We start from the raw sequence: 72,089 nt of genomic DNA, 5'->3' as shown, positions 1-72,089 counted from the left end.
AGTTAACTTTTAACTTTAACTAGTTATTTTTAAAATACATAAACTTAAACTTATTAACTTTCCCCCCAAATTTATTTGATGATTCATACTATTATTACTTAGAGTAATTTATTTAGAGTAATCTATTTTAAAATTACAATCTAATTTAATATAAAGTGAAATAATGCTTTTCAAAATTTTATCTTAACTAACGTTAATTTAATCTTAACGTAACTTTTATTGAGTTAATTTTTTATTTGTATAACTTTTAACATAACTATGGTAAATTAATTTTTTAACCTATTAACTTTAACTTAATTTAGTTTAAAAAAATATAAACTTATCCAACCCTGATAATATATAATGTGCACAATTTCTGATTTTGTTCCGTGCTATGTGTACGAAATGCCGGTAGCACCAATGGTATAACAAGATACTTATGTATGTAAATTGATAATAAATAAATTATTCAATCGCGAAAGATACTATAATATTCAAAGATGAAATAAATATTTTTCTATATTCATTGTCATATTTATATCTTTTTATTTACAAAAAACAAAATGCTTGCTGTGGGATTAAAATATTTTTAACCGTACTTCTATAAATCTTCTTAATTAGTAAACTCATTTTTGATATTTATCAATCATTTTTTTAATTATTGATTCTTTTGAAGTTTTTATAATTAAGACTCGAAACATATAGAAAAATATAGATGTTGCAAAATATTTTGTCTCTTCCTTTATATAAAATATAAAGAATTCATATGTTCCATTTTAATATAATTAACATTATTTTTATATATTTTTATTATAATTCTCATACTAACATAATATTTTTATGCTTAATATAATATTTTTATGTTAAATATATATTACAAAATATATGACAAAATATAATACAAAATATATAATATTAATATAAAATATAATTCGAAATTTAATACAAAATAATTTATTACATGGAATAATTTATTACATGAAAATGTCCAAAATATATGTATAATATAAAATTTACTAAAAATTTTTACATAGTCCATACGAAACTGATCAGCGAACATTAATTACGCGACATTTATTATTAATAATAGATATGCAATAATAGAATTTAATAAGTTTTATATAACGTAAATAATCATGATCAAAAGAGTCATTAATAAAATTATTGATTGTTTTTTCGATTATAAAAGAAAGTATTTGCATTACTGACGCATTTTATATAGATTATCAAAGGAAATATTTGAAATGAAAAGATAGAATAAACTTCAAAATCAACAATTAAATTACTAAATAAATCGCGATTTAAAATTCGCAAGAAAACGCGACGAATAAATAAATCGACAATAATCGGAATATTCGATTGCGAGATACGTATAATTTTTATAATATGATAATCGAAATCATCAATAGACAGGCGTGCGATATAATTATAATCACATAAATAATGACAGACGAAGATATTTTGGCTAACATTTGTGATCCATATTGTTTATGAACATAAAATTTATTGTCTGATTTATTTGCGATTAATGCGCGATTTTATATGAATTTCACGATTGAGAAAAACATCCTATTTCGCGCATGATTAGCTGAATAAGATGAAATGAGCTCTATAAGCTTCAAAATATAATTAAAAATCGCGTTGTGGCCATGTTTAATAGAAAATAACGGAACGAATGATTTTCAAAGTCCCTCTAATAATCGATGTAATTGTAGAATTTAATAAGATTTAAATAATATAAAGAATCACATTTAAAACAATCCTTAATAAAGTTATCGATCGTCTTTTAAATTATAGAAGAAAATATTTGCGCTACTAGCATTTTGCACGAACTATTAAAAACAATATTCAAAGACGGAAACAAAGTTTCAATATATAAGTCAACGACTAAATTATAAGATAAATCGCGATTTAAAATTCCCGAGAAAACGCGATGAATAAATAAATCCATAATATTCAGAATATCCGATTGTGATAATAGATAATGTAATAATAGATATTTTATAATATAATAATCGAAGCGCCTCAATAAACATTATATTCGCGCGCGATATAATTATCACATAAATGTGAAGATATTTTGACAGACAATTTTATGACGATAATATTTACGAATACAGTACTCACTATCCGAGTCAATTGCGAATCTTTATAAGATAAATCGCGACTCGAATTCACGAGAAAACGCGACGAATAAATAAGTCAATAATATGCGGAATATTTGATCGCGATACGTATAATTTTTATAATATAATAATCGAAGCTCTCAATAGACACGTGCGTGATATAATTATTATCACGTAAATATAGAAAATCGAAAATATTTCGACAAACATTTGAGGTTTGTGAATATGCAATTCACCGACCAATTTTACTTGCAAATTTTTATAAAATAAATCGCGATTTAAAATTCGCGATAAAACGCGATGTATAAATAAATCGATATAATATATACATATAATCAATATAATATATATAATCGATATAATCGATATAATATTCAAAATATTCAATTGCAGATATGTGAATGACATACCGGTAATCTGATGAAAAGAGGAGCGATCTTAAAAATGGAGAACGATCAATATCTTGTTTCTACAAATTTCCCAAGATCAATCTGCGACGAAAAGTTAAGTGATCCATTGAACCTCGGGAATTTCACTATAGGAGAGAACGAATCCTGGATCTTCCGGACTATTCCCAATAGCAATGATTTTAGTATTAAATCAAAGACAATTCCTCGTCATTATTTTCAATTCACGAAATTGATATTGATACACGTTAAGAAACATGTTCTTCCATTACTAAGAAATATATTTTTTTATTGAAAATTAAATGAATATAACGATCTTTTTATAAAAATGTGATTACGAACGATTATATTTATAAATAATAAAATACATGCATTATTGGAGTTTTAAATGTGCGAACACAATAATTTGGGGTACCGTTCGCGCGCGCGAGACAAATCGAACCCGATATCAGCAAGATTTAAAAAATTTCAAGTCGAATAGGGTGCAAAATAAAATAAACGAAATAATTTTAAATATATAATTAATTCTAGATTAATTCTCTAGATTCTTATTCTTATAAAGTTTAAACTGATAATTTTTTTCTTTTAATCAATAAAAATCTTATTGATATACAGGTACTCATTCGATTTGTCTCAAAATTTTCAAGTATTCGCACATTTTATGTAACATTCATGTATAATTTCGCGTATATATAACATATAACATTAATAAAAATTATAAAAATATTTTGGATACGTGAATTTGTGCATGTATTTTATTATACATATGTATAAAATGGTATATATCTAAAAACTAATATTTCAAAATGGCGATGGATGTCCAGTATCTGAAAATAGTTTCTTAAAAGAAACTAAAAATTAATGTTAATATTCCCAGTATCTAGAAATAATTTTTCAAAAGAGGGACAAATTATATTAATTAAAAATATATTCGTTCGTAATCATTTTTATCAAAAAATGAATACAAATTAATCACAATATGAAATTATTTGAAAAATAAAAATTTATACACAACGCTATATCCATATTTAATCTACTATTAAATCTTTTTGGCATCAGACAATAATAATACCAATCCTAATAATGACAGAACATTTTTAGCGAGAAGAAAAGAATGCATTTTCTCTCACATCTAAATATATATTATTTAAATTAATTCGACTTTAAAAAAGTGATGGCGTTCGTCATTGAATGACTACCGAAATCATTGCTGTCGGAAATTGTCAGGAAAACCTGGGATTAGTTCCAATCTTACAATAAAAATTCCCAATTTTCAACGGGGCACCGAACTAGACGTTGAATGGATCTCACAAGAACCGATGAGAAATAATTCTCCATGATAAAAATCGTTTCGACTCCTCAGCGGTACGAGCCACGCAACTTTCATTAACGTTTATTTAACGGAAGGAACAATGATAATTCTTTTATTAAAATGACAATCTCGTCTAAGAACGCGAGAAGAACATGGGAAAAACACGGTGATTTCGCAACCATAATTTATTAATTTATTTATGAATATTTTCCGATACGAAATTGGTAAATATAAATATAACTGAAAAAAACGAATTATTAAATTCATAATAATTAACTCGCGATTCTATAATATCGAAGGTGATCATTAAATTTTTTGAAGCTAATGTTTAATCGTTGACTAATCATATCAAATCTTCACACTTTTATCCGATATTTTTTTATGTTTAATTAGTAATATTGACGAATATTATCTGATGAGAGGGACAGCGATAAAATTCTTTTATTAAAACGATAATTTTGTATAAAAACGCAAAAAAAAAAACACGAAAAGAACGTGAAAAGAACGCGGAAAGAACACGGTATTTTCGCAATCATAATTTAATAATTTATTTTAAGAATTTCAGTTCCGCGAGATATGGAATATAAATAAATAAAGCTAACGAAAAGCATATCATTAAATTTATAATAATTGACTCGCGATTCTGTAACGAAGGCGTCCGTCAAATTTATAATGCTTATATTTAATCATTAATTTAGCATCGAATATTTACATTTTATATAAAAATTTTCCGAATTTATTAATGACTCTTTGACATGAAAATACAAACAGTTACTCTTTTATGAATATTCCAAAAACATATACTTCAGAAACAAATACTTTAATTTAATTAATATTATGTTAATTACTTTAATTACTATTATGTTAATTACTATTATGTAATCATTATACGTATACTTTCGATAATTTTTCGTGTAATTTAATAAAAATTTACAATCGTAAATACAATTTCATATAATATAATTATAGTTATAATTGTATTGTATTTTACAATTATAATATCAATATTAAATTATAAATAAAATACAATTATAACTATTTATAATTTACAATTTACAAATTTATGATGCTATCAATATCAAATAATAATATTCGATTTATTGAAATATTTAATTACATATCGATATAATAATTTGATATTGATAGCATTGATTAACATTTGGATTTAATATTATATTTTGATTTAATATACATATATTTTTAAGTTTTAAAATAAAATATAACATGTTAAGATTTCTTAAACGTTAATAATTATGCAATTCCTTAATATTTCTGAAGATAATTTTGATGATTTAAATTTCACTTTTAAAACATTTTTATTTCTAAAACATGTTATATTTATTTTTATAACGTTTTTAAAAATAAATTCAACTTAATAAAAATAATTTTAATTTACCCTTAGGATTATTGGAATATTAAAAGAAAGAATGAATCTTATTTAATAGCCCTAACAACCCTATTATTAAAGGATTCTAATAATTTTAATAGCTCTAACAATCCTACAATTACAGAATTCTAATGATCTTAAGAACCCTAACAACCCTAATATTAATGGAAGAATTCTAATGGTTTTTCTTAATAATCTTAACAACCCTACTTCCTGATTAACGAAAATTATTCGAGATTTGAGGAACCTATCTCTAATCATCACCTCACCTAATCATCTATATCTATATATTTTAGTCACATGCCGCGTGCCCTAACCACGTAGTCTAACCGTACTCTTCAGGCTAGTTAAATTTACCTTTCGTAGATCCTGGCCACTTTCTTTTTCGATCTCTAATCAGATCGAAGAAGGAGGTAATTACTCCTTCTTTTGCCGGATAATTACCGACAATAAAGCGTAAAATATTTACGCTTATTTAGTAACGATCGTTCGATTTCATGATCGTTCGTTAAATATTGACTATAACTTTATTTTAACTAAAATAAAGCCGAATTACTACAAATTTTTATAAATTATATTTTATAATAAAATATAAAATTAATGTGTGTATTTATCATATTACAAATTATTTAATTAATTAATCATTTGGCTTTATATTAAGTTAAAGTAAAGTTTAAAACCAATATCTACAAACAAATTCTACGATGGATGAGCTATGAGCAATTAGAAAATAAGTGCGTATTATAAGAATAAATTAGTATAAAAAATTGATAAAATTGATAATTGTTAATGGGTGTCTTTTATTTAATAAATTACACAATCTTTACAAAAAAATCTTTTCTTGATCTCTTCTATTTTTAATTAATATTTCAATATATTTTCGCAATAGATGTAAAGCATAAGTTCGAAAGAACTTATTAACATTATTTAATTTAATTTATTAAATTTAATTACTTAATTTAATATATTTAATTTAATCCATCCTAGCTCATCCATTTTAAGGCAACGGATTTATCTACAATCTACAATCTACATCTATATCTACATCTGCAATCTCTTTGAATCCGTCACCTTAAAGTTGAATAAAAGTTTTTTTCACTCACCAGCATTGATGCGCAACAGCGGAGTTGTTATTGAAGCTAGCTGTCTGTAACATACAAATATAAAATTCATTTATAATAATGCTAACAAAATGCAATTAATATTTAAAAAAATGTCTATCGCGCGGAATTTTATATCCGATGTGTAAAATAATAAGCAGATAAACACGTATGGAAAAATTTTATAAATTTTTGAAACTGTTTTTTAAATAGAAAATTTTATATGACTTTTATAAAAATCTTTCCCTTTAATTTATTTAAATAATAAGATCGAATTATTGTTCGTTTATAACAAGTTAACGATTTATAACAATTAATATATAAATAATAGATATTCACCATCAGGTTGTTCCGCCGATGTAAGATGCCTCTCCCAGGCCTCCTCCTCCTCTCATGTTGTTGGCGCGCGACTACTTTTATCGACACTCCCGCACTCGCGAGCGATATTTTTATATCGCTATTTTCCTTATTTTACGCGCGATACTGAACGGCACTCCCGCACTATTTCGATGCGATTAAAAATTTTATATTTTATCGCGCGATGTATATACTTAATATGTATATACCTTTAACGGCACTCCCTAATATGTATATACCTAACGCGACGCGTTGACGAAGCGCTTGCCGTCCGCGGCACGTTGACGGCACCGACGACGCAAAAGGATACTTAGCTTCCCATTCAGGTACCTTAAGATTTATCATAAATTGGAAAATTTAAGATAAACCTCAAGGCACCGTCCAGGTACTAAGCCCTCCCACCGCGACAAGGTGTACCCCATGGGAGGGTTATATTATATTATATATAATTTTATATATAATATAATATATAATTAATTTTGTAATATACTATATAAATTTTATAATTCATAAAAATATTAATTACTTACATCATATCTTATTGATCCATCCATTTCCAAGACTTTCATTCTTTCTTTTGTTTCACTTTTTCCTCAGCACTCCATTCCTCATTGCACTCATTTGAATACCTCGTTGCACTAACACTCATTCATGAAAAGTTTCTCGTTGCACTTGCAATTGTGTTTAGAGAAAGAATTTGATAATATATGGAACGTCTCACATCACTATCACTGCTCGAAGGCCACTGAGCGAATGATCGTAAGTCAGAAACATTACTGCGATACTGTTTACATTGCCAAGGTTGACTATGTAGAGAGAGAATTTTATAATATATGAAACGTCACTACTTTATTGTTCAAAGTTACTGTGCGAATGATCGTAAGTCATAAACATTATCGCAATACTGTTTATATCGTCAAGGCCGACTTATATTATGTTACTGTTATAATTCGTCGTTGAAATATTCTATGATTGCCGATTAAGAAAATTTAAAGCATTGGTCGAAATTTATTTAATTCTAAAAAGTATCGTTAGAGAAATTATTATAATAAGCATCAATAATCGAAAGATCATAATAAAATTAATTTCTTTATCCCCTTTTATGTTCCCCTTTTCAATTTTTATTCGCAGTAATTAATGATTGCGATTCGATAAAGATTTATCGTTGCGATACATTTTGATGACGTTTACCATAAGGTAATTTATTTTTAATTATTAGTAATTATATCAAATTATGTTTTGATACTAATCGTAATTGTGTTTAGAAAAAAAGTTCGACAATATGCGAAGCGTTTCGCACCACTACTTTATCACTCGAGTGTCACCATGCGAATGATAATAAAAAGCCATAATATTAACGTATTAACAATAGTGCGCTATTGTTTATATTGTTTATATTGCCAAAGTCGAACACCGTATTATCGATGATTCGTTTCCGAAATATTTTAGATACTGTAACATATACTGTTATACAAAATATATGAAAATATTAAATTGTAGAAGTTTTTCAATTTAGATTAATTAAACGATTATTTATTAAACAATTTATTAACATACAAATCATTTCCCATCGTTACTTTACTGCTCGAATGTCACCGAAAAAATGATAGAAAACCGTAACGTACAAATAACACGCTATTATTTACGTCATCAAAGTCGAATATAATGTTATTGATAATTCGTTGTCGAAATATTTTATATACTATAAAACAATTTATTGATTAAAATTAATTATTTATTAAACAATTTATCACGGAGCCTTTCGTTATATGCTAATTATTTGAATCTATAATTCGATTGTTTTACTTCGTGTTCTCCCACAATCCAAATTATATTTACATTGTCAAGTAGAACGATAAGATAACGCGGATGGAATATATTTGTGACTCTAAATATTAAAATAATAATTATTGTCTGTAAAAAGTGCAACGATCGAAGCGATTATTTAATATTTTGAATTCCTATAATTTAATCGATTCTCGATTAAATTGTATATTGTTTAATTAACAAGGATTGAGAAAATTTAAAGCATTGTTCGAAATATATTTAATTTTAATAATATTGTTAAAGAAATATTATATAATTAACAGCAATGATCGAAAGATCATTACATAATTAATTTTTTTATCCCCTGTTACCTTCCGTTTCAATTTTTAATCGCGGTAATGAAGCATTACGATTCGATAAAGATTTATGGTTGCGATACAGTTTCATATTGTTAATTAATTTTTAATTAATTAATTTTTATTAATATTTAAAGCAATTTATGTTTCGATACTAATTGTAATCGTGTTTAGTAAAATAATTAGCATATACGAAGCGTTTCTCACTACTTTATTACTCGAGAGTCACCGTGCGAATGATGACAAAGTAATAACACATCGCTACTGTTTATATCTTACATTGCCAAAATCGAACACCGTGTTATCGATAATTCGTTGTTGAAATATTTTATATATTATAAAATGTACACTAACAGAATATTAAATTAATGAAGTATTTTAATTAATTGATTAAAATTGATTATTTATTAAACAATTTATCACTGAGTCTTTCTTAAAATTGATTATTTATTTAACAATTTATCACTGAGTCTTTCGTTATGCTAATTATTTGCATCTATAATTCAATTGTTTTACTTCGTGTTCAACTCTGTATACATATCTTATAGTACGTAAAATATTTAAATGAATTTATGAATTTTTTCAATAACATATAGATAGTGATACGAATAAAATTACTATATGTTTTATACGAATAAAATTACTTCTTTATTAACACATATAATCAAATATATTTCGTGATAAAATATAATTTATTATTTTAGATTCGTTGAAACCGTTCGAAACGTAACGATATATCCATTAGGTAATCATAATTTTACTAATTTTACGCTAGTAATTTTTCAAATTAAAAAATAATATGAAAATGATAATATGAATAAAAAAATTTATAAATCACCGAGCAATTTCATTGCTCCTTATACATTGCTTATTCTATATGCTTTTCCCAATCTCCTTTTCCTCCCTTGTTTGTTCTTTATTTTCTCGTAGCACTCACTCTCGAAAATATCAATTATAATTATGGAACTAATTATAATTATTACGGAACGATTGCGAGATACCTTGCACGGCACGGCACGGCACGGCACGCCTCATCGCGGAATAATTGTACAAGAAATGCACTTTATTATATTATAAGAGATAGAGAACACACGAGGGACGTATGATTCGTTCGACATTTATATCGAGCCACATTCAGTACTAATTGAAATCCTCATTAAATGCTATTTTCATGGTTGATATATGTATAACATATGCATACAACACGAATTAAAGATCGAAAGATTAATATAATTGAAGTCGTGATTTGTAATAATCGTTTAATTATTAATTCGATAATATACAAAGTATTTCGTATTACTATCTTTGCTCAAATGTCACTGTGCGAATAATACCAAAGTCATGTCACGTAAACGCGTTAACGTGCTGTTGTTTACGTCATCAAAATATTATTGTCACTTGTCATCGAAATATTTTACGTATTTTTACAAATATATGCGCGGAATATTAAACTATAGAAATATTTTAGATTATATAGATTAATAACATAATTATTTTTATTAAAAGATTAATGTATCTTATATGGATCTTTTTGTTATAGTATATGTTAATTATTTTGACGATTCTACCGTTCGATATTTTAAAGTGCGCGTTTTTAATCCGAATTATATTTAAATAATTCATTTTATTCAAAAATATAATATAATATAATAATATAATAAATATTATTATATAATAATTAATATGTATTAATTAATATATTAATATAATAAACAATTAATATGAATAAATAATATAATAATTTTGGTGTCTCTCTTAGTCTGACTCTTCCCCTTCGATCTGTCCGGCATGGCTGACCCTACCGATTAAATATAAAAGTGAATAATGAACTTTTATATTTAAGATCATCTTAAGTAAGTTGGAAAATGTTATATAACTATTTATATAACTATTTATTATATAACTTATTTTACTAACTAAACGGAATCTTAAGAAACAATCTAAGATCATACTTAAGATTATCACAAATATAAGAATAGTCTATATGAATATCGGCGTATGTTACCGCCGGCATAGCTCTTAGGTTCATTAGAGTACTCAAACCTCCTCACCCGGCAAATGCCTTTGTTAAGGTAGAGATACATCGAGGAGGAAAAATTTGTTTTTATTTTATTTTTATTTTCTTTCAATACAGGATTTGGTAGTTACAAAAGTTAATATAAAATATAATTTGAAATTTAATACAAAATAATTTATTACATGGAATAATTTGTTACACGAAAATGTTCAAAATATACGTATAATATAAAATTTACTAAAAATGTTTACATAGTCTAAACGTGACTCATTAGCGATGATTAATTACGCGACTTTTATTAATAATAGATATGCAATAATAGAATTTAATAAGTTTTATGTAACGTTAATAATCGTAATCAAAAGAGTCATTAATAAAATTATTAATCATTTCTATCGATTGTAAAAGAAAGTATTTGTAAAAGAAAGTATATTACTGGTGCATTTTGTGTAGATTACCAAAGGAAATGTTCATAATGCGAAAAGATACAATAAGCTTCGAAATCAGCAATTAAATTACTAAATAAATCGCGATTTAAAATTTGCAAGAAAACGCGACGAATAAATAAATCGACAATAATCGGTATATTCGATTGCAAGATACGTATAATTTTTATAATATGATAATCGAAACCATCAATAAACACGCGCGCGAACATAATTATTATCACAAAAATGCAAAGATATTTCGACAGACATTTAAGGTTTATAATATTTACGAATATAAAATTCACTATTCTATTTATTTGCGATTAATACGCGATTAAATGTCGTGAGTGAGAAAATACATATTGAAAATATATATTGCATCTCGTGCATGATTAGTTAAATGAAATAAAATGAATCGTAGATTTTACAATTTTAAATATAATTAATATATAATTAAAAAATCGCATTATCCCCACGTTTAATAGAGAATAACGGAACAAATGATTTTATCAAGGTCCCTCTAATAATCTAACTATATCTCTAACTATCGATATACATAATGGTAGAGTTTAATAAGATTTAATGTAAACAATCGCGATTAAAACAATCAATAAAACAGATAATAAATTTATCTATTATCTTTTAAATATACAAACATATTTACACTACTAGCGCATTTTGCGTGGATTATTAAAGACAATATTCAAAGACATGGAAAGATAGACAAAGCTTCGATGTATAAGTCAACGACTAAATTATAAGATAAATCGCGATTTAAAATTCGCGATAAAACGCGACGAATAAATAAATTGATAATATTTAAAATATTTAATTGCAAATACGCGAGTGACATACCGGTAATATCCGATAAAAAGAAGAGCGATCTTAAAAATGGAGAACGATTAACATCTCGTTTCTACATCAGATTTCGCAAGATCAATCTGCGAAGAAAAGTTAAGTGATCCATTTAACGTCGGGAATTTCACTGTAGGAGGGAACGAATCCTGGATCTTCCGGACTATTCCCGATAGCAATTATTTCAGTATTAAATCAAAGATACAATTATCCCTCGTCATTATTTTCAATTCACGAAATTGATATTCACGTCAGAAAACATGTTTTACCATTACTAAGAAATATATTATTAAGAAATATATTTCTTCATTGAAAATTAAATGGATATAACCTTTGTTATTAAAATGTGATTACACGAACGATTATATTTATAAATAATAAAATACATGCACATTATTTGAGTTTGTGTTAAATGTGCGAACACATAATTTAGACAGGGGTACCGTTTGCGCGCGCGAGACGAATCGAACCCGATATCAGCAAGATTTAAAAAATTTCAATTCGAAAGTCTTCAAAATAAAATAAATGAAATAATTTTAAATATATAAATAATTCTAGATTAATTATCTAGATTCTTATTTTTGTAACGTTTAAATTAATAATTTTTTTTTTCTTTTAATATCTTAATATCTCTTCAATATCTTACTGATATAGGGGTACCCATTCGATTCGTCTCTGAATTTTTAAGTATTCGTACATTTTATGTAACATTCATATATAATTTCACGTATATATAATATATCATATTAACAACAATTATAAAAATATTTTGGATACGTTAATTTGTGCATGTATTAATCTACTATTAAATTTTTCTGACATTATATATATAGACAATAATAATACCGATCCTAATAATGATAGAACATTTTTAATGAAGAAAAAAAAGAACACATTTCTCCCATTTAAATATATATTATTTAAATTAATTCGACGTTAAAGAAGTGTATTGTCGTTGAATTACTATCGAAATCATTGCTTTTGGAAACGTCAGGAAAACCTGGGAATTAATTCCAATCTTACAATAAAAATTCCCAATTTTCAATAGGAACACCGAACTAGACGTCGCGAATGGATTTCACAAGAACCGGTGAGAAATAATTCTCCATGATGAAAATCATTTCGACTCCTCGGCGGTACGAGCCACGCAACTTTAACGGAATTTATTTAACGGAAGGAACAACGATAACTCTTTTATTAAAACGACAATCTCTAAGAACGCGAACGACAAGAACGCGGGAAGAACACGGTGATTTCGCAATTTATTGATTTCGTAATTTGTTAATTTATTTATGAATATTTTCCGATACGAAATTCGTAAGTATAATTATAATTGAAAAAACAAATTATTAAATTCATAATAATTAACTTGCGATTCCCCAATATCGAAGGTGATCGTTAAATTTTGCGAAGCTAATATTTAATCGTTGACTTATCACATTGAATCTTCACACTCTTATTTGATAATTCTGTATATTTAATTAGCAATATTTAGGAATATTATCTGACGAGAGGGACAGCGATAAAATTCTTTTGTTAAAACGATAATCTTTTATAAGGACGCGGAAAAAAACACGATATTTTCGCAATCGTAATTTAATAATGTATTTTAAGAATGTGCAGCTCCGCGCGATATGGAATTCATAAATAGATAAATCTAACGGAAAGCATATCATTAAATTTATAATAATTGACTCGCGATTCTATAACAAAGGCGTTTGTCAAATTTTATAACGCTTATATTTAATCATTAATTTAGCATCGAATTTTTACATTTTATATAAAAATTTTCCGAATTTATTAATGATATGAAAATATAAATGGGTACTCTTTTATAAATATTTCAAAAATATATACTATAGAATTAAATGTGTTAATTTAATGGATTACTATTATGTAATCATTATACGTATACTTTGGATAATATTTCTTAAACACTAATTATTATATACAATCTTCTTAATATTCCTGAAAAAAAATAATTTTAATAATTTAGACTTTATTTTTAAAGCATTTTTAAAAATAAATTCTATTTCATTTTTTAAACTGAAATAAAACCAAATTACAAATTTCTATATATTGTATTAGAGTGCTAACACGGCCATATTTCAAATGATAAAATACAAAACAAGAGCAATCGTTTATAATTTAATTTATAGGCAGAATTTATGTCGGGTATCATAGATTTAACATAATTTAACATAACACTGTCACTCTCAAAAGATGCAATTGTAATTTATATAATTATTGCTTGCATATTTATTTTATACTTATTTAATACTATATTTTAATATTTTATAACGACATATATTTATTTTTATCTCGTTGCAGTTTATATTTTGTAGTTTATTTTAATAAATGCCGGCAGAAATTGAAGTATGACACAATATATATACATTAATCTAATCTATATATGTATTCTGCCCAATTGTAAATGTTTATCCTGACTTTAGTTGTTAGCAGCCTAGTATAATATATAAAATTTTTATAATATAAAAATTTTCTGTGCAGATTATCAATAAATAATAAATTTTTATAGTAATGCATTATTTATAATAAAATATAAAATTAATATGTGTATAACACATGTGTATAACACTTATCATATTACAAATTATTTCATTAATTAATCATTTGGCTTTACATTAAGTTTAAACACAATATCGACAACAAATTTTATAATGGATGAGCTATAAGAAATTAGAATAAGATAAGTGAATAAGATAAATACGCGTTATAAGAATAAATTAGCATCAGATGTAATTAATAAAATTTTTAATGTTCCTTTCAATAAATTAGATAAAATTTATATAAAAATGGTCTTTTCTCGATCTTCTTTCTTTATAATTAAAATACTGCAATATTTTCGCGACGGATGCAATACATTTCAAACGAATTTATTAAAAGTTATTTAATCTATCCTAGCTCATCCATTTTTTAAGGCAACGAATTTATCTACAATCTCTACCGTTACCTTAAAATTAAATAAAAGTTTTTGTCACTCACCGTAGCATTAATCTGCAGCAGCGAAGTTGTCGTTATCCGTTACTGTTGTCGTTAAAACTACGTCTGAAACATACAAATATAAAATTCATTTATAACAAGGCTGCGGAATTTCATATCCGGTGTGTAAAATAATAAGCAGATATAAACACTGTAGGGACAATCGTCTCCTATTCCGCTTGTGTTACACATCTCCACACATGTTAAATACAACTTTCTAATCCCTGCATGCATGCATACGACATCCACTTTCTCCTCCGTTGAAATTTACAACCCTTGCATGTTATGCGGCCATCCATCGATCCCTTACATCGCCAATTAACACATGGCAAACACACGGCCTTTTCCTACGCAGCGGTCACTCATCCCTCCGAGATCTTTCCGATCATAAAAACTTTCTCCCAGGACCATGTACGCTGAATTCGGATTTTTCATGAGGCATTCAGTATCCCGAACTGGTAGAGAAAACCTCGAATCTGGGGAATCTATTCCGCGCCTAAGAACACACGCTTCGGTCTCCACACCAAACATACACGGGTTCACTCGTTATCGAACGCTATAATTGTTGTTTAAATAAATCTGAGTTAGTAAGAAGCGTCGGCTATTTTAATCGCCAGATTACAACACGTATGGGAAAATTTTATAAATTTTAAAATTATTTTTTAAATAGAAATTTTCATATTTATAAAAATCTTTCTCTAATTTTCTCTTTAATTCCTTTAAATTATAAGAACGAATTATTACGATTTATAACAATTGATATACAAATAATAAATATTCACCATCAGGTTGCTTCGCCAATGCAAGATGCCTCTTCCAGGTATCCTTCTCCTCTCATGTTGTTGGCGCGCGATACTTTGACGACACTCCCGCACTCGCGAGCGATATTTTCACATCGCTATTTTCGTTATTTTACGCGCGATACTGAACGGCACTCCCGCACTATTTCGATGCGATTAAAAATTTTATATTTAATCGCGCGATGTATATACTTAATATGTATATACCTTTAACGGCACTCCCTAATATGTATATACCTAACGCGACGCGTTGACGAAGCGCTTGCCGTCCGCGGCACGTTGACGGCACCGACGACGCGAAAGGATACTTAGCTTCCCATTCAGGCACCTTAAGATTTATCATAAATTGGAAAATTTAAGATAATCCTCAAGACACCGTTCAAGTACTAAGCCCTCCCACCACGACAAGGTGTACCCCATGGGAGGGTTATATTATATTATATATAATTTTATATATAATATAATATATAATTAATTTTGTAATACTATATAAATTTTAATTCGCAAATATAAACGATAATTAAAAATATAAAAGATAAGAGAAAATCTATTATATAAAGCAATGTTCAAAATAATTGTTAAAGAAAGAATTTGATAATATATGGAACGTCTCACATCCATCATCACTACCACTGCTCGAAGGCCACTGAGGGAATGATCGTAAATCAGAAACATTACTGCGGTACTGTTTACATTGCCAAGGTTGACTATGTAGAGAGAGAATTTGATAATATATGAAACGTCACTACTTTATTGTTCAAAGTTACTGTGCGAATGATCGTAAGTCATAAACATTACCGCGATACTGTTTATATCATCAAGGCCGACTTATACTATGTTATTGTTATAATTCGTCGTTGAAATATTCTATGATTGCCGATTAAGAAAATTTAAAACATTGGTCGAAATTTATTTAATTCTAAAAAGTATCGTTAGAGAAATTATTATAATAAGCATCAATAATCGAAAGATCATAATAAAATTAATTTCTTTATCCCCTTTTATATTCCCTTTTTCAATTTTTATTCGCAGTAATTAATGATTGCGATTCGATAAAGATTTATCGTTGCGATACATTTTCATGACGTTTACCATAAGTTAATTTATTTTTAATTATTAGTAATTATATCAAATTATGTTTTGATACTAATCGTAATTGTGTTTAGAAAAAAAATTCGACAATATGCGAAGCATTTCGCACCATTACTTTATCGCTCGAGTATCACCATGCGAATGATAATAAAGCCGTAACATATTAACAATAGTGCGCTATTGTTTATATTGCCAAAATCGAACACCGTATTATCGATAATTCGTTGCCGAAATATTTTACATACTATAACATATACTGTTATACAAAATATATGAAAATATTAAATTGTAGAAATTTTTTAATTTATAGATTAATTAAACGATTATTTATTGAACAATTAATTAACATACAAAGCATGTTACCCATCGTTACTTTACTGCTCGAATGTCACCGAAAAAATGAAGCAAAACCGTAACGTACTAACACGCTATTGTTACGTCATCAAAGTCGAACATAATGTTATTGATAATTCGTTGTCGAAATATTTTATATACTATAAAACAATTTATTGATTAAAATTAATTATTTATTAATCAATTTATCATGGAATCTTTCGTTATGCTAATTATTTGCATCTATAATTCGATTGTTTTACTTCGTGTTCTCTCATAATCCAAATTATATTCATATGTCAAATAGAACGATAAAGTAACACGGATGAAATATATTTGTGACTCTAAGCATTAAAATAATAATTATTGTCCGTAAAAATGGCAACGAAATGATTATTTACTATCTTACAATTAAGATTTGTATCACTTTGATTTTTGATTAAATTGTACAATCGCTAAGTATGCATTTCGAGATATATCGTCGCGAAGTAATTTTACGTATTATTTAATATATATAAAATTATGGATTAATATCAAATTATTTCTCAATATACTTATCAAATCATTCGCGTTTAGAAAAGGAAGTTGACGGATCTTCTCGCGTTATTTTTCTGCTCAAGTATCATTGTGCGAATAATAAGAACCATAACACTTTTAAATATCAATGCGTTATATGTTGCAAAGATCGGACGCGGTATTATTATTAATTTGTTGCAAAAATATTTTATATATAGCATACATATACGCGCGAAACATTAAATTAATTTAGAGAAGTATTTTAAATTATTGATTAATTTACTATACGATTGATGTATCACGAATCTCTATATTAATCTCAACTTTGCGATTTGATTGTCAGACTGAAAACAATAAGCATATTTAGTCAAATTAATATTTTTTTTATATAATATCTACATTTATGTTATGATTATTATATGAATAAGACATCTAAATAATTTTCTTTTTTTAAGAAAGAGAAAGAGAGAAAGAAGAAAATGACTCGCAGTAATATTAATTTCGAACATTTACATAACAATTTCGAAAACTTCCTCTGATTATTTGTTATAAATGTAAACGCTAAACACAAATTAAGTACGCAAACAAACAGTATTTTTACAGATCCCTTTATAAAGCAAAGTGTCCAAAATAAATGATTTTGAGAAACTAATTATTACGCCCTATTTATATTTTTTTTTGTCCGTTGAACAGATATTTAATCATCAAGTGCACAATTATCGAAAAAATTGTTCTTAAGTATAACTTTTAAAAAATCTAATGAATAAAAATCTAATTCTTTTATATAAAATATGTAAATAAATATATTATAAAAAATATTTTATAATGTATCTATTAAATGTTAATTTATCCATAGTTAATATTATAATAATTAAATGTTAATATATTACAATGTATCTATTAAATGTTAATATATCCATAGTTTTCATGTATAAAAATATTTTATTTTATAATTTTAAATATTTGAAATTAAAATGTGGAATGTATGTTATATATATAATATATGTGTCATATATTACATGTACGTTGTATTGCATGATAATTTAGAATAAATATCACTATCCAGACAATGAAAAAAGAACAAACAATGTTTATTATGTATGAAAATAATATATAAATAATAAAATTACTTATCGCGCGCGCGTGTGTGTGTGTGTGTGTGTGTGTGTGTGTTCCGTTGTCCAATGCTTTTCCAGATTTTTTTTTCTCCCTTGTATATCTTCACTGTTTCCTGGTGACACTCATCCGGGTAAATATAATTAATTACAATTAGTAGAATACGATTAATTTCCAAAGTCTAATGCATGCGACATTTTGCATGCTATTCTCGATCGCGGAATAATCATATGAAATTCACACTTTATTATATCATAAGAGCAACATTTATACGAAATTAATAATATAACAATAATAAGCAGAGCGAATAGTACTAGTACTATTGATGTATGTATATATAGTATATATGCATAAAATACAAATCTCGTAAAATCAAAAATTAAAGTAATGAAAAATCGTGATATAACTATTGTTTAATTAATAATTAATTTATACTTGCTTTTTAGAAAAATTTAATCAAAAGATACTTGTTAATTATAATAATTCTAACGAATTATGTTGCAATATTAGTCACGATCGGGTTGGAAAAAGAATTTGATATACGAAGCATTTCGCACTACTTTATTATTCGAATGTTACCGTACGAATGATGACAAAGCCGTGACATGTATAGCTCGCTTGCTATATACGTCATCAAGGTTAAACATGATATTGATAATTCTCTGCCGAAATATTTTACGTACTACATATACACGTGTAATTTTAAATTATAAAAGTATATTTTATTTTAAATTAATTAATTATAAACGATTGATGTATCACGGAACCTTTTATGCTAATGATTTGAATTTATTCGATTGTTTTATCGCGCTTCTTCGAGTCAAATTTTATAATATTTAGTTTTGCATTTTAAAACACTGACTTAGAGCGAATTAAATAAATAAATAAATAAATAAATAAATGATGTCGAGAAAAAGAAAAAGAAGACACATAAATAAATAAATATATAATATAAGTATATAATATAAATATATAATATAAATAAGCGTGAAAAGAGAAAACATACTAATATATTTATATAATAAATTATTATTAATTAAATTATTTATATTTTTATTTATATTATTTATATTATCAAAGGGACATATGTTATCCTCTGAGAACATTCGTGGCATTGATTTGTTGTAGTTCATGTCCACGTTTTTGATGTCCACAGAGGGAGCATCGCTTCCAGGGATCATCTGAAAGCCGGCCATGACATCTCTCAGTCTTCTCTCTGTTTGACATTTCTGCGCAATTGGGCGATCAGCTGATTACTTTCTTATCGAGTGATGGACTTTTGTCATGCTGCGAATAACGTGATTTTTAGCGTTAATATAATGGCTTTGATTATAAAGTTGAGATTGATAAATTGATATATAAGTCACATCCGATTGATATTAAGAGCTCGAATTGAGTATTTGAGGAGAGGTAAAGAAGTTAAAATTGCGGAAACATGCCTCAGGGAAGACGGAAAACTCCATTCAGCGGCAAAGCCAAGAAGCTGCAAATGCAGGTTAAAAAACAACGTCAACGAATTTCGTTTGGTATATATGTTAATATCTTTATTAAAGATTTTAGTGACATTTGGAAAGTTTAGAATAAGAAATCCCGATTTCTAACGATTTTATTGTTTTTAAAATGTTATCTATATAAAATGTTATACAAATATTTTGATATATTTTTTTACCTCTCTTTTTTCGTGTCATAAATCTATTATTTTTTTATCTTTCTTTTTATATATCAAATATAATGTAAACATAGATTTACATCAATTTATAATTTTTATAAATTTAAAGATAACAGAATTTTTGCTTGTGCTTTTGAAATTAAAATCTAGACTTATATTATTAATTTTTAAAGATACAGGTCATATTGATCCCATAGATATTTTATTTAATTATAGTGATAGATAGCAATTTATGATTATAAAATATTATTATAAAATATATAAAATAACAATATATATTTATGTTTATATATTTGCCACAAATCAAGATGACGATGAAGATGAATGCTCTAGCAATGCGAGCAATACAGAGTATGGGAGACAAGTACAAAAAATAAATAAGCAACCCAGGGATAATAAATCTTCAGGGAATAGATATACACTACAATTTTTTCAAGAGACTAACGAGGAATTGCGAAAACGCAAAGAACAAGCCTTAAAAAGTATTGAGTCTGTGAGCCTCAAGGATCAAGAAATTTCCGACAATTATTTTCCACCTGGGATTGACATGCCAAAGCGGCCTCCGTGGGATTTTAATATGACGAAAGAGCAATTAAATATAAGAGAACAGAGATATTTCACAGTATGCAATTGCAAATCTGTGTTAAACAAAATTATATTTTATGTTGAATTTACTTTTAGCTAACAATACAATTCTTTGTATTTAGGAATACTTAAAGAACATGGAAGAATTAGGTACCTTGAGTTATTTTGAGTTGAATTTAGAAACCTGGCGACAATTATGGAGAGTCTTAGAGATGTCAGATATTCTGTTGATCATTGTTGATATTCGATATCCTGTTTTGATGTTTCCTCCATATTTGTACCATTATGTGACTAACAAGTTGCAAAAAGATATGATTATGGTGTTAAACAAAGTTGATCTAGCGCCTCCAGCCTTGGTAGTGGCTTGGAGGGAATATTTTCGCAGTCAATATCCAAAATTACACATTTTAATGTTTACTTCATATCCTACTTATAATCTTCGTGGTAATACGAATAACGAGGAGGGTATACAGAAAAGACGTCGTAGGGGAAAATTACGAATGGCCGCAGAAGGAGCGCAAAAGTTGTTGGAGGCTTGTAAAGACATTGTCAAGGACAAAGTTGACCTGAGTTCCTGGTACGAAAAGATTCAAGAGGAGATGCATTTAGAATATGATCTAGATGATATAGACCATAAAGATAATATAACAATAGAAAAAGAGGACACTACTTATTTCGAACACGAAAAATATAAAAATGGAATTCTGACCATTGGATGCATTGGAACGCCAAACGTTGGAAAGTCGTCTTTAATGAATGCACTGATGGGTATGCAAAACTTTTCAATCTATAATCAATTTCTTAGAAATATTTATATTCTATATTAAATATGAATGATTTGATTCTCTAAATTAGGAAAATAAAATCGTATTGAGATTCATAACAAAAGATTTCAGTGTCAAAAAATCTTATTATTTCTCTCTGCTTGTTTTGCAGGCAAAAAAGTTGTAAGCGTGTCTCGCACACCTGGCCACACCAAACACTTTCAAACTATTTATCTAACAAAGACTGTGTGCTTGTGCGATTGCCCTGGTTTAGTTTTTCCTTCAACTGTACCAAAACAGTTGCAGATATTGATGGGTTCGTTTCCGATCGCCCAAGTCAGAGAACCATATACGACTGTAAAGTTTTTAGCTGAAAGGATGGATTTACCAAAATTGTTGAGGATTCCTCATCCAGAAAATGATGATACGTGGTCCGCTATGGACATTTGCGATGGTTGGGCAATTAAAAGGGATTTTAGGACAGCTCGAGCGGCTAGATTGGATACATATAGAGCGGCGAATTCGCTACTACGCATGGCTTTAGAAGGAAAAATTTGCTTGTACATATATCCACCAAATTGGACCGTTGATAAAAGTATTATTCTTCTTTTATTCTTTTTTATTGATTAAAATATTTTCTTTGTAAAAATTTATTCGATAAAATATATTATTGAAAATACTTTAATAATTTAAAAATTATAAAAGATATTTTTGAGAAATTGTTCAAATTAAAGACAAATAATTTTTTTATGCATTTTTTTTTTTTTTTCAGAAAAATGGGAAAGTCATTCAGATGTTGAAATAGTAAGATGGATTCAAGCTAGAAATCGAGGAGATGAGCTCGGTACACCAACTGAATACGTATCTTCTGAAGACGAAGAAATCTATAACGAAAAGCAAGAACAAAAATTTCGAGATACAACGAATAATGATTCAACGGAATCGTCGAGCGAGGAAAACGATATGCCGCTTGTAGCTAATAAATTTTCAGCATTGTCTACTGAACAATAAAATGATTTATTATTTTACGTCTTTCAGATTTTTTATTTTTATCTTTTTTTATACACATAGATTTCTTCTTTAATGTACAATGAGCAATTTGCTGATGATAGTGAAGAATAGTCGACTGAACTGTGTTTTCGCCCGCGAAACACAATCATCACTATGACAGAACACTACGAGTAAAAATAGATCATTTTATACAAGCCACTACTCTATTACATTTTTCTTGTTTTCAAGGTAGTTTCACTGTGCGCATGAGTTATTTACAATGTAATTCTAGTTTGCAACTATTCTGGTGTTACTTTGGTCCACTATGAACTGATAATCGAGTAAAGATTTTTTTTTACTATAATAAGCTACATCATTGCACAACTTGTACAGAGACGAAGTTATTTTATACATCATTAAAATTATCTAGAACGATACATTTTTATGTAAATAATTTCCACTATTCTAAAATAATTACAATATGAAATAAATGTAAGAATGATAAATGATTTCTATAATTTTCTAAAAAATATTTTGTTCACTTTGATATTTTATACAAAGCGGATATTTCTCAATTGAGATTTTTATAATATTTGCTCAGATAAACATCCTGTATTCATTAATTTTACTGAGATCCATTTATAGAGTTTAATATCCATTTATCTAATCGCTATAAAATAATTTTCACAAGTCAACGTCAAAGAAGAATTGAAGAAATTAATTCGAACATATTAATTTACGTTGATTTTGTGGAACGTAATAATATAGTAATACGAGTATATATATTTTCAAGTCAAAAATTGTTCTCTATCAATTGTACATTGCGATGAATAGCATTTAAGCTCCTAAAATCTTTTTTACGGAGTAACCTGGTATTGCGTAAAAGAATAACAGCATAAGTATAATCAAACCGATCGCGACTATAGCCTTCAAGATAGCCCATTTGTAATTGTGCCAAACTATGTATTTGATGGACTTTAGCGGATTGAGAAACCACATAAAGGACGCGTCTGGTCGACTGCAAAAAATATGAAAAATAAAAGCAGATTAAATATAAATATAAAGAGACAGAAGAATTATTATTCATATATATTATATTATTATACTTTGGTTTTTCCAGCGGATCCGGCTCGTTTCTACCAAAACCAGCAGGATTTTTCTCGGCCTCTTCTTTCGTGAGCAAATGTATCTCAGCTTCCACCTTGCCCTGTACAAAGTATAATGATATACACTTACAAATTTATTTTTCATATTATCAACTTACTGTCAGTTCCATATCCTCGTTTTCTTTCTTCACATAAAATGGCCACCAGCCTTTTATACGTTTCTGCTTAAAGATATTGACTGTCGGCACAGAACCGTCTGTTTTCAACATGCTCAACGAGCAAAGTTTACTATTCTTTGCTCCTCGAGGAAACCGATTGAGATCGAGAGTTATAGCACCTAGAAAATCGTCGGCAGAAAAATGATCTGCATCCCAGACCTGCAAAAAGCGTCGTTATTATACAGCGTGTGTCAAAAGTTCCGGGACGGCTGGATAATTTGAAAAATACGCATCACAGAGGAAAATGACAAAAGTTGTAGGATTTTTCCCGGGCAATCCGACGGTGACCTTAGATTTGACCTTGGATAGTCATTTGAAGGTCACATAAAGATTACCTTCAATTTCTTAAATGGAACCCCCTATTTTTCATTGCATATTCTTGTAGCTTATCTCGAGAGCTTTCCAAAACACTATAATTAAGTACCTTTTTATTAAGTACTTTTTGAGTTATAAGGCTTGAAATAATTTCTTAATTTTACATAAACCATAAAATATCTAGTAAACCATTCATTTTTCGATTATCTTACCTTCATACTTTTATGTACAAAATAATGAGAGGAATCAATTGGTGTAAAGAAAACACATAGTTGTTTCTAAGAAAAAATATGTAATTTGCAATTAACAATTCCATATTTTTTCTTAAAAACAACTGTATGTTTTCTTTACACCAATTGATTCCTCTCATTATTTTGTACATAAAAGTATAGAAGGTATATAGGTATATAGGTATATATAGAAGGTAAGATAATCGAAAAATGAATGGTTTACTAGATATTTTATGGTTTATGTAAAATTAAGAAATTATTTCAAGCCTTATAACTCAAAAAGTACTTAATAAAAAGGTACTTAATTATAGTGTTTTGGAAAGCTCTCGAGGTAAGCTACAAGAATATGCAATGAAAAATAGGGGGTTCCATTTAAGAAATTGAAGGTAATCTTTATGTGACCTTCAAATGACTATGCAAGGTCAAATCTAAGGTCACCGTCCGATTGCCCGGGAAAAATCCTACAACTTTTGTCTAGGTCATTTTCCTCTGTGATGCGTATTTTTCAAATTATCCAGCCGTCCCGGAACTTTTGACACACGCTGTATATCGGAATGAAATTGCGAAAGTAATGATTGCACAGAAAAAAGGACATTCTTGTTTCGAAAATATATTTAGTTTTAACATGGAAATCTTGAAATGAGATTATATTCCGTTAATTAAAGAAAAATATAATTGCTTGAATAATTGATTACTTGAATGAAGCCATTTTATATAGTTCAATCAAGAAAAATATATTCTTACGATTTAAGATTTAATTTTCTCGAATGGAAAAGAAACAATGTTAGATAGAAAATAACATTTTTAAATCAAAGATTATAATTTTCTTAAAGTAGAATTAAATAATTATATATTCTTGAGGTGAGAATTACAAAATTAAAATAAGACTGTAATATTGTTGAAATTTAAAATTATTAAATTCTTCTAAGAAGGTTATAAATTGTTGCGTATGTACGAAACAATGTTGGATGGAAAATAACATTTTTAAATCAAAGATTATAATTTTCTTAAAGTAGAATTAAATAATTATATATTCTTGAGGTGAGAATTACAAAATTAAAATAAGACTATAATATTGTTGAAATTTAAAATTATTAAATTCTTCTAAGAAGATTATAAATTGTTGCGTATATATGAAACAATGAACACGTTAATTTAAGTATATAAGTTTTGATTTGACACTTATTTTTTTTCTGTGTGTGCACGTTTGGAATTACCTGCAATTCTAGACGTGCTGGTATCTTGCACTCAGTTTCGTCCCAACTAAACAGGCTTTCTTTACGATTAATAACAATCTTTTCTTCCGCTACTAAATAATCAAATGGAAATATGAAACGCCAGTTGAAGTTTCCTTCGCCGGTCAATGATCGATAATGAATGTCAGTGGATTGACAATCTTCCGGTCCTTTAAGCCATCTATTCGAAAGCAATGAATATGTAAAATAACTTTCTCTCTCTTTGTTTACGTATATAATTAATATATAATTATTAAATAAATATGTGATTATTTCAGGAGTAAAAGAAATTTACCCTTTTACATAAATATCGCTCATCTTCTCGCCAGTAAAGAAGGCGTCATCTTCTAGGACGACATCATCTGTATTCCATATTATAATTCTCAATTCATAACTCTTAGGCTTTCTAGGTGAAATATCGAGAGATGGTCCAGGTGAAGGCATGTCCATTGGAAACATGTCCACCCACATTTCCAATTTTCCCTGCTCAATTCCAGGTTTTTCTGGATTATAGAGCGGTCGGGTTTCCACGTGTTCAGGTATCAGAGCGCAACCTATTCGAGGAAAGCTGCTCCATTGATGGAGAACTGCTAAGGCAAGATGTTCTTCCATTCCTGGAAAAATAATTAAAAAATACTTCATATTAAAAAATACTTCATATAGCATAATCGAAACTGCACATGTAAAAGCTTCTTTAATTTCAGTTCATTAATCATATAATATTAATCATATAACATAATAATAATATAATAACAAGTAAATACGTATAGAATAATAAATAAAAATTATAATCATAGAAATATATATTAATTTAGAATTGAATCTAGAATTTTTTTTATAAAATCTTTCAAATACCTTTCGTATGCACGTAATATTCCATTTCCTCGTTCGAGAGAGAAAATGTTTTTCTCCCGATTGTAACACGTCCGTGAGAATATACTGGTCCATCGATTTTACCATCTTTACATAATTTAGAAAGTATCTGAGTCGGCTTCATCGCATCTCTCCATTTATTATATCCAGTCCTAAAGCAAAAATAACATATAATCAATTTCGTACATCAGATCTTATTTCTTAAATTTAATTTTCTTATCTTAATATATGTTGACGTAAACATATAATCTATAAAGTGTTAAATTTTAAATAATATATGCAAATGTAACGCGAACGTAAAAGAGGACGATGAATTAGATTAAAAGAAATTGCGATAAAAATAATTTTTAGTTCAGAGAAGCTCATTAAAAGTAAATCACAGTATTTTGTTCTTTGTGGATTTGCTAATTTTAAATAAATGATTGTTGATGAGATAAAAAAAAGGTCGCTCCGTTGCTAGATGCTAGATTACCAAATTGCGTGACACGATTTGTTTCACTATTAAGGTCTGAAATTTATTTGCCATATACGTGATATAATCGCTACCCATTAGACTTACTCGTCATATTTCTTCGTGAGTCCGCACGTAGCGCGATGTCTGCTATAGAAACGATTTTCTAGATCAATCTTGGTCTCTCCGATCATATCATCTGTTCCAACCAGGTCCCAATCTAGAACTTGCACAGTGAGCAGAGAGTCTTGTGGAAACGTAGCCTCGATCTCAAAGCACCTTAAAAAATGCGAATTCGCAATTAAATTAAAAATGAACATAAATAACTTTAATTTGTTCTTTGAGATGAAAAAATATGGAACGCAATATCAAGTGTAAAACGTTAAGAATGTTTTGTACCTATTTTCAAAATATTGAGAATTTAATGAATTAATTGTACAGAATGTTTTTACATACGAGTTTAGAATCTTCAGTACAATTTTTAAATCGATTCACTAAAGCGTTCACAAGTTATAAGGATTTTAATTTGCACCGAATTAACATGTGTTCTTATGGGAAACGTATAACCACGTCGATTCAAATGACAAAAACACATGGAAATAATATTCAGAATTTGTTTAAAATTTGCAAAAGTTTAGATACAGAGGAAATATTTGGTCAAATAATATCATACAAATACTAACTGATTAAGAAGATATTAAATATAATTCAATGAAGTTAACCATGTATTCGTAACAAGGCGAAATTCTCTGCCAAAGTTAATCATTTTGATTAACAAAATTCGAAATATTTCATTAAAAACGCAATAAATATTAAAAAATACATCTCTGCACTGTACCTAAGATCAAATTGTAATATTCCACGCAATTTCTCATACTCAAAACACACCAAAAGTGGATATATTCAATATTGATTTTCAGCTACTTTTTGCTGGAATTGTACATACAAAACATTCTTAAAACGAAATGCAAATTATTAATGATTAAATGTAATTGAATCTTGTAATACATTTTTTCTTTCAAATCGCTCTACTTTAAATAAAAATACTTATATGTTATGAAAAACAATAATAAATAATAAAAGATTGTAAAAAATAATAAAAGAATATAATAAATAATTTTTATAAGCTTGTTAGATACGACATGAATATTTTATCTTTTATTTCCTCAAAGATGAATAAAATTATTTTAAGGATGTTTTGTATCTATTTTCAAAATATTGAAAATTTAATGAAAATTGTACAGAATGTCCTTACATATGTTTAGAATCTTCAGTACAATTTTTAAATCGATTCACTAAAGCGTTTACAAGCTATAAGGATTTTAATTTGCATCGAATTAACATGTGTTCTTATGGGAAACGTATAATCACGTCGATTCAAGTGACAAAAACACATGGAAATAATATTTCAGAATTTGTTTAAAATTTGCAAAAGTCTAGAAATAATATTTCAGAATTTGTTTAAAATTTGCAAAAGTCTAGATACAGAGGAAATATTTGGTGAAATAATATCATACAAGTGCTAACTGGTTACAAAGATATTAAATATAATTCAATGAAGTTAGCCATGTTACAAGGCGAAATTCTCTGCCAAAAGTTAATCATTTCGATTAACAAAATTCGAAATATTTTAGTAAAAACGCGATAAATATTAAAAAATACATCTCTGCACTGCTAAGATCAAATTGTAATATTCCACACAATTTCTTACTCAAAATACACCAAAAGTGGTTATATTCGTCAATATTGATTTTCAGCTACTTTTTGCTGGGATTGTACAAAACATCCTTAAAAAGGTACAGTTAAAAATACATGTTAAAAATAAACGTTAAAAATATACGTTAAAAATATACAGCACAAGATAAAAGGAAGAATAAATAAAATAAAAGCATGAAAGTTTTTCAAAGCATATATGAACAATAATTTTTAGAGTATATATATATAAACTTAAATTATATAATTTACTAGAATAAAGTTAAATTATATAATTTAGAAATCTGTAAAAATTAAAAATGCCAATATCTTGATAAAAATTTAAGTCCCATGAGCTATAATATATTTAACTCATTACTATATTATCAAGATTCTTGATTGTATACATGTAACAATACTAGTAGAAAATACATACTTTCCAAAGACAGGATTCAATTGTTTCGATACATAATGCTCCTTGTCGCTAATTCTCTTGCCTCCCAATTGTAAGACCACGTAGGGATCCGCTTTTCCGTTCAGATCGCAAGGATGAAGATCATTAGCTTTAACGATGTAAACTCGTACCAAAACGTGAATAGGCTCATTCGAGGGGACACCCTGGAAGAATCCGTATTGTGGATCGAAACCCATTACGGTGTGATTCACCAGATCCTTGGGCAATGGCCATTTGTACACTTTCAATGCACCCTTGAAACTGCCAACGATTCTTGATTCGTCTTCGGTCTCGTCGCCGGTTTTTTTACCGCGATACAGTTCGAAGGTATGCAGCCATTCCTTGAACTGCTCAAACTCGGGCTGAGTTTCCAATTCTCCGGGATAAATCTTCAAGAGAGCGGTCTTCTTAGACTGATATTGGGTTTGTTTCGGGCTAAGCTTCGAAGAGAATCTTGTTGCGTTCGTCGGTGATTTCAAACCAAACAATTTTTTTGTGGGAGTAATTCCGGAATTCTTCTCGCCTGAAGCGGATAATTGGCCTTGAGCAACAGCTTCGTCCAGAAGCATCGGTAATGTTCCGTTTGGCTGGTTCTGGAATATGGATTTCTCCTTGCGCAATTCCTTGTTCTCTTCGATCATCGCTTCCACAGACGCAAAGTACTTTGTCCACCAATCTTGACAACCGTCTCCGTCCTCTAATGCACCTAAATCGCCTAAAAATATTTAAAGAAATTTGTCGTATATATATATTATATTTAAAGTAAAATATAACTAATAAAGAATATGTATAACAGAGGGAAAATATTATAGAAATATTATACAAATATATTAATTAAGATAATTAAGATTTTAATTTTAAATGAATTTCTTGATTTCAATTAAACATAATTAAATATAGTTTTCAGATGAAGATACCTATGCTATTGTCATTGGCTAAACTCTGCTTCCTGCGTATATTTTGCTCCGTTTTGTCCTTCTTTGTAGAACCATTTACAATCTCGAATCCGAGAGTAATAATGGTATCACCATTATTAGATTCCAAGTCGGTTAATGAATCAGGCAATGAGGTTTGCTGATATCTTGATTTAGATGGATCAAGAGCTACAATAAACATATAAAATTTAGATTAAAAATTTAAAAAAACTGAAAATTATATAGATTTAATTCATAAAAAATTATATATTTATAATAAAATTGACTTAATTCGATAATTTTACAAAAATTACAATTTTAAAATTTAATTTATTTTTATTTTATTTTATTTATTTTTAATTTATTTATTTATTAGCTACCACTCAAATATAGTTATAATAAGCAAGTTAATTTATTACTCAACAAGAACATATTTTATTATGCATCTCATGTAATTAAAATAAATATATTTTCTAATAATGGAACAATTAATATTACTCTAATAATTTAATCACAAATTGTATATTACATTAATTTTTCCACTTATTACAATGTTTTACCACAATTATGAAGCAGTTTCATAGCGCTTTTAGTGAAATTAATTACACAGTTACCTGTATATTGTAGCTGATATAAGCTCTTTTTTCTCTCTTGAGCATCCTTTGCTCTTTTAGTCAAAGGATAGTACATATACTTATGAATCGAATTAATCGTGTGAGTACCGACGAGAGTATATCTGCCAAAACTTCGACAATCCACCGCTCTTATAGTTAATGGCGGTCGATAAAGTTCCTGCTCGGGAAGTTCCAGTTCCAGAAATTTAATCGGCGTGTTGAAATTTGGATTTTTCTTCGCGTTTGCTATGACAGACGAATAGAGAATGTGGCCGGCGCATTCGACGTCCACGCGTGGTTTATCGACGGTTAAAAGGTGAATTCTTTTCAAATCTCGTAAACCCCAGAAAAGCACTTCGATTCTAAAACCATTAATTACGGTTATTATTTATACAGTCGTGCAAAAGCAATTTAATATTTTTTCTATAAATTTTTTTCTTCTCTTCGATATTGAAAGAATTAATCATATATGGTGACGTTTGAAAGAGAAGGCGCGCATGCATCTCTCTAGTGTTGGTTCTACATAATTTATGTTTATTATTAATCTTTATTTAAAACGAGAATTAAAAAAAACTTTAATTGAATAAATAATCGATGGTATTACCGATATTTCGCCAAAGTAGGTCGAATTCCTACGGGCACGGGTAGAATCGGGCCTTGATCCTGACCGGAACCCGGAGTCTGAGAACCGCAGCTGGGATCCTTAGGATCAGGCAAAGTGGGAAAGCCATAATCTTTAGTAGAGGGATATTCCAATAATTCAAAGACTGCCAAAAGTTCACCAGCCCTCGAGGCACCTCTAGTGACGTCATACCATTCCAACGATGGTGGATATTGCGGAGGGGTGTAAGGCTCCGAGGCGAGCTTAACGTGAGGTCGGGCGATCGCTCGTCCGATATATTCCGATTTTCCCTGAAAAATCGATTTTATTTTATAGAAATTCCGATGCATACGAAGCAAAAAATGTCATTCATCGACTATGTGATTATGAGAATATTAGGAAATTGTGGGAAGGCTGCAATATCATTTAAATTCAATAAATTCAAATATGCTTATAGATGAGATATTCATGAGCATGTGGGAAAAGATTAAATTCTGCATTTATGACACGAAATAGTTTTAAGGGAAAATAGATTAGCGTTTTATGTAATTTGAATTAATTTTGATAAAAATATTATCAGTAAAGAATAAATGAAAAATGAAAAATTATTATATATTAATTATTAATAGCGATAAAATGATTTTTTTATTAAATTATTAATAATAAAATTATTATATATTATTATATATTATTTATTATAAAATAATTTAATAAAACATTTTTTAATTCTCAAGATTCACGTATTATAATATTTGAGAGACGTTCTCTGATATTAGATTTTGAAAAATAAGCTATTATAAAATATATGTATAATATTTTTCAAATAAATAAATATTTTTAAGTTTTCCATGATGTCTTATTTAAAAAAAATTCTTCATTTAGTTTATATGCTTTTTTCCGACAACGATGCAGACTTTCCTTTGGAAATATTTCATATGTAGAAATAGTATAATTAAAATACTGCTATTAATAGAGGGAAATATATTTGTTCACTGCAACAGCATAAAATCGTGTAAGGTAGAGAAAACCAAGCATAAAAGTTTTGCGGTCGTGTTTGGGCATGTGACTCTCCGTGAGCTACCGCAGCAATTTCACAAATTGGAAACTTGTAGTCTACGGAACTCCATATTCGTGAATGTTGATGCAACAAGAATCCGCTTTGTGCTTCTATATCCTAACATATAAATAACGAATGCCATGCTAAGTTATGGTTTCCGGTGCGAGTGTTGCATAATGTGCGTCGTGTTATCCAGCATCGTATAGGTAAATGTCAACATGTTGTATACAAACTGTTAAAGCAGAGCCCTCATGCAGTGTTATGTCCATAGCTACACTATGACTCTGTAAAAAGAACGATACCAAATCATAGAAGCGATATAGGAATGACTATGTAATATTTCCTATCAACGCGTTTCATCTGGTTATATAATTCCAATCATATGAATCTGAATTTAATTACAACAAATTAAATACACCTTTTCTCAAGCTTCGATTGTTTTGTATATTGAATATTCTTGAGTAATTTTGGATTTTATAGCATAAATTACCAGCAACATTTGAAAAGTCCGAAGTAATAGAATAATTGCTACTCTAAATGTAAAAAAATAATTGCTAGTCTAAATGCATTTGGATAAATTTTTCATGAATTTTTATTTTAAAAGTGAAAAATGTATAAAAAGATACTTATAAAAGAGAAGAAAAAAGAAATATATAATTGAATCAATAAATTGCTTTTACTTACCACTTTATCCTGATCAAACAGCTCGATGACGATGGACGGCGGATCTTTCTTGATCTCCTCGGCGATGCCATAAATCAAAATGTCATCAAACAACAGCAGCTCGTCCCATGTTGGGCTGAGAGTCTCGTCGATCACCTGGGTGCACTTGCAAAATTCACCGCAAATCACTCTCGCAAATGGATCGGAAAGACCGGAAGCGTCGCTGCCGATCAGTGACCTTGCTTGGTACATGTGAGCCCTTAGTTGAAATTTCTGGCAATCCATTCGGAACAGTGTACGATTATATATTTATTTTCGGGAAATTGCACGAGTCAAAAGAGAAAATACGTACATGTTTCTGGACGTAATGTAGCATAATCGGCGGCAAAGCGCGTGGCCTGTCCACGTTCTTTAGTTCGTGACTGAATTCGTATCCTTTCGGTAAATTCTGGATGAAGTATTTTTTGTGTTTTAATATCCCCAACCACATGTAGATCTGCAATTTCGTCTGAATTGCCCATCCTGAAGGTCCAAACCTCTTTTTCCCTGGAAGCTATATTGAAAAGAATATTAAGGATGTTTTGTACCTATTTGCAAAATATTAAGAATTTAATAAAAATTGTATAGAATATCCTTACATATGTTTAGAATCTTCAGTACAATTTTTAAATCGATTCACTAAAGCGTTCACAAGTTATAAGGATTTTGCACCGAATTAACATGTGTTCTTATGGGAAACGTATAACCACGTCGATTCAAATGATAAAAACACATGGAAATAATATTCAGAATTTGTTTAAAATTTGCAAAAGTTTAGATACAGAGGAAATATTTGGTCAAATAATATTATACAAGTACTAACTGATTAAAAAGATATTAAATATAATTCAATGAAGTTAGCCATGTATCTGTCACAAGGCGAAATTCTCTGCCAAAAGTTAATCATTTCGATTAACAAAATTCGGAATATTTTAATAAAAACGCAATAAATATTAAAAAATACATTTCTGAATTGCAGCTAAGATCAAATTGTAATATTTCACACAATTTTTTACTGAAAATACACCAAAAGTGGATATATTCGTCAATAATGATTTTCAGCTACTTTTTGCTGGAATTTTACAAAACATCCTTAAATTCATATTCTGCTCAACATGAGAATAGTACGATATTATTTGAATTGTTAACCGGATGTCTTAATGTAATATATTAATCTTTAAATATTCACGTTCTTCTTTCAATATTTTCACGCATTATTATATTAATAAATTTTCTTGGATTAAAAAGGAAGCTAAATAGTAAATTATTTTACACACTTAATAAACTTATAATATGTTTATTAATATAATAAAGACTTATTAATATAATAAAGAAAAATATAATACAGACATACATTTTATGAATATCTCCATAAAAAAATTTTTGCATTTTGCAAAAATTTCTGATAGATATAAATAAAAAAGAATAACTGTACTATAAATTTATATTTTATTATATTAATAAACATATTATAAGTTTTTTTATTAAGTTTAGCTGATCAATCTTTCGTACATTTAGTTGTAGAAATAGATTGCATATTTACAACATATTTAAAACATTATTTTTAGTATTGTTTACTTACCTTGAGGAACATAGTTTGCACTTTGCCACAATGTCGTCCGCATTCCTCGTCGACCACCGAGTAGATAAGTTCACGACCCGGTATCCTCTGGTATGCGATTCGTCTACCGGAACTGATTACCCAGATGAAGACATCCGGCAAGGAATCTTGCGGCTGCAAAAAGAAAGATTCGATGTTTTATTTCGTGAGACACGTATATAAGTATTTGAATGACGACTACTGACATCCTCGACGAGGAATTTTAATTTCTGTAGATAGCTCTGAGCTGTCTTCAATCTCTCCTTGAAGCTACTTTTTGTCACGAGAGCCTTGAGGTTCCGTGACATGATCCCGATATTTTCTAGTTCCCGCTGGCACAATTTCGTTCGTTCTTTGTCCAGTTTCGTCTTCCCAACTCCTGGACCGGTTACGCTAGATTTGCTAATACTGACATATCGGTTACAGTTGATGCTTAGCTCTTCGAGGGTAGTCTTTAGAAGCTTCTCGCACGTTGAATCCTCCAAGTGCAACTGCACCTCCGACAATCCTTCCTCCTGAAAATACAAAGAGCAGTCCCGTATATTAATATTATAAAATATTAATATACAGGATGTGCCAAAAGACCCCCGGACTGTCGAATATTTCATAAACTATGCACTTTAGAAAGAAATGTTTTAGACAAAAGTTGTATGGCTTGAAGGGGGCCATCAGATAGTGGCAATGATTTGACATGGGAGAGTCATTTGAAAGTCACGTGAAAATCACCGTCAATTTCTTAAATGGAATTAAATCTCCCTATTTTTTATTAAATATTCCAATAGCTCACGTCGAAAGCTTTCCAAAACACTATAATTAAGTTAGTTTTCATTAAGTACTTTCCGAATTATGAGACTTGAAATCATTTCTTAATTTTACATAAACCGTAAAATATCTTGTAAAATATTCATTTTTCGATTATCTTACTTTAATACTTTTATGTACAAAATAATGAGAGGAATCAAATGGTGTAAAGAAAAAACATAGTTATTTTTAAGAAAAAATATTTAATTTGCAATTAACAAATATTTAATTTGCAATTACATATTTTTTTTTAAAACAACTATGTGTTTTCTTTACACCAATTGATTCCTCTCATTATTTTGTACATAAAAGTATTAAGGTAAGATCGAAAAATGAATATTTTATTACATATTTTATGATTTATGCAAAATTAAGAAATGATTTCAAGCCTCATAACTCGAAAAGTACTCAATGAAGAAATACTCTAATAACTTTATTATAGTGTTTTGTAAAGCTCTCGAGATAAGCTACATGAATATGTAATAAAAATTAGGGGATTCTATTTAAGAAATTGAAGGTGACCTTTACGTCATCTTCAAATGACTCTCCAAGATCAAATCATTGCCACTATCTGATGGCCCCCTTCAAGCCATACAACTTTTGTCTGAAACATTTCTTTCTAAAGTGCATTTATGAAATATTCGACCGGTCCGGGACTTTTGGGACACCCTTATAATCAAAGTTATCTTTAAATTCAAAATATGTGTAATCAAATTAATTAGCTTAAACCTACAAACTGCTATAATTTACCATCTTATCGATGATCTTGCTGATGATATTGCTGTTATACATTCTGCGTCTATAATCCGGCCATGTGCTTCTTACATGAAGGCACGGTTTATCATCCCAATACGGTAGAAAATAATAAATCTTATCGTGCGTCATCGGCTTACTAGATGGTGTAGTACTCTGCCAGGATCCAGCAAGCACTTCCTGTAGCTCGTCCTCCTCCCCGCTTGCTCCACCCCTCGATCCTGCATCGTACATCTACGAAACAAATTGCATTCTCTAGAAATTAATATCTTTAGAATAAAATGAAATTAATATCTTTAGAACATTTCTTCCCATCTCTTTTCTTTCTTTTGTTAAAAAAAAATTTGCTTTAAGTGATGCTGTCTAATAAAAAAAATCTTTTCGACTAATTTGACTTCCGAGAATTAATTGCATAAGATTTTTCACCTTGAAACTTTCATTATGACCATCTAGAGCGTTGCCCGCATTCCCGATCGATATTTCAAAGTACATCGGCTTGTCGCCGAGTTTCTTATCGATCATTGTAGCATCCATGATCGTGGCAAACAGAAAGAACTCTTCGTTTCTCGCATACGCTGTCTCGTTGATCGGTACTGTTGGTTCCACTTCGATTTCCGATGGTGCCATTTCCACGTTGTCAGTAATTTCGGTTCGTATCGCTATCAATAGCCTAAACGTTAACAATCAGTGAAGCAAAGTTACAATTTTCTGTGAATTTTGTAATAATTTTTTATATCTCTAAGTCAAGTTCTGATTTACTCCACAGATTTATTATTTTATAATAATTATACATTATATATTATAATAATTAACATAATTTTAATATTAATTAATGTAATTTTTATTAATGAATTAATATAATTATAATATTAATTATATTATAATATTATTTATATAATTTATATATTAAAATATTATTTATATAATGCTGTTTATAATACTATTTGTATATAATGTAACTATTTTATTATTAAGTAGAATAATAATAAAATAATACATTGTTATACAATAACCTTGCTCTATATGAGATTCCTTCGCCCAAGCCGGTGTTTAATGTCGAATGCTCATCTATGAGGCTGTAATCTCTAATGCTGCCATAGAGATGAATAAACGCTGGACCAAAGGTTGGCAAGAAACCTTTTTCGCCATCATTGCTGATTTGTTTCAAGTCGACGAAGTGTGTGCCGATGACGGTGGCGTGCACTGGATCGTTATCGCATAATTGTATCTTTATCCTCTGACAAAGAGGAGGAAACATCTCGGTGAAAACTATTTGCTCATTCCATATCGGAGCGTAGCTATTTCTCTTCACGCTTGTTTTCCCCTAAAGTCCCATAAATAGAAAAATGTAGGATTGCCTCCATAATGTGTAATTTGTTTAATATTATGTTTCATTCAAATTTTAAATCTATTTTCACAACATGTATTTACGCGAAAATAAATAAATACTATAATCCTAAAATATAAAAATAAAAAAAATATATGATTATATATGATTTTATATTATGTTATGAAATTTATATATATAATATTTATATAAATTAATAAAGATAGCAATATATTTTTAAATTCAATATTTTTAATTAATATAATTAATTTTATATATAATATTATATACCTATATATAATATTATATATAAACATTTTTAAGTCAGAGAATATTTATGAGAATGACAATTATGACAATGTTTTTTTACCTTTATCTGTGTACAATATAAAATATAATTTATCTCTTATCTCTTTTTTTAAAAGCAAGCATTTTTAATATTTAATTTTTTTTATATTATTTTTAACTTTATATCATATATGCAAACAATTATTTTTATTTATATTACAAAACACGTTTTTATAACTAATGTTTTCAATATTATAGCAATATTATAATAAATATTTTTAGATGATTTTACAATATGCATATCATGATTAAGTTCGTTGTAAAGATACATGGAGCTTACGCTAAGCCCAGCAAAAGACACTTGAACATATGGGTCCACCAGGTCTTTCACTTCCCCCGTAAAAGCCTTCTTCACATTCGCCATAATGCTGCTATTCATTTTCGGTAAGCCATCAGCTCTGTAAACCTTCACTATGAATCTCGCACGTTGTCTCTCGATCGGCACACCATCAGGCAATAAGAGATTGCCCTCAATGTCGTCCTCATCTTTTTCGCTTTTCGGAGGTATTTTTACGGTATCACCCTTGCCGATGACACTTATGTCGCATTTAAGATAGCCTTTGGGACCACCAGTAATGTCATCCGGATCGGTAAGCAAGGCCCATTTATGATAGAACTGATGATCTACGATATAAGTTCACACTGCTGTCGATTCGTGATTTATTAAAAGAAGAGAGAAATTTGCAATCAACTTTAAGAGAAGTTCACTCTAAAAAGAGAGAGTAATATCCATAATAGTGCTATGTGTTTAAAACAATATTAATTTATAAATTTGATATTTTTAAAATTTCTTTATAAAACTGAATTATGCAACAGTTATTATACTTTTCATATTTTTAATCTTTTCGAGGGAACTCCTCAGTTTTTAATTTATAAATAGGTTACACAGTTAAACAATACATAACAATAAAATACAGATAGAAAGAGAAAGAAAACAGCTGAGAGTTGATAAGAGAGTTATAAAAGCAATCAAATGGCTTTGTTGTTTTCCATAGAGCAAATAACAATTGAGAGAACTGCGGTCTTTATTTTTTTAATTATTTATGTGAATTAGTTTTTTTAATAAACTGTGGTATAAAAACAAATACAATATAAATAACATTTTTCCCGTATATTTAAAAAGTTACTATATTTTGCTCCTCTCCCACGCATGATTTTAATATTAGGGCGCAACAATAAGTGAAGTGTTAATTAGAACTAATTGGTCACTTCACATCAAATACGTTCTTGCACACATTTGTAAATTAATACGTTTGTCTCTTTCATAAATAAATGCAAGTTATTTGACAAAATAGCGTATATTGAAAGAGCGCGCGGATATTATTTCGCAATTTTAATATAATTAAATAGCTACACGATTATACTTCATTTCACTTTTAACGACATAATCGATACTTTACTCAGGACCTTTAATCTTGTTATATGATTACTTTATTTAAGTTTATTAAAGTGTCGAAGTTATGTAAATTGATATAATTCAATAAGACCGAAGATATTAATTATATTATTTTTTAATGAAAAAAAAAGTTTTTTCGGAAAACTAAACAGGAGAGATATATACTTTCTATTAAAAAACCAAATATTTATCAAATATTTAACAGATTTCTTTTAGTTCTTTTTATTTAATCAATTTCATTTTGTATTTATATTAATTTATAATTTTATTTTTTTTTATATTTAATATTGATATTGATAAAATTGTAAAATAAAATATTTAATGGCATTCAATAGTTTTTGTGAGAGAAAATTTAGACAAAAATTTTAATTTATTACAGACTTAAAAAGTAATTGTACATTTATATAATCAATAACTTGCTGTTGTACTCACATTATTTTTAATAAAGGATAAATTTAGAAATTTGTTTAAGTGCGCGTATGGTCTATCTATTTTTCTTATCAAATCGAATATCGCATGCGATTTTTTATTAATTCTAATAAATCGGCTCAAAGAGAATTCATAATTTAACTGCAATTTAAGAAGTTTATCCGTTTATGCAATTTATTAACTCGACGTATGGATGAACTCTGTCTCGTATAATTTGTAACTGTGTCACATCAAATTTTAGCCTAGGAATGCTTTCAGGATTAAACTGAGTGTATACACATTTACGAAGAATACATGCATAAGAAACATCTTGTACATATATACATATACATGTATATACATATACATGTGGAAGTGAAAAGCCTGGCATGCGAACGATTCGCGATAAAAATAGAACGTTATGTTTCTATGTTTGTTCGTGCACCATATGTCGGATAAATGATGATTGATATTTCGCCAACGCTTCGTAGTTTTTCCTAACGATTTTATCTGAAATGTTGACCGATGAATTACGTACAGTGACTTTGCTAGATTTCAGTGAAATAAAAGGTCTTTCAGAAAAAGATATTATGTTACACGATATTATTATATTACACGATACACGAACAGACTTTTCGGAATAAATTTTTCTGCATTCTATGTTTTTTTTAAAATTCTTTTTGTCATTAGAGAAAGAATTTTTTTATTATAATACATTATGGATAAAAGTGTTATTAGTATACTACGTTTTTATAACAATATATGCTAAGAACTGCAATTTTCATTAAAATTGACATTTTATGCAAATTTATTTTTTATAAGATGCTTACTCATGTGCTAATAATGTTATCGCATATAATGAAATATGAAACGTGTATAATAATGTTATCGCATAATGACACATGAAACGTGTGTATGTTTCAAAGTATGTAATAGAATTCAAGATAAAACATCGATAAACTACTAACATTTAGATATTATTATTAATATATGTGATGTATATAAAAAAACAGCATATAAATTGATTGCTATTAAAAAGAAATTAAAAATGGATTTATATGTAAGATTAATTTATTTTTTCTTCTTTTATTTATTCCGTTAAAATGTACATTTGATTAAGATAATATTAAAATGCATTTATGCTAGATTAATTAAAATTAATGTTTTTAAATGAAAAAAGGACCATCACACCAATCATTTATATCGGCAAACAAAAAAATATAAGCTCGTAAAATCCAGTTAGATTCTTAAGCGTGCAATTATGCAGTTTCGAAATACATATATCACGTGCGCACTTTCAGAGAATTTTTTAAATTCAAGACCACGAAGAGTTGAGAAAGCAAGACTCGAGTTGGCGAGATTTTCTCAATAGAAGATAGTAATATGTCATAACGAATTTTACTGCTTTCAAAGTTCCTGGAGTTATACCGCGCAAGAAAATATCTGCCTTACAAACACGAAGTTCTTCGAAACTCGCAAGCAAAGTGCAAAGAACGATGTAATAAGGAAATACTTTATTTGCCAATAACATTGCCGATAAAATGAAATACACTTGCCATCATATACTGAGTAAATATCGAGTCTCATACCGGGTGTACACTTGAGAATTTAGTCCGCGACAGTAACTTTCAATACAAATGATCAAATGACGATTTTTCATATATATTAAACAAATATTTACGAGCCTTTCTTCAAAAAAATAATATTTTTAATGGCAAACGCTCTTGTTAAAAAACTCATTGTTATTAAGAAAGTGCTAAAAATTTTTATTACATTTATAAAAAACTGAAGAATTTATTTCACGTAATTAATATATATTTCGAATATAATTATAATCAACCTAATATTTATCTATTTTTTTCTTAAGGTATATTTTGTATATATTTTTCAGAAACAAAAATATATCTTGTACTTCGAATATAGTTCTTTTATTGTAATTTATGTTTGAATTAGCTAATTTTTTTCGATTACCATGAGTCGCTCTCGAAATATAAAATTCTTATTTACACCGAGCATTAGACTCGTATAGTCTTTGGACAATGCGAAACCTGTACCTGGTTGTGCCCATACCGTCGCGATGTCTAACTTAAAGATGCCCAGCGTTAGATTAGCGCGCAAGAGATTCCGCGATTGCTGCACCTGTGTATTATTAAAAGATGTGCTGTTTGAGCTTCTTCCTTATCTCTCATTTGCGTTTTTTTTCATCTTGAATATCAAGCACCTAATTCGTCATCGAATAAAATTCCACAGAAAACAGAATTTAAATGTTATCCCCTTAAGCCATCTCTCAATGATCGATTTTCGATACGCATCTAAATGTCCTCTGAATGTAATTGTAACAAGCGACACAGGAAGATTTAATGAAGCGAAATAATTCACTAAAGGGCGTTTTATCGCGCAACTAGGTGCATTTCAAATGTATTAAATATTAATGAACAAATTACTTCATTCTTCTTGTGTGCTTCGGAGTTTAAATATCACAAAAAAATTTACACGTGCGAATGAACTTACCGACAACGTAATAATTTTGTCGAACAGCATAACAGGCGGCATGTGAAAATCGAAGACAAAATACTGGAAATATAAAACGAAAAAAAGAATTAGTTATAGAATCGTGAATAATTGAAATTATAACAATAGAATTATTCTGATATTCTGAAATAATTATAATTATCAATAATTTGAATAAAATCTGCGAATTAAATAAAAATCGTATGAAGAATGATTAATTTTTAATTATAATTTTATATATTTCTTATTGTTTAAATCTATATAATCGCGCAAAAATCTCTACTCTCTATTTACTTCATTATAATATGGACAATTCGTAGATTCCTTGACGCTCGTATATTTGCGCTGATCTCCAACTTGCACACAAACGACCGGATCCATATTGAGACCGGCGAGTTGCCTCGCTTCAATGATCGTAACGCATACTTGGTAATCCTGGGCTTTTAATGCACTTTGCCAGGTGTCGCTTGTCTGTGAAACGAGAAAAGTTTGTGCTGATTCATCTCAATTTAAGTTGAAATTATGGAATTATGGAAAAGAATGCAGCACGTTGGAGTGCAACACTTTTGAGTTTAAGAGAGAATAAATGTTATACGTATGTATGCACGTTAATTGTATGTACAAACAAAGAAAAAGACATAATATTTAGAATGTATGCATGTTTATTATTTTTAACCATTTTCAAAGCTTCGAATAACATTTACAGTTATCAGAAGCAACAGCGAATGTTTTGAACGCAATAAAAAAATGAAATGAATTTCGTAATAAATTCGAAATGAATATTGCATGTTTCCGTTAACGAGTCGAATGTAATGAAAAAGTGAAGGAAAGATATTACATAAACTGTACATTATTATGTAATAACATAATATTTCAAGCATTTTTAAAGTAAATTTCTCATTTGCAATATTCTTGCAATTTCTGATGCAATATTTATATTTAAAATCATGAAGATAGATATTGAACATATGCAAAATGTTTTATTAAGTATAATGTGTAGGAAATTCTATTCATACTTTCGTAGAAAAAAAACCTTACTCAGAATTATGTCTTATTATTTGCAGTTTCAAAGGATAAGTCTTCTTTTTTAAAAGTAACACACACACACAAATGACGCATAAAATTAAAAAAATGCAAAGGCAAAGATAATATCAAACTATACTAATATATATTGATAACCACAAGATATATTTATGAAGAAGAATGATACTTTTTTTCTCGTTTCCCAATATTAACACGGACCATTAATAATTTGTGATAATGAATGAGCAACTATGAGATCGTAATCGTAAAAAGAAAAAAGAAAACTAAATAATTCCACGTAAAAACTTTGCTCGTACTTTGCAACTTACTCTCGTCCTCATTCGATCGATTTCAATCTCATTTAGACATAATTGAGCCATCATTTATGGACCGTTGCTACTTCGGTATTATCGCGCTGTAATGCTTAACGCAATTTGCCATGCCATATTAAAGTTACTTTATATTGTGAGCACTACACACATTCCCTTTAAAAAATTTATTTTATAAATTTTAATTAGAAAGTAATAATTCCTTGCAAAATTAGAAAAATATTTCGAAATTGACATAAAATGTAATAATAATATTATTATTATATAAAAATATAATAATAATAAATTATTATTATTATATAAAAATTATTATTATTATATAAAAATATAATAATAATAATATAAATGCATAAAAAATGCATAAAAATATAATATTAATATTATAAATATAATATTAATATTTTAATAAAATATTAATATTAATAAAGAATAATTAATACAGAAAAGTACATATTTGGTGGAATTATTATTTGCAAAGTTTCAATATTATATAATAAAACTTTTATATAATATTATATAATATTATATAATATTATATAATATTTATATATATTATATAATATTTTATATGTATTATTATGTAAGATATTTTATGATTTGGAACATGAGAGTTATAAGTGAGAAAGTATTATCTAGTATTTTTTATCTACGCATGTCGAATGTGACATAACTAATAAATTTTACTAATCGTTACAGAAGATATTAACCTTAGGCTTCGGTCTCTTGGCCTGTTTTACAGTCGTCTCTTCTTGCTCGGGGTTGGCACTGTGTTGACTGTCGTTATCCGACGTATTCGTTTCAAGAGATGTCATGGAGTTCGTACGTGAGGGTTCGTTTGAAGTTGGGCAGCTGGAATCCTGCCTGTCGAGGAGTTCTCTCGTTTCCGCGTTATTGTCGCAGGACCGAGCACGTGGCGGTCTCTGCTTTCCCAATTTCAACAAGGATCGCATGCTCTTCAAAGTGGTTCTACAGAAAATATCGTAAAAGAATCCGATATAACAAAAATGGGATAAATTTCCTTGAAAATTATTTCTCTCGTTGGAATCCATGCCGAGAAACTTTAACAATTCAAGCGACATGATAATTTCTAAAAGTTATGTTGTACCTCATGATAGGAATGTGTAACTAATGTATAGATAAAAAAATTATGCCATTTAAAATTTATATTTAAATAGTGATCTGATATGTTTTTATTTTTTTACAAATAATATACTATAAATAAATAACATGATGAATTTCTAAAAATTATGTTGTTGCTCATGATAGGAATGTGTAACTAATGTATAGATAAAAAAATTGTGCCCTTTAAAATTTATATTTAAATAGTGATCTGATGTGTTTTTATTTTTATATGGTTTTATTTTCTTACAAATAATATACTATAAATAAATAAATGCTATAGATAAATATTGAATTAAATAATAACTTGCAATATTCTTTGAACAAGGAAGAAGATTAATTTTTTTTCTACCGTTAAATATATTAGCAAAAATGGGAAAGAGAAGAGTGTGTAAATATTTACAAGATCTAGACATTTTCTAATATTAAATGTAAGTTTTGTAAGAAATGAGTCTCAGTTCAATTTAGTTTGTATATATCCTTTTCACAGGGTATAAACATAACTTCTCTGGATAGCTTGGAAAGCCGCTTACTAAGATCTTATATTTATATCACTTCGATCGAGTTTCTTATTGCTGTGCATCGAGAATGTCGATGATTCCAATCCAATCGCATCGCGCTCTCTCTCTTTCTAAGCTTCACAATACCATCTAAATTTTCCTTATATCTCAAAGTATACAATAGTAGATTAAAATGATCTGAGATTCTAAATAATCTTATTGAAATCTCCTAAGTTAAAATTTAAATATCACGAGAATTATGAGGCGTATATTTTAATATATCTATAATTTTTTTAATAATAAAAAATATTGTCAAATTATCCACAAAAGGTATTAATTTATAGATTAAATATAGATGATATAATCAATTTATAGATTTAATAACATGAAATAATGTTACATATTTAAGCTTATATATATTATGGAAATTAAATTAATTAATTCTTAATCTTCTATTTATTTATCGATTCTCTCTCTTCAATGATTATTAAAAATGAAGTTTCAAGTTTTTAAAACTTGAATGAAATCGAAATAATTATGTCATATATTTCATACTCATTATAATTCGTCATTATAATCCGCTGAAGCATACATTTTATACCAAATATGTTATACTAAAACGAAGACAAAATTGACGAAGGTCTTATATTTTCTCCCATATGATATGCCACATTCACTCTCTCTCGATCGTTATTGATTATATATTTAATATTGTCGCGAATGAAACCAGCGTGGGCGGTTTTACAAATGAAAATATATCACAGGCACATTATTACACGTATGGACGACCACCAGTTACGTTCGATTACGTTTCTACGTCGGAGGTAGTGACAGAAATTGCCGTGGCACTCCCTGAGGAGGACCTAGTTTATCGAAGAAGTCGGTATATATATATTTCGCAAGATATAAAAGGTAGCTTTCTTTCAAACGCATCAGGGATAAGATTTCAGTAATATCTGATAGACTATATAGAGTAGTATTTTATATCTTTACTTCATTCTGAAATACAGAAAATAGAAAAATTTAGGATCAAGTGTGCAATAAATTCAATAAAATTTTATAATAAAAACCTGAAGAAATTATACAGTTATTTGAGATTGTATATGTATGTGTGTTGAAAAGAATTTTCACATTTTATGTTGTCGTAAAAGATTTAATTCTACTTGTACGCGAGATGTTCTAGGAATACAATTAAGAGTTTCATTTATCACACACATACATACTCACATATACAAAGGAAACAAATGTTTCTTACTTACACGACTAATCTAATTTAAACTAATTTGAATTCTTGGAGGCAAAGTAATTTTAACGCAGTCTAAGAGAAATTGAAAGTTGACTAAAGATTCATATATAAGTCAACGTATGTGCTAAAATAAATACATCCCGTGTATTAGATCAGCGTTAATCTTTTTATATTCTCCGTGTCTTTCTAGTTTGACCTTTACGTCACTAAAAGGTTTATCGCGGTAACAAACTTTAACGTATTAAAAGCGTCACCGGCATTGCCGGATGTCCTTATTAAGCAATCTCTTCACGTTTCGATGACACGACGATGTAACGGTACCTTACAGTAATAATACGCTAATGATGGAATTTGCATCGGAGTGGACTGTCAATAGAGATTATTAGCAAAAATCGATAAGCTTTAATTAGCAGTTTATTTATTTTTTCGAAATCCGGAGCTTGAATGGAGCAAGAAATAGACTCGACTTATGGCCTACATGACATACGATAATAAAAAGGATACATTTTAACAATAACGATTATTATGTTATTAAATGCGTGGATATCTTTCACAAATATAAATATATAAATATCAGATTTCTGGATATGCGCACACAACTTTTATTTTTTTGCAATTTAGAGTTCTCTCAAATAAAGTAAAAAATAGATATATCTCTTTTATACATTTCAACAATTGAAAAAAATCAATCAATAGTAAATGAAAGGTATATCAAAACTCTATATATTTTATATTTTATTATATATTTCATTATTTTATTATATATTTTTAATATAATGATAAAAGATAAATGTTAATAATTAGAAGACATATTTTTTCACTATATTTTGCAAAAATAAATATGAAAATTTCTTTCTTGAATAAGATGTATTTTTAGGTGTGTTTTCATGTAAATTTAAAATGAAATAGAAAATCTATATAATTTATTTAAACACACATGCGCATCTAGATATAATGTATATTTTACATTTGATGGCCCATTAACATTGCCAAAGAGACATATGCATACTACATGTAAGCATCTCGCAAAAATAAGTATGAAAAGCAAAATTGCATAAGAGATACGTTTATACTGAAATTTCTATGTAATTCTGCTTGAATAAAATGAAAAATAGATGGATTTAAACAAAAAGAGAAAGAGAAAAAATAATAAAAGATCTCATGTTTTTTGAAAATCTACGTATTAATCTCTGTATATATGCAAAATAGTATAATTGTATTTTCATATTTATGAGCATAGAAAATGTAAGCAAAAAAATGATATATTTTGTCATGGTCATTACCTAATTCAAGTAATTTAAATAATTCATAAATAAATTTAAGTAATTTAAGTAATTTATTAATAAACGAGTGATAGCTAAAAATGTCAATTAGTCTTTTATTTGATCAAATTGTAAAATTAAGTTGACTTTAAATTATACTTTTTTCATGTAAAAAATCAGTAATATATTAGAAAATAGTTTTATTCGACATGTAAAACATAAATATGTAAGAGATTGAAATAAAATAATTCTATTTGACAAAAAAATTTAATAATAAATAACAAATTTAATAATTTAAATTTCTCAATATGCGATTATTATATATTTATTTTATATACATAATAATTTACATTACATATCTAAAATATACATTTTTAACGAAAATATATATTTTTACGAGTTTGAAATTAAAATTATTTTAGTTAAGATAAAAGTAAAAATGTTTAGGCAGCGTGATTAAATATCATAAAATCGCGCTAGTTAATAGCGTTACACGCAATATGGAAATGATTTTTTATATAACTGTTCGTTTAATCTTATAAATTTGAGTAAATAGAATGTGTAAATTCATGCATATACTTTCCAGTTCAATTGTTATATTATTTGATATTAATTCAATATTTATTTTTGTATTGTTCTTAAATGAAGTTTATGATTAATGAAATTTAATGATGCATAATTTTGGCTTATCGTAATTTACGTTAACCTTATCGTAATGTACTTCCATACAATATGTATTTAGTGTAATAACGCTAAAACGGCGTAGTTATATCCCGTAATTGTGTTTACATTTTCAACATATAATTTCAAATATGACATCATTAAAAATGCAGTTCCAACAATTGCTATTAAATGGCATGTAATTTCGTGACATTTATTGAAACAAAATATGATAAAAGTTGACAATTCATTGTGTGTTTAAAATGTCATATTCGCACCAAAATGTCATATTCTATTCAGGCGTTTGTAACACGACGGATAAAAAAGTAACGTTATTACAATATGAATCATCATCCCAACAATATTAATACGGTATATAAGTACATTAAGATAGGATTAGCCAACACGGATAATTTTCCGGCAAAATGAATAAAGAGAATATTATCTTTTGTGCGCGCGCGATCTATTCCTTTTGCGAATACACACATTAAACAGCCTTGAAATAATGCAAATCTTATTAATAAAACATGTACGCGATTGATTAAATAATACGATTTATTGATTTTAACAAAATTTTTTCAAGTCAGGTTTATATTTACAAAATAAAATAATTTGTTAACTTTAATTTTCATATTTACAAATTTCCTGTTGTTTGTTCATTAATTGGTTTTTCCGAAAATATCTCTATGGCAAATTTACTTATGCAATTTAACTCAATTTGCAAATACAATGAAATCAATTAAAAAATTTAAAAAATAAACATATCGATAACATTTCAATAATCTTAAATATAAAACTTTGAAATGTATATTTACTTTTTAAAATAATATTACAGAGAAGCATGATTTGAAAAAATAGTACTTTAAAAATAAAATTGTAAAATGAATGATATAAAACTGTATGAAATTTTTATCTACTTTTATACACTTTTATAAATATTTTTATAAATTTATAAATTTATAAATTTATAAATTTATAAATTTATAAATTTATAAATTTATAAATAAAAATTTGTTTATTTTCCACGATCATATATTATACAATTAATAACTTTTTATTTGTATAGAGTAAATTTCTGAGCGCATCTCTTGTAATAAAAAAATAATATGACATTTTATTGAGAATACTCACCGCTTCCGGGTGTCGGGTGACTTATCGGTCGACATAGAGATGCCTTTTGGTAAGAAGCTCCTTTTTGATTTTTCGGGAGTATGCCAGGAACCTCTTCTTTTCCCGTTCGTACTGCTGTTGGCTTGCTCGAGACTTCTCTCGAGGTTCGCGATATTCTGCTCGATATCGATCAACATCTGCTGCTCATCTTCCATTATTTCGGAGGCCGCGTACGAGCTGCAACTTCCGTCCGGAGGATTGTATCGAATTTCGAAACACACCACCGCCTGCGCATAAATAATAACGGATTATGAAAGGAACCGTTAGACAGAAATTAGGATAATCGACGAGTAAGAGAAATTGGAAGAATCATGCTTTCCTTATGCCGTGCACAGAGAGATCGCGTGGCTGCAATAACGACAGCTAGAATAATGTTACGACATAATTTAGATCACAATCTGATGGGAAACACGCATCACGGTCAGGAAAAATGTCTAGGAATTTTAGATATTTGAAAAATCTCTCTCCCTGTCTCTTTTCTTCTCTTTTCCATAGTACGCTTCTCAGAAAATAGAAAACGACGTATTTAAACTGCTAAAAATACATATAATACAAATGAAAAATACATATAATAAAATATCATTAGCGGCTTTCTGTCTTTTAAAAATAACGATAAATCCCTATAAAGAATGAAGAAGATTGACTATTTTTTTATCAAATGCCTATTTATTATGATTTTATAAAGATAAAAAAGTTTATGATATATTACAATCATAAATTATTTTCAAAATTAGGAGGAAAAATCGCTTGCAAACTTCATCTTTCTATTATAGGTAGTAATTTATATGGTAATTATAAAGGTCAATATGCAATTCAGAAATTATAAAGACCACAAGGGAAATTAATATCAGTTCCTATTTTGCGAAAAGTATTTTCCCTGTCTATCACGTATTTTAACTTTGTTAACAATATATTCCATTTTGATTTTACGATTTTACAATTTGTTTTCACAACGCTTTTCGTTATGAATAACTACTGGTTGCGATAACTTTTTGTAAAATGTTAGATAATAAAACTGAACTTAAAAAAAGACCAATTTAAAACTTTGCTTTTTTCTAGCAATAATAATAATGAAAATAGAATAACTAGCAATATAGTTAATAATAATTTTGTTTTTTTTTGTTTAATAACCTAATGAATTAATTAGCATACAAATACAAGAGAGAGAAAGAGAAAAAATTTGTTAAATTTTGCAAGAATTGCAAAATTAATCAAAATTTATCAATTTTTCAATATCATGTAACAAGTTATTAAGATAATAAGTTTCGTTATTTTTATTTATTCAAAGGAATAAATGTTATATCGTAGAAAGAGAAATGCACTAAAGGATATATGTTTACCAACTTACGTCACTTGTACCTGAGTGCATTTGTCTGTTTAAAATGCTAGTGTGTCAGTCACGTAAGTATTTTTATGCAAAAATGTATGCCGGAACGGAGTATTTAGTGCTATTGTAAGAGGAAAAAGTATTAGGTAAGAAGCGAAATTTCAATTACGGGTAAATTAGATTTGTTGTTTTCTTAAGAAATAAAATTTAAAAAATAGATAAAAAGATATTTAAAAAATATAAAAAATATATAGATTTTTGAAACATCTGTCACTTATGCTTTGTTTTTCGACGTCTGAATTATGAATACGTTGTACTTTAATTTTTTCTTGGATACAAGTACGTAATTAAAACATTTATAATTTAATTAATAATTACAATATTCAAATTTATCATGAAATTTCGTGAATGTTTGCCATTTAGTATTTTCAGAATAATTGAAGATATTATATGATGGTTAAAATTGTGTGTTTAAATATTTGCAAATGTAGGATATCCGTAAAGGTCGGAATCAAATTTATACGCTATGTCAATGAGGTCGAGTAGATAAAAAAATTCATATAAACCTGTGTTCCATGAAAATGCTTTATTAAAGAGTTATAAGTTTTCGAAGATAAGCGAGAAAATTGTTCTTAAAACTTTATTAAAGTCTTAAATTATGAGTATATTAGATGGAAATAAGCAACTCTCTTATTTATTATTATGTCTTGAGTTATACTCTAGACTTTCATCACATATTTTTGCTTTTGATTAGACTTTAATTTGTTAAATATTATAATTTTTATGTTCGAATCTTTGTAATTTTTGCAATTATAACAACAATGCCTTTTCAACATTTAACAACTCCACTCTTTCTGAATTATGCGACCTGCATAATTTGTATGTATCAGCGATTCCATCTAATAAATTATAAAAACTATTACTCTTATTCTCGAAAGTTTATAACTCTTTAATAAGATATTTTCATAGAATATAGATTTATATTATATGTACTTTTTTATCTACTCCACTTTATCGACATATTGTATAAATTTAATCAAAGTATGAATTTGATTAACTTATTTTTTTGAACGCTTATAAATCTTCAATAAAGTTTTTTTAGACATTTTTAGACATACGTTTATTTTCATTTACTTTTCTCATTTACTTCATCATAACACATAAATTTGGCGCTGACTTTTACGGATATCTTATATCTCAGACAATATATGTCAAGCACGTAGAAAAAAATTTAGATATATATTATCTCCGCATGTGAAATTTTTGAAATTATTGTACTATCTGTGGAAAATAGCCAAAAGAGCGAAAAAAATACGGATTAAATCGTAAAAATATTGAAAAAACTTTACGAGAAAAAATGCCAATATACATCTTGCAGATAGGTACGATTTTGAATACAGAGTAAAAACTACATATCCCCAATATGCAGGTATTGTGTATATGTTGTGCGCTTACATGTTCAATCATTCATCTCGATATCGGAACGTACCGGAAGCGGTTTGTTATTGAGGTCAACTAGGGAATCTGAAACTAGGATCCTTCCTTCGCGCACCACTGTCTGTAACACCAGTCCGTATCTCGCTGCGACTTTTTCGTTTCTCAGAACTCCGCGAGACACGACTGCCAATTGTAATACTTCTGCTTCATCCACTGGCCTTCCTAGATTCCATGTAAAACTCTGAAAACAAGGAATAAAATATTTAAAAAAAGGATATAAAAAAAATCTCTTTCATCGCATTCCATTCCAGTTTAAACACTAATAGATTGAAGGAAATCGACAAAGGTTGAACTAACAGATATTTGTTTGAAATTGAATTTTTCTTTCTTTCTTTTTGCAATGTTTTTTTCAACAATGCTTTTCAACAATATGCTATCTAGCCGTTAAAAAAATAATTATTTAAAAATTTTTTAAATAAAATAAAATATGTTCTGTAGGATAAAATAAATTTCCATAAAATAAATCCTTTTCTCTCTCCTTTATCCTGTAAAATAATATTAAACATAAATTAAGTATTCAATATCAATTAAAAAACCGTAATATATGTTGTGTTATTTCTTAAAATAGCTCTCTCATAATTGCTTATATATTATTATTATTATTATTATTATTATTATATTATTATATTTATTATTTAATAAAATAAAAATTACAACATCCGTGTCATATATATTAATTATAATCATAAAGATTAAAAATCTAATTTTAATTTTTTATCAAATAATTAAGTTTATTTGATTTTCAAAACTGTTAATATAAATAAAAAGGAATAGAAAAAGATTTTCATATTTACATACATATTTTGAGATTAATTTTTAAAAACTTTAAGAAATAAAAGATTTAATCTTTACAGATTAAATTTGATTTAACTTCTTTAAATTTATTCATTTTTTAGAGAAAAAAAGGTTTTCTTTTACATCAAAGAAAAATATTATCTTTCCTTCACCACGCTTGCTATTATAAGCGAGATAATTTGAATCATGAGCTTACATGCATTCAACCCATATGCATTTGTGAAAAATGCACAAGAGAATGAAAAATACTACGACACATGTGGATAAATAAAAATAGTAGATCGATAAGTTAAATACGAATGGACGCGCAATATTTAAGACGACATTGAAAAGATTCCAAAGCGAAAACTCACTAAAAGTTGATCTATTATTTATGCTCGATAAAGCATAAGACGCTGTTTTACGAGATTTTTCATATAGTTATGTTTATCATCGCGTTTCGTTTCTGTCGTCCTTTGAATATAAAAGATATAAATTAAAAAACCAATAATTATTAAAAAGAATCTATAATGACAAAGGTATGAATTTTTTAAAAAGATCCGATAGTGATGAAGTTATGAATTTTGTAAAATCAGAAAAATAATTATATAATTATATAATTAATTTTTATATAGTTATGTTCATCATCGCGTTTCGTTTCTGTCGTCCTTTGAATATAAAAGATATGAATTAAAAAACCAATAGTTATTAAAAATAATCTATCATGACAAAGGTATGAATTTTTTAAAAAGATCCGATAGTGATAGAGTTAGTGATAAAGTTATGAATTTTGTAAAATCAGAAAAATAATTATAGAATTTTTTATAAAACAAGAAAATGCTTTATTATCATTAAAATCTCAATTCTATAACGATCAATTCTTTTAACGGAAAAGCAAGATTTAATAAAAAACAATTGTGCATTACTTTTTGTTCCCTTTGGCAATTACACATCGTCCAATATCAATATACTAAATAGAATCAATATACTAATGAATGTAAATTACGAAAAAACCGTTTTATAGATAAAAACTGCAAACTTAATTTCAGATTTAAATAAAAATTCTTTGTATCTATATTAAATGTAGCTATTTGTTTTATTTTTTATTTTCCGTTAGTGCAAACATATACGTAAGAAAAATGTACACAAAATTTAGTTTATGAAATTCATGTATTTCTAATTTTTTAATTTTTTATTATTATTATTAGTAAATAATAGATCAACATTCTATTATTATCCGATTTTTTATTTTTCATATTAATTTTTATATTTTTCATATTAATTTTTGTAAGTAAACAAGAATTACAAAAAATTAATTTTTTATTCAAGCTGAAAAAACTCTTTGAAGTTATTCTTTTCCTCTCTTTTATTTTAGTGTTTAATTGATTGTTTTAATTATTTATATTGTTTCTGTATTAGAGGAAAAAAACTTGAGAAATTAATCTCTGTTATCGAAGAAATATACAATTCCATGAATTTACAATTCGTTTTCTAATTTCATCAAAACTTTGCGATGTTAAGAAAGCAAAATAAAATCGTGTTCAAAGTATTACAAAATTGGAATTCTATAATTTATGATAACATTGGTCATTTATGAAAATTTCGCATGTCTATTAGTTACATCGTGTTATGGCTGTCTGAGATATCAGGATATTGCAAAATGTTTATTTCCTTTATAGATCGTGTTTATCGAGAAATATGACGTAATGACACATCATGCAAAACTGTCAAGCAACTGTCAAACGAATTTCTCCAACGTGGAAACACTAATGGATTGGTTCACATTGACATTATTAAATTGAGTTTCTGATTATTAAACAACTTATTAAGCAACTTTCATATCCTATGCAATCGCAATGCGGTGAATCAGTTCACCAAATATTTTATACTTATTGTACGAACTTTACAATTTCCTACGTAAGTAATATACCCGTTGGAAATATCAAAGTTTGCCCTTTTCGAAACGTTCATGTCACATATACAATATACATGTATACATATCATGTATATATATATATATCGATAAAACGAAGTTATATTGCAGGAAGAGACAATAACAAAGCTACTTTACCATTCGCGCTCTGTTGATGAATTATCGCAAACAATAAAATAACAGTATTTATATTTTCACGGATAAAGTCAACAATTAAATTTGCATTAACTCGCGAGAGGTACACATTCGAATCGTATCATTTTCGATGAATATATGATATATTTGCTAGGGTAAATACACAAATGTGTTTATACGAAATTTCAATCGTTTGCTTTTCTATCGCGCCGGAATACGATGCTCCGATGAAAGATGCTTTATGAAAGATATTTATCGGTTCATTTAAGATTGTGAAAGCATTCTCGGTTTCACGTTCTCATGACTGCGTCATATGATGAGTACGTGGATCGATTTTGCCATCACGCACTTTTCCTTCGACTATAACATAAAAGTTGAATGGAACATCGGCCGCGCACGTTATGTGCATATAAAATCGAGATCTTATCTTGCGTTCTCAACGAGAACGATGATTATCAATTATGACACACCCTCGGATTCTCAACTGCTTGATAATAAATTTTTTAGCGTAAATAATAAATTTTGCTGTACTCTTAATTATAAACATCTTTTAGATAGTTATTACATACAATTTGTACTAAAGTTAATTTATAATGTTAATTAGGAAACTTTTGGGGGAGAAATTCTAGGATTTTCTTTGGAATTCTCTCTTCAATTTAGAGAACTATGCGAGTAAGAAGCTTCTGAAACTCGAATAAATTTTATGGAATTCACTTTTACTAAAAGTAATAGTTACTATCAGACTAACATGTTCTCTTTTGTCTTATTAATTTATCTTTCGGATACCTTATCAAGTTATTTTTACGCGCCATTACCTTGACATTTCATATTCGATTTGTATCTGTCAAATTAAAATCTGTTAATAAACAATAATTGTATTGCATTGTTTGCGATAATTTATTCTTCTATCTAACGTTCTAAATAACGTTGAAAATTATGCAAAAGCGACATCTAAATAATCTGATGCGTTTGCAATATAAAGTGTAACAAGATTTTTAATGAATGAAACGCAATGAAATGATACGCACATTTGCTTTTCTGACATTCACAATACACTCATAACAAGATATCAACACTCTATTCAAGAGGCAATTATCGCGATAGTATCTATCATTTCTATCGCATATGAAGCTAATATTACATTTGTTGTACAATAAATTTTTTAAACGTATTGATTAGCTACAGAATAGAAAATATCTACTCTACAGCCAATCCATATATTTAAAAAAATATGTCATACGATAATATTATTCTTAAAATTATTTTACAAAAATAAAAGATTTAATATAATTAGAACTATAAGAATACATTCAAAGAAATACTTTTTGAACAGAAATATTTTCTCATAAAATGTAACGTGAAGACAATTAAGTTAATTATAATAATTTGATATTTTCAGTATCTTGTTTGGCTTTAGCATATCCTTAATTAATAAAAATAAAGACTTTTAAAATTATAAGTATTGTGTTTTTTTCTGGATTATTTTTTAAATTTATAAAATATTTTAAAGTTTTATATCAAATAAAGCAAATTATTTCTTATGACATTTACTTAATTTCATAATTATTATTATTAACGAAGTTTAAAATTTATTTTATTTTCTCGCCTAAAATTTTAGAATTAACTTTTTTAAAGAAATTTATTTGTTATAATCTAACATGTAAAATGATTTCAGAACAGAATAGAGAGAAAAAAATAACAATATAGCGAAGATTTCCCAGCGGAATTAGATCAACTTTTGTGATACAATAATTTGCAAAAAAGTCAAGATAACTTTTCTCGTGTTAATCTTGTTTATTACACCCACAGTCCATTAAAACGTAAACTTAATCTTGGATACAGATATGTATTTCTGACATTTTATAGGGCTTATCATAGATTCAGTTGTCATGTTCCATATAAAAAGAAACATAAAAAGTAGAAATAAAAAAGCGTTTTATGTAAAAAAAGAAAAAGCACACACACACTTTACCTGTTCCACCTCAATAACATCTTCATTGTCTTCGAGATTCGTTGAATAATGCGATACCTCTGCAACAGACAAAAACAATATATTCTACGTATATGTAAAAATTTTAATATTTCGTATATTTCTTACTGTATCGTATATAGGAAGAAAAAAAGACGTAATTTTTAGAATATAAATTCTTAAGACATCTTGTTAAAAATTTAAAGCGCGACTCTTATTCTTTAATATGATAATGTAATGCACAGATAAAATAATATAAGTTTATAGAACCAAAAAAGAGCTTATATAATATCTCAATTAATATCTAATTAATATAAATAACATGAGAAATTTTGCAAATAAACTTTTTCATGCTTTGCAAATTAAAGAAAAAAATATTATTTATATCACTATTATATCTAACTTATTGTGCAATAGATTCATTAGTTTAGTTCTTCACGAATTCGTTGGTTTAATGACTGCACTCAGAGGCAAATTAAAATTATATTCTCTGCTTTTATGTTAGAAACGCGTATTAGTGGTTGCTGGTATTTATAAAGCGGGAAAAGAGCATATCTAAAATCCAGCTTTAGAGTCGTGCAGGGACAAGAACTCCTTTGAGGCAGAATACAAAGTGTCTTTATTTTTATAACAACGATAAATACGATACTCTCTCTCGGAATTCTCATAATGCAAGATACGATTAAGTCATATCGCTTTGCGATATGCCCAACATTGAGTATAATAAATATGAAAATGATTTACTTTGTGAGCGTTATATCATTAAAAATAATATGCCCTTGAAGTCAGCATTTCCGCTTCGTGAAACATAAGATTTTATGGCACGACAAAAAGAACTCCTTTTTACTTTTTTATTTTTTTGCTTATTAATCATAATTTATTTCTTTAGCAAAAATTTATATAATTTTTCCGACGTATTTATTAAATATGAAAAATTAATCTGCTTGGAGTAATGCATTTTATTTGTATTTGCAGATCAATCATGAATGAACCGACATAGCTACTGAAATAAAAATAATAAAATAATTTAATTTATCGATAATATTGTAATTAAATAAATGTACAATATAACATCACTCTCTTGCTTTTATGTTTTATAAAACAAGCTTTCCATGTTATATTAAAAACATCTGGTTTTGTATATAACGCGATGTATTTATCTTTGGCGAAAATCTCTAGACAATTTTCTGCAAACTGTTTATCGAACAAGTTTCAAGCAACTTATTTTACGTTTTATTTATAGTACAGTTTAAGCGATGAGATAACAAAATTGTTATCGGTTGACCAACGGAAAACTAGCGATAGAAAGTTCCGTGCAGTAGATAAGGAGCTTTATGGTCAGCCACATGCTACGCAGCCATGCGAAGCGCTTGTTCGTTAAAGCAATTCCATTTTTCACGCGTCACAACTTTTTTTCTATGAATGTCAACATTTTTAATAAAAGCGGAAAGAATTGGTTTTTTCCGATGAGACAGTGCATAGGAAATGTATGCATAGGAAACATTCATCACGCGCGAGTAGAATCGCATTTTTATGAATCATGACCACAAAATCTTGAGAAATTCGGATAGGAATTTAAAAGTCAAATTAATTAAAAAAAATGTATCAATATATTCAATATTGACAGAGATGTCTTTTAATTGTATATATTATATAAATTGATAATTTAATGAGCAAAAAAATTACTCTATTAATTCTTTTTTAATTTTATATCATATATTTTCAAATACAGCTAATTATTTTTAATTTATTAGCGTCATATAAAAAATATTGTTAGAATGAACAAACAAATAATCATAATATTATTGTAATATTAATTTTTTCAAATTATTTAATATCTGTTATTAGAAAATTATTTTTGCTTAATTTTCTTCTAATTACATTCCGTTAACCGTTAATTTTACTATAAACAATCCAATAAAATAATGTAATAAATAAATGAATTATTACTTCTTTCTCTTTAATTAAGCTTATCAATAAATTATACACAAAGACAATGTGATATTTTATTGATAAAATTAATACTTATTATAAAATTAGTTAAAACTTATTATTCTTTAAAATAAATTTTGAATAACTATATTTTATAAATTCTAAAAATTATTGTGCTATTTTGTTTACTCACAATAGATCTGCCAGTCGTCACAATCTTACTTTATAAATGTATTTACGTTTATTAAATACATAGCACAATTGAAGAGCATAGAGTATTGCAATTATAAATTCATTTGCATCACAACCTTGTATCCGATTCTACGCATATACGGTTTTATGAAAAATAAATTGCGAATGCCATCATTTGTATCTGAGTGGCTATAATACTTGGAGGCAGTTTTTGTTACGAGCACAATAAGAACTCTAATATTATGCGGAATGCTGAATAGCATTTATAAAAAAAAAAGTTTGACCGCGAATACATGAATATTATGTTCCTCTTGCATTAGAAATGCAGCTATCGATTCACATTTGTTTGCAAATTACTTAGTAATGGTTATTTTATCCGCGTTTACGATCACGCTGCCTACTCTAAAAATAACATCTGAACGATTGCTATGTAGATTTATGGAAGATTTCACGCGAATTGCTTTTTAATAATTAATTACGCAATGCGCCCGTAGAAAGTTGCGTGAATGATTCGGTAATAAAATGTCATAATGATACACAATAGAAATTCTATTTGTAATAATTAAGTAATTATTGATAAATCGTAATGCATAATGCTGTACAAGCGTAGAGTGTATAATACTACACAAGTGTAATTTTCGTATTTATTGTGCCGCGATACGGTTTGATGGCAAATTAATTAATTTTCCAAGTAATATGCGTGACTCGTATTTTCTTGTTGAAATATTGATTCAAAGTTATATACATTGTACGAGATATTGATAAAATTATGAAAATATTGTTGAGTGATCGTTTACGATTTGCAGAAACGCAATATGTAAAGAAGAAAAAAATACAACGACCGACAAAGCGATATTTTGTGATAAACTGCTGCTATTTCCACAGCTGATGCACGTCAAAGCAATCGCATGTTTGTCAAATTCATCCATTTCTATTTTGTCAAGTTTATTTGTTTCTTTCCATATGTATTGTGTATCATATGTGTAATTTATTTTTATTTTAACTTTATGTTTTAAATTCTGTTAACGCGTTCTTTCGATATGATACTATATGAAACGGTTTTATCGAGAAAGATATGTACACATAATTTGCTTTAAAAGATAAACATATTATTTATTAATTCTAACAACACCTATTGTATTTATATGCAATATTTTTTACAATTGCATATGTTTATGTTTTGTATGTGTGTGTGTGTGTCTATTGTATAAAATACGACTTTTTCTTTTATCAATAATTCGCTAAAAATATTTGATTATATATTGTAATAGAAATGTTCAAGAGACAAATGAAGTAATTATGTTATTTTTTATATTTTTATTTCTACGATAGAAAGCTTTTAGTATAAACAATAAACGAGAAAGAAAATAAAACTTGTATTTATTTAAATTTATAGAGTTAAAATTTGTAATTGTTGGAAATAAATATTATTTATTCCAATTTATATAAAAAAATATAAATTTCTATTTAAGGAACTTTATTTTAATTTTATGCTACGCCTCTATTTTAAAGAACTGAAATTAATCATATGGATACACAGATGTACATTGTCGATGCACATATTTAAGAAATTTTCTCTTGCAGATTTCAATGTCGCATGTTTATCCAAAAATTTCATTCCTAATTTTTGCTTCTCTAATGAAATAAATACGATTATATAATAAATGTATTCTGTTTTTCATTGAAAAAATATACATAATTAAAGTTCTCTCTCTCTAAACAAAATTAATTGTTCGCAGATTTCGTTTGCGGATACTTCAGAGATTTCGGGCTATATTCACTATTTAATTTAACATTTCTTGCGTATTAACACCAGAATAATTCTAATTTATGCAGTCAGCTTTATAATGTACGCGGTAGATGCGTTCGGCAATATATTCGTGGCGAATAATTCGTGAAAGCCAGGTATTAGCTTGTTGCAAGAAATTGCGTATGAAGCCGGATTATGTAAGTCAGACGATGATCTCTTATACCATTTGTACAACATTTCTATGTATAATTCCTTATTACACAGATACTATATGTACACAGATATCTGCGTGTATATCGCTTCGAGTAAAGAGATCTTTCTCTCGAACTTCAATATAGCGTGTTTACTTAAACTGGGGCAAATATGATTAAATGAAACGTTACCAATTCTATAGCACTTAGGGCATTCTGCACTATTGGTGTGTTTGTATGTAGCATAGATATTAAGTAAATGTCTTTGGAGATACGTATAATTATTAATAATAGTAATTAAATTCTTAAATACTTTGTAGTAATTAAATTATGGTGCACGTTTGTAATTTTTACCATTATTACTATCGTATTATAAAGAAATGTTTTATATAAGTTTTTATTGTAAATAAAAGTATTAAGCATGATATACGTTCTAAAAAAAGAAAATTAATTTTTATACCTAAGAAGAGAGATAAGCCTATTTGAAATAATAAGCATGATAAGAATATATATATGTGATATGATAAAACATAATATTTCATTTTTTTTATTTTCATTGTGATATTTTACTCTTTTTTCTATAAATTACAAATTACAAAACCTTTTATTTTTCCAGTAATAACGGAATTTGTAAGATTTGAAACTCGATATAAACTATAAAATATATAATTAAAACAAAATATATAATTGTAATATGATACACATGATACACATTATAATATTAAAAAAGTTGAATTTACAATTGAATTGAAATATTTTAAGTACAATAGATGAAAAAAAAACATGCTTCAGAATTCGTTAAAGAATGTATTGCAGCTTTGTTATAACCATATCGATATTTCGATTATCGAAAACTTTCGATCGACGCACATTCGCCGATTATCGGAAAATCATCGGTGCACAACAGTGCACAACTATATAACCAATTAACCTGAAATTTAAGCAAATTGAACCCAGATCGTTAGTAAAGGGTCTCTTGTAACGAGGACATAAATCTGCGACTCGATCAGTTGCTCGAATACAGTGCATTAGACGTATACAAAAGGACGTATACAAACGTATATGCGTTGGAATGTATCCAAGCACGTGTCTTGTGCATTAATTCATAGAATGTACATAGCAATGAACCGAGAATATATATATAGAGAATTCATATGATATAAAGGCAATAATAAAGATATATAGCTTATTAATGTATTGACAACTATTATACTATATGAATCATAGATAAGAATGAGTTTATGTATAGTTTTTTTCTTTCAAAAAGAAGCATTCAATTGCTATTGATCTAAAATATCGATTTATTTTTAATAAATAAATATATATAGATAAATTAAAATTAAAATAAAAACAGATGACATGTACATAGCAAATAATTAATTCCCGAGTATTATAAATAATAAAAAATATCAACGAGTTTTTCGATAAAAGAAAATGTTTAATGCAATCAATTTTGCAGACGGCTTTTTCAATCTGGATAGCAATGCGTATCTAGAATGATCATTCGAATAATTCTTTCGAGTAACTTTTTTTCGACAAAAGCTCTACTTGGTGCAAACGTTGATGAATTAATAAATTTCAAAAATTATTAATTACCTCGAAAGTCGATTTTTGCAACCTTTACACTTAATAATTAATTCCTGAGTATTATAAATAATAAAAAATATCAACGAGTTTTTCGATAAAAGAAAATGTTTAATGCAATCAATTTTGCAGACGGCTTATTCAATTTGGATAGCAATGCGTATCTAGAATGATCATTCGAATAATTCTTTCGAGTAATTTTTTTTCGACAAAAGCTCTACTTGGCGCAAACGTTGATGAATTAATAAATTTCAAAAATTATTAATTACCTCGAAAGTCGATTTTTGCGATCTTCTCGCCTTTGCACTTAATAATTAATTCCTGAGTATTATAAATAATAAAAAATATCAACGAGTTTTTCGATAAAAGAAAATGTTTAATGCAATCAATTTTGCAGACGGCTTTTTCAATTTGGATAGCAATGCGTATCTAGAATGATCATTCGAATAATTCTTTCGAGTAACTTTTTTTTCGACAAAAGCTCTACTTGGCGCAAACGTTGATGAATTAATAAATTTCAAAAATTATTAATTACCTCGAAAGTCAATTTTTGCGATCTTCTCGCCTTTGCACTTAATAATTAATTCCTGAGTATTATAAATAATAGAAAATATCAACGAGTTTTTCGACAAAAGGAAATGTTTAATGCAATCAATTTTGCAGACGGCTTTTTCAATTTGGATAGCAATGCGTATCTAGAATGATCATTCGAATAATTCTTTCGAGTAACTTTTTTTTCGACAAAAGCTCTACTTGGCGCAAACGTTGATGAATTAATAAATTTCAAAAATTATTAATTACCTCGAAAGTCGATTTTTGCGATCTTCTCGCCTTTGCACTTAATAATTAATTCCTGAGTATTATAAATAATAGAAAATATCAACGAGTTTTTCGACAAAAGGAAATGTTTAATGCAATCAATTTTGCAGACGGCTTTTTGAATTTGGATAGCAATGCGTATCTAGAATGATCATTCGAATAATTCTTTCGAGTAATTTTTTTTCGACAAAAGCTCTACTTGGTGCAAACGTTGATGAATTAATAAATTTCAAAAATTATTAATTACCTCGAAAGTCGATTTTTGCGACCTTCTCGCCTTTGCACTTAAGACCTTGAAAATTTTTCAGGATAACGACGAGCGACATCCTTGCACCTCTGCCAGGTGATTACCGGAATTATATAGGGATCGAATTTTCTCGTCTAATTCTCGACGATCGATCTTGCACGACGGACGATATCGTCGGTTATGACTCCATTCATCGAGAACGTTTTCGCGCCATTCATTTTCGCAGATGCTGTTCAAATCGCAGAGATGAGTCTCGAAAAACAGGGGCTCTAATAAGATATCCCTTCGCTGTGAGCTATGTGCGATATCGAACCAGGTGAAACGCTTGAGGCGACCAGCCAGGGGTCAAGGTGGAGGAGGAGCTGTCCCGAATAGGTCTGAGACGCGTCACGTTTCAGTCACTTCTCGGCGGAGGAGCGCGACACGGTCGCGGTCACGTTGATGAACGCGATCGTGCCTCTTGGAGGCTGACCCGTCGACTGCTGTGTCCTTAGCGAGTTCGCACTTTAAACAACCCTCGCGAGTGTTCATCGGGGTACAATCGGCGCACGCGCCCCTAACGGTGCGTGGTGGTTGCCATAGTTGGCGTTCATCTCTACCGCCATCCCCGCTGAAACCGGCACGGCTTTTACACATTACATGGAGCGCCGAACGTCATTAATGAATGACGTACATAGCGCTTGTCTCCTCTTCGCGTGAATTAATCACTCAAAAACTTACGAAATATAGGAACCGGAAAAAAGAAGCAACAAGCTTGTAGATTTTTTGGATGTAACGATAATTGTAAAAATAAATAATAAAAAATGTTAAAGGAAGAAAGAATAATAAATGGAAATAATTTTTCAGAATTTTACGGAAGAAGAGGTATCTTTTTCAATGTATGCATATCTCAACGCTATAAATTCATAATTCCTTGAAAAATTAAAAAACAAATATCTAAAATAGAAAAAATAGAAAAATAGAGTCTCCGAGAGATGATTTCTAAAATAAAACACCTTTTAAATTATACTTAAATATTTAAAATACATTGAGAAATTTGTCTTATTACTTTATTTTATGTATTGATGAAATATATTGTATGAACTTAAAATATATATAATTATGTATTAATATAATACTTAATATAATACTTATTTACATAAACGTAATAAATATAATTCATATAATACAATTAAAATTTTAGATCAAAGATGTGAGATATCTTATATAGTATTTTCTCTGCAATACTGGAAGAAAATGGGTCCACACAGATTCTTTTATATCTTTTACATAGTATTCTCATTAAAAATATAAAAATATATGTTACGCGATGTATAAAGAATAAAAAAGAAAATATAGGAAAAGAATATTATTCATTAAATATTTAAGAAAACAAAACACAGCTTTATAATTATTATGAATATTTTATTTTTAGTTTATTCGTAATTAGAGATATGTACTGTTGTGTATAAGATATTAAATTGTATATAAATTACAAATATTTTTATATTATACAAACATTTATATGCAGAAATATGTACATATCTTACAATCAATTATAATAATTAATAATAATAATAATATTTGTAATTATTAACGTATGCTCTATATGTCAGTTATTTGATTATCATGCACATTTGCGTAAAAGCAAGATAGAATGTAATTGCAAGTCTTATTAAATTACATAAAGGATATAAGATACGTTCTGCGCATCGTACGACAAAGTATTGTACAAATGTGAGAGGTCAGTCGGGTCACTGGAATCGATGTTATCAGAAAAATTACGAATTGTTCATAAGTGAAAAGATGTTTTCTAAATGGATATAAAATATGTCAAGATAAGATAGAAACGTGAAGATAAAATCAACGTAAAAAATATCATAAATTGTATTGGAATAAAATTGTGAGAATATTAACACTATATTTATCAATACTGATAAATAAATCGATGTGTATCAAATTAAAAAATTATTATTTATACGTCAATAAAATTATTGTATTTATATCAGATTTGGATACACATATTCCTTTAAAAATTATAATTTCGGTATTTTTTACGTTTATATTTTTCATGTTATAATTATTCTATTTATATGTATATCAAATTTTGTATAAAACTGTATAAAATGATGTGAAAAAATGTAATCTGGCAAAAAATTAAAATTGATGATAATTTTGCAACTATTTTTTTCATGTATAATTATTATGCATAAATATGCAATAATTGCAGAAATTATGAAATATTCACAAATTATTTGACTCGATGTAGCAGTTATTTAAAAATAAAATTAAAATTTTAAATAAAAATCAGGTAAAAATTCGAAAAGCTTACATTTTGAACTACCAGATATAACCAGATCAAACTATTAGCATTTTTGTTCGCACTTTTACATTTATATTTTTGCGATTTATATCCTTAATTCTTGTCGCATGAAACGCATATACTGTACTTTTAATATTTAATGTCTTAAGCCATTACTGTTAGTCTTGGACTATTGGACGTTCAAATTTTCATAAACATAAAATATATAATAGAACTCCCTTTGGATTTAAAATAATTTAATCCCTAAAAATCTCAGTTTCTCAAAGCGACAGACTTTTAATTTTTTAAATTTTTAAATTTGAACATGGTAATACACTCAGTTTTTTAGATGCTTTTTAAATAAAACAATTGTTTGAAGAGGGTTGTAAAGAAACGTCTTTCTCTTTTAAACGTTTCTTAGAAATCTTTTAATTTTTATGTTTTGATCTTTTATTTACTTTTTATTCTAAGCCACGCTTTTTTTCTTTCAGCTCTAAATGAATATTATGAATTTATGAAAACCTTTGTTTTTGCAAACTTTTAATTGTAAGACTGTAATTTTTACAAACTTTTAATTCTAAGACTGTAATTTTATACAAAATAATATTATTTCACTTATCACATCGTATATCCAATTATACCTCTGCTCATGTATAGCTTATACGTAATGTGAATATTTCCTTGACTTATTTAAGATGTTTGATATGTGCGAAAGTGTAAGTGTTGATGCCTTGGATAAGATTTATTGGTCAAGAATGATAAGAGATCTTGAGAAAAAATCAACGCAGCACCTCTTTCGGTAATTATGTGAGAATGTATCTAACAAATAGGAAATAAAATCCATAAATAACATCTTCAAGACTCACATATCAGATCAATGTAACTTCAGATGCAATTTTTATCGTACTTTTTGACTGAGAGTAAAATTAATGTAGAAAAATGAGATCTTGTTGTTAACCAACATCGACCGATCAGCAGCTGCTGTTGCCTGTTTTTCAAAGGGAATGTGAAGGGTGGATCAATAATAGAATGGGGGTTGGCTGGGATTTCTCAGCGCCATCCCTCCATATTACATCGAACTAGCAACTGTTGCTTCATCCCTTACCTTTTTCTTCGCTGATGAGCTTTAACCTTAGCTAATCCGTTTAAGTTTATTTGATCCATTTTTATTTTTAAATAAAAAAGCTTTGAACTTCGAGGTGTTATTATTTTCGATTACAGATTATGACTCTGCTGGGTAATCTTTCATTTTAATTAAATACATATTTATCCATAATGCAAACAAAGATTTACACGCCTGCGTTGCATATTAAAAATATATAAATATTAGAATATATTGAAATATGTAAAAATCTAGTTTTTAAATTCATATTCAGTGTATTATTATTAAAGGTAGAAAACAAACGACAATCGATTCGGATTATAATCGGATTATTATAGTCGAATGCGTAATTAAAACATATATTTTGTTGTAAGATATTTTTTACATATTCCAAAAAAGAAAATTGTGTTGTTCGAAATGCAACGCAATTGACTAAAATAAAATAATAGTAAAGATATTTTCACGTAAAAAAATTCTGTAATATCTGTTTTTAAATATCACTTTATAATTTTGTTGAATCTAATAAATACACATATAAAAGTAGAAAGTTTGCTCTCTCCTCTTTCATCTTGAATTTTATTTTGAAATAAGCTGAAAACAGCAATCTGTTTCTCCTGTATTTACCGACTGTTACCGACTAGATATATTGCGTTTCTATATCTATTACAACACGATTTAATTTCACCTAGATTGACCTATATATCCAGTCTGATGTTACAACATGTTTTAGATCAATTAAAAATAAAATAGTTTAAAGCTATCAATATTTTTTTATATTTTCAATAATCAATAATAACTTTAACTATCGATAAAATTAGTAATAATAAAAATTTAATAAAAAGAATATTTATCTTTCTAAATCGTGATTTACGAGTGTTGAAAATTTTTAACTAGAATTTCCTAAAAAGATACCTTTTTCTTTTTTATTTTAATTACATTTTTGTTAAATTTATCGCGAACGATACAAATCTACTTTCCTTTTTTGTCTGTTCTGTTCATTTCTTTAAAATACATGTTAATTATGGAGTTGGCTTATAACTTCATAAATTTGCTTCACATCGCTGAATATACATAAATTTTACTTTATGTGTCAGAAATAATGGCGATCGTTCGTTATCATATTATCAATGTAAGTAGCTTTATACAGTTAACTCCATTGCACATAATATTCTAATAAATACTAAAATTAACATATATGAATTATAGTTGTAATAAAATGTTTGCTTTAATACAGAGTGTATACAAAATTGATTTCTTTTATTTTATATAAATAAATATTAAATAAGGTTTCAAATATATCAAATTATTCCTTTCATATATCAATTCGCAACTAATTTTTATCAAAAACTTTGGCGTTCTTCTTCTCTCTCTCTCTCTCTCTAAATTTATAAAAGAATCTACACATAAAAGATGACCATTAGGAAAATACCTAATAGAATATATAAATTTTATTATTTTATTATTTAAAGTAAAAAGTTATCATAAAGTTTTTATATTCTCCTATGAAACAGCAAATATTAGGGGGACCGGAAATTAATGTCGTTTCTGCGCATATCGATATTCGTTTGTGATTTATCAGCTCATTGTGTACTTCAAAGTCGTGCCAAAGACATTTTAAGGTTAAAGTGACTTGTTTACTCGTAAATAATTAAATCTTAATTTTTTTTTGCAATTTATGGTGAAATGGCCAGCCAAATACCAGAAGAGGTACATATCCGGCATTGTATGCTTTTTGAGTTTCACAAGGGTAGTAACGCAACGGTTGCTACCAAAAACATTTGCGATGTTTATCCAAATGCATTAGACGTTCGTAAATGCCAAAGGTGGTTTTCTAAGTTCAAATCCGGTAATTTTGATCTTTCCGACTCGTATCGATCAGGATCATCAATTCCATCTCCAGATATTTTGCTCAAAAACCAATTGATTTTTATCGATCCGGCATTGAAAATTTGCACACTAGATGGCAAAACGTTGTTGATAACAAGGGTGATTACATCATTGATTAAAAATAAAAACTTATTAAAAATTTATCTGTTTAAATTTAATGTAAAAAAACGACATTACTTTCCGGTCCCCCTAATATTTAGTAAATTGTATTTATTAGGTTATGTATAATTTTAAACTGGATATCACTGCAGATTCTTTTTTTTAACAGTATAAATACATCCTAAATGAATTATACGAGAGCAGTTCTATGTATGTAGTTGATATTCCTTTATACTCTAAGAAAAGCGGTTGAGGTCAGAGATATCGTCGAAAGTCGTATCTATGAAATTGAATGAATTATCGAACCCCGATATAGAGTTTGCAACTCTCTCGATTATATGAAATCGATTCGAGTTTTTAAACGATCGAAAACAAAAATACTTATTAGCCAAATGTAAAGAAAACGAAAAAGTTCTCTTTTGTTGCATCATGTTCGACGGACAAATCTTGGCTATCTCTCTCTTATAAGATTTTGAAATACTTTATAATGGAAAAAATCCACTTGAAACGATCTCTGATTCTCGAGATTCGAAATACAAATCGATTTTTTGATCGCTTCTTCTGCTAAAAATTTTTATAGAAAAAATATTTTCTATAAATATACTATAAATATAATATTTCATAAACGACAAATGAACGACAAATAAATTTATCTAGAATTTTCAATTTAAGATATTAAAATATGTGATGTACATTTTTATTTGTACATTTAATGATGAATAATATATATGTAATAAGTCGTATGTATTGTACTAGATTTTAATAGGATTTTTGCATGATGAAAAGGGTTAACATTAAAAACAATAAATCTTTCATATCACACCATATGTTTTATATATCACATGTACATACATACATATATATACATATATATATATATATATGTATATATATATCTTTTATTGCAGTAAATATATATATGATTCGGATAACATAATATAATATATTTATCAAAAGTAATATATATCTCATGAAAACTTATATATTCATTCAAGTTTCTTAAAACTTATGTTACATTTATATTTTTATTGAGAAATTAAAACTATTTAGTAAGATTTACTCTTTTTCTTAGAAACACTCGCGATGTAGAGTCTAATTTTTGTCTTTATATTGAGATTATAGCTAATATTGATAGTTGCAGGAAGATTTCTATACTGATGGTATATTAAAATTCCCTTTTACCCCATTATCCCTATTACCTCCAATTCACCTCATAATTTATCTCATAATTCCTCCCTCATAACACGTCCCATTGCGCAATTATAAGTAATAAAAATGTAGAAATGTAGATAAAAGAAATGCGTCAGGCGAATGGTCAAGAGACTATCCTTTTTCATCTTCTTATCACGTTCCCAGTCAAATTATATACACATAGATAGCGCAATAAACACAAATGCAATACAATGTTTGAATAGATTCTTAAAGCTGCATCATTTCTACGGATTCGCGTATAAACGGTAGCAATTTGATTTTCTCAGTAACATAATCCAGGAAAAATCTCACCATTTCAACATTGTTATAAATGAAATATAATACACCGAAGTAAAACAGATATATTGTTGTAATATGGATAACGTACATCCTGAAACAAATGTGCTTCATAAAATATGATAAAAATAACATAATTTAAATAAAAAATTTAATTAAAAAAATTTAATTAAAAATTTTAAATAAATAAAAATACATATTAAAGTTCCAAAAAAATGTAAAAAGTTAATTTCAATTTGAATCAATTCAAAGTTTGAGATCTTAATATATATTTAGATTTAATCCAAGTTTAATTTTATTATAATGTTTAATTAATATATTATATAATTTAATTTATTTAATTTTATAATTTAAAAATCTCAAAAATAATTTTCTCAAATTAAAAAAAAAATAAATTAAATTGTTGTTGCATCAAAAGCAACATTGCAATTAAATGTAATTTATACAAACATGAAACCGATAGAAAATGTATTTGTCACATTAAGATGAAAAAACATACAGTTATATAAAAAATAATTTTTTAAACAATTAAATATTCAGTTTTTTTACTAGTTTCTTCTTTTTTATATGATTAAATATATTTCCGTAAGAATGTAAAAAGTATTATTAATATATTATTAATATACAAAGATTCCGCAAATTTTATAATTAAATAGTATATCTACTTATCTCTTTTATTAAAAGATTTGTCGGTAAATGTTTACCGATAAATGCTTTAGATTACACAGCAGCAAACGTAAACAAAAAATATAAACACACAAGTAAAATATAATATGAAACCGTGATGAATAAATGTAAACAAAAAATGTAAATACATAAATAGGATATAACGAAAAGATAATATAAAAGTATGAAAATTCAAAAGTGCATATCTCAGAAACGAAAAGAGACCGCCCTCAAAATTCAAACGGTGTAATACTTAGGAATGTATCCTCTACAACATATGTGGAAAAATAAAAATTTTTCGAGCTGTGGTGAAACCTAAAGTGAACATGTACCGATTTATTT

General features: G+C 27.6%; 3 protein-coding genes across 7 annotated transcripts in view; 1 reads left to right on the top strand and 2 right to left on the bottom strand.

The window, feature by feature from the left end:
* The first annotated feature begins 20,189 nt into the window (after positions 1-20,189).
* Positions 20,190-23,410, top strand: LOC105257498 (guanine nucleotide-binding protein-like 1). Its single transcript, XM_011268153.3, has 5 exons — positions 20,190-20,477; positions 20,929-21,242; positions 21,328-21,973; positions 22,142-22,564; positions 22,742-23,410. Exons 1-5 carry the CDS (start codon positions 20,387-20,389, stop codon positions 22,978-22,980), a joined length of 1,713 nt encoding a protein of 570 aa, XP_011266455.1. The 5' UTR covers positions 20,190-20,386; the 3' UTR covers positions 22,981-23,410.
* Positions 23,411-23,561: 151 nt separating this feature from the next.
* LOC105257499 (otoferlin) lies at positions 23,562-64,878 on the bottom strand. Of its 4 annotated transcripts, XM_025407721.1 has the most exons (28): positions 64,225-64,878; positions 57,513-57,571; positions 52,691-52,879; positions 49,836-50,101; positions 44,625-44,883; positions 42,860-43,036; positions 42,566-42,628; positions 42,109-42,193; positions 38,531-38,874; positions 37,589-37,899; positions 37,002-37,245; positions 36,573-36,809; positions 35,228-35,536; positions 35,004-35,156; positions 33,735-33,935; positions 33,404-33,655; positions 32,953-33,003; positions 31,666-31,973; positions 31,062-31,423; positions 30,451-30,636; positions 29,516-30,248; positions 27,496-27,666; positions 26,919-27,088; positions 26,359-26,677; positions 26,046-26,244; positions 24,224-24,442; positions 24,066-24,166; positions 23,562-23,977 (listed from the first exon to the last, which is right to left on the bottom strand). In XM_025407721.1, exons 1-28 carry the CDS (start codon positions 64,301-64,303, stop codon positions 23,797-23,799), a joined length of 6,228 nt encoding a protein of 2,075 aa, XP_025263506.1. In that variant the 5' UTR covers positions 64,304-64,878; the 3' UTR covers positions 23,562-23,796. The 4 variants fall into 4 exon arrangements, with proteins under 4 accessions (XP_025263506.1, XP_025263507.1, XP_025263508.1 ...); XM_025407722.1 differs by lacking the exon at positions 32,953-33,003; XM_025407723.1 differs by lacking the exon at positions 32,953-33,003 and having other exon boundaries at positions 33,407-33,655.
* Positions 64,879-70,908: 6,030 nt separating this feature from the next.
* Positions 70,909-72,089, bottom strand: part of LOC105257500 (putative fatty acyl-CoA reductase CG5065) — a 10,140-nt gene continuing 8,959 nt past the window's right edge. For both annotated transcript variants that reach the window (XM_011268155.3, XM_020029435.2), the window contains exon 9: positions 70,909-71,175. In XM_011268155.3, the coding sequence (XP_011266457.2) occupies positions 71,013-71,175 (163 nt within the window). In that variant the 3' untranslated portion in view covers positions 70,909-71,012. The remainder of the gene's footprint in view (positions 71,176-72,089) is intronic.

This window comes from Camponotus floridanus, unplaced genomic scaffold, assembly GCF_003227725.1.
Source record: "Camponotus floridanus strain SB8 unplaced genomic scaffold, Cflo_v7.5 scaffold185, whole genome shotgun sequence".
Classification (NCBI taxonomy): domain Eukaryota; kingdom Metazoa; phylum Arthropoda; class Insecta; order Hymenoptera; family Formicidae; genus Camponotus; species Camponotus floridanus.
This window is presented reverse-complemented; position numbering and strand designations above follow the sequence as displayed.

Bases quoted from the DNA above. Each gene is read 5' to 3' on its own strand.
- LOC105257498 (XM_011268153.3), top strand. From the start codon at position 20,387: ATGCCTCAGGGAAGACGGAAAACTCCATTCAGCGGCAAAGCCAAGAAG. The intron at 21,243-21,327 runs GTATGCAATTGC...CTTTGTATTTAG, and splicing joins GAGAACAGAGATATTTCACA to GAATACTTAAAGAACATGGA. The intron at 21,974-22,141 runs GTATGCAAAACT...CTTGTTTTGCAG, and splicing joins TTTAATGAATGCACTGATGG to GCAAAAAAGTTGTAAGCGTG.
- LOC105257499 (XM_025407721.1), bottom strand. From the start codon at position 64,303: ATGTCGCTCGTCGTTATCCTGAAAAATTTTCAAGGTCTTAAGTGCAAA. The intron at 36,810-37,001 runs GTGAAAAATCTT...TTTGTTTCGTAG, and splicing joins GTCATAATGAAAGTTTCAAG to ATGTACGATGCAGGATCGAG. The intron at 31,974-32,952 runs GTTTGTATACAA...TCGATTTTTCAG, and splicing joins ATGAGGGCTCTGCTTTAACA to GGAAAATCGGAATATATCGG.